Below are 72089 nucleotides of genomic sequence, written 5' to 3' on the forward strand. Positions count from 1 at the left end.
TTTGTCAAACTTGGCTGGTACGTTGGAGTAGTAATCTTGACTACTGCGCTTGGTACTTTATTGTAATGTGAAGCTGGTGGTTTATAATCACTTACTAATTCGAATTACCAGTTCAATTAAATTTGAATTGGCAAAAATTCAAGAACTTAGGGTCAAAATAGTTATCTACTTTAGATGGGGCTATTCTTTTCCCTATCTGCTTAACCTTGATGGTATATAATAACCTTAGGCACATGTGACGCTTTATTAATTAGGAAAGGTGCTGACACTCGTTTAGCCGAGTTTTATCACCTTCCATCCTAAATGCGCATCACATGCAAGCTTCTTCTTCATCACATGCGTACCTTGGCTAATTTGAAGGGCAACTTGTTACAAGCATAGTGCTGAGTAAATCGATGTGTCAAAACTAAGACCGAAAGAGTCAAATGGGTTTTTCTTTTTATCGCGATTTTTTCATGTCTTATAAATATTTTGAATTATTAATTATTGTGACTTATAAAACTTTTTAATGTTATAAGAGAAATCAAATTATGTTGGATGTCTACTCTTCCTCCATGATCTTCTCAAATGCTTAATGACATATTCAATGACATATTTCTATGCTTAATGACATATTCAATGACATATTTTTATTCACTTTTCATGCCTATATAAATGCCTTGTAATAGATAGGAAAAACACACAATTGAAAAAGAAATAAGAATCTCTCTTACTCTCTATATCTCTTAGCTTGTTTTTCCTTGTTCGATATTGTTATTTTGAGTTATATTTATAACACGTTATCAACACGATTGTCATCTTCATTTTCACAATCACATCCTAGTTGTGTTCGATTCTCCTTCAGTTTCGATATGTCAAACTTGTCAAAGCTTGATTCGTGGCACTAGACATTACCGGGAAGAATTATTTATCATGGGTCCTTGATGCTGAAATTCACCTTGACGCTAAAGATCTTGGAAATACTATTATACAAGAAAAAAAAGCATCAAATCAGGATAAAGCGAAGGCCATGATTTTCCTTCGTCATCATCTACATGAAAGGATAAAAACTGAATATTTAACTGTAAAAGATCCACTTGAGTTATGGATTAATTTGAAGGATCGATATGACCACCTAAAACTTACGGTATTACCGAAAGCTCGGTATGAATGGATACATTTAAGGTTGCAAGACTTTAAAACCGTAAGTGAGTATAATTCGGCTATCTTTAAAGTAAGTTCTCTATTAAAATTATATGGAGACACTATCACAGATGAGGACTTATTAGAAAAAATATTTTCTACTTTTCACGCTTCAAATGTGGTGTTACAACAGCAATACCGTGAAAAGGGTTTTAAGAAATATTCTGAGTTAATCACATGCCTACTTGTGGCAGAGCAGAATAATACTCTATTAATAAAAAATCATGAAGCCCGTCCCACTGGGTCAGCACCATTCCCGGAAGTGAATGTTGTAGCAACATATGATAAGTCTGAAAGAAAACAACATAATTACCGTGGTCGTGGACATAGTCGTAGACGTGGACGTGGCAGGGGACGAAACAATTATCGTCATTATGATGGAAATAAACAGGAGAACAATAAGGGTTCTCAAATTAATCCTTCAAAAGGTAAAATTAGTATGTGTCACCGATGTGGTATGAAAGGTCATTAGGCACGCATTTGTCGTACGCCAGATTATTTTGTCAAACTTTATCAAGCCTCCCTTAGAAAGAAAGAAAATAATGTGGAGGCACACTTGACCTTTTAAAATAATGATGATGAAGCAGGTCCCTCAAACAAATATGATTCTGAGGCACATCTTGCATATAAAGATGATGATTTTGGAGGCCTAACAAATATTACTCATTTAGAAGCTGGAGACTTCTTTGAGGATATTGACTGAAGAACTAATCATCTTACTGGGAATGAAGCTATAATAAAAGTTGTCATTTTGTTATGTTTGCAACTAGTTTATTTTTCTTAAGTGTATTTTCCTAATGTATCATGTGTTGCTAGTTTCTACATTCCTAATATATTTTTTAATATATATTTTGTTTGTCTTTCATATTTCTTATAATGTACTTTTTGATTTTTTTTATAATGAAGAATATGAAATTTTTTCGGTCTTCAGTTGGACTCAAGATTAATAAAGATAATATATGTCTTCTGGATAGTGCTACAACACACACTATTTTAAGAGATAAGAGATATTTCTCTTATTTGGTAATGAAAGAAGCCAATGTTAATACAATATCCGGTAGTATAAAATTAATTGAAAGTTCTGGAAGAGCCAATTTATTACTACTAGGAGGAACAAATTTGGCTATTGATGATGCACTATATTGTAGTAAATCTCAAAGAAACTTATTAAGTTTCAAAGATATTCGCCAAAATGACTACCATATTGAGACTACAAATGATGAAAAGATTGAATATCTTTATATTACTACAATAATGTCTGGTAAGAAATATGTGCTTGAAATGTTACCTGCTCTTTCCTCCGGCTTATACTACACAAGTATTAGCAAGATTGAAACGCATGCCATAGTAAATGAAAAGTTTACTAATCAAGATAATTTTATTGCTTGGCATGACCGGTTGGGTCATCCTGGTTCTACTATGATGCGTAAAATAATTGAGAATTCACATGGACATTCAATGAAGAACCATAAGATTCTTCAATTTAAAGAATTCTCTTGTGCTACATGTTCTCAAGGCAAATTAATTATTAGATCATCAACTATTAAAGTTAAGATGGAATCCTCTACATTTCTGGAACGTATACAGGGTGATATATGTGGGCTCATTCACCCTCCATGTGGACCATTCAGATATTATATGGTTTTGGTAGATGCGTCTACAAGATGGTCATATGTGTGCTTACTATCAACTCGCAATATGGCACTTGTGAGATTGTTGGCTCAAATAATAAAGCTAAGAGCACAATTTTCAGATTATGCAATTAAGACAATTCGTCTTGATAATGCTGGTGAGTTTACATCCCAAGCCTTTAATGATTATTGTATATCAACTGGGATAACAATTGAGCATCCGGTTGCTCATGTTCATACACAAAATGGTCTAGCAGAATCATTGATCAAACGCCTCCAATTAATTGCTAGACAAATGCTTATGAGAACAAAACTTCCCATTTCAATATGGGGTTATGCTATTTTACATGCAGCAACACTTGTGCGGATAAGGCCCACAAGTTATCATAAAGTCTCCCCATTGCAATTGGCTTTTGGTCAGGAGCCAAATATTTCTCATCTTAGAATCTTTGGTTGTGCGATATATGTTCCAATTACTCCACCACAACGCACAAAAATGGGTCTCCAAAGAATATTGGGAGTATATGTTGGGTATGAATCTTCTTCTATTATAAAATATCTGGAGCGTATGACTGAAGATTTATTTACAGCAAGATTTTCTGATTATCATTTTGATGAATCAGTATACGCAATATTAGGGGGAGAAAATAAGCAGCTAAGAAAGGAGATAGATTGGAATGTATTATCACTATCTAATTTAGATCCTCGAACAAATCAATGTGAACAAGAGGTTCAAAAGATAATTCATTTACAAAATATTGCAAATCAACTGCCAGATGCATTCACTGACCTACCAAGGGTGACTAAGTCACATATTCCAGCTGCTAATGCTCCAATTCGAGTGGATATCCCGGTAGGACAATTAATTAAAGCAAATGATTTTAAACCACGCTTGAAACGTGGTAGACCTATCGGTTCTAAGGATAAAAATCCTCGAAAAAGAAAAGGAGCAAATGATCAAAGTGATCATAATACAGAGGTAGTGACTCAAGAAGAGCACAAAGACATAACAAATGATAAAACCTCAAGGGAGATTCAGGTACCTGAAAATGATAAGAATAGAGAGATCTCAATAAGTTATGTCTTAACGGGAAAAAGATGGAACCGAAATAATATTGTTATCGATAACGTTTTTGCTTATAATATCGCTATTGAAATAATGCAACAAGATGAGGATCTTGAACCAAAATCTGTTGATGAATGTAGACAGAGAAATGATTGGCCAAAATGGGAAGATGCTATTCAGGCAGAATTAACTTCACTTGCGAAACATGAAGTTTTTGGGTCTGTAGTCCAAACACCAAATGGTGTTAAGCCTGTTGGCTATAAATGGGTTTTTGTACGTAAAATGAAAGAGAAAAATGAGGTACAAAGATATAAGGCACGCCTTGTTGCACAAGGATTTTCACAAAGGCCTGGTATCGATTATGAAGAGACGTATTCTCCTGTTATGCATGCTATAACGTTCCGTTATCTCATTAGTTTTGCTATCCATGAAAAGCTTGACATGAATTTAATAGATGTGGTTACAGCCTACCTTTACGGCTCACTTGATAATGAGATATACATAAAAATTCCCCAGGGATTTAAAATGCCTGACGCACATAATTCAAAGTCCCGGGAAATGTTTTCAATCAAATTGCAAAGGTCTTTGTATGGTATAAAGCAATCAGGTAGAATGTGGTATAACCACCTTAATGAGTATTTATTAAAGGAAGATTATATAAATGATATCATTTGTCCATGTGTTTTTATAAAGAAAACAACATCAGAGTTTGTTGTACTTGCTGTATATGTTGATGACATAAACCTTATTGGAACTCCTATAGAACTCCAAAAGGCAATTGATTATTTAAAGAAGGAATTTGAGATGAAAGATCTCGAAAAAACTAAATTATGTCTTGGTTTGCAAATTGAACATTTGGCAAACGAGACTTTTGTTCATCAATCTGCCTACATAGAAAAGGTATTGAAATGGTTTTACATGGATGGATAACATCCATTAAGTACTCCGATGATTGTTCGATCACTTGATGTGAATAAGGACCCGTTCCGACCTCAAGAAAAGAAAGAAGAACTTCTTGGTCCTGAAGTACAATATCTTAGTGCAATTGGTGCACTTATGTATCTTACTAACACTACAAGGCCTGACATAACTTTTTCAGTTAATGTCTTAGCAAGATATAGCTTTGCTCCTACAATGAGACATTGGAATGGAATCAAACACATATTGCGGTATCTAAAAGGGACTATTGATATAGGGTTATTTTATGGCAATGATTATAGTCCCGATCTTGTTGGTTATTTCGATGCTGGGTATTTATCTGACCCACATAAGGCTCGATCTCAAACAGGCTATGTGTTTATATATGGAGGCACTGCCATATCTTGGCGATCAACTAAGCAATCAATAGTGGCTACTTCATCTAATCATGCTGAGATAATTGCTATTCATGAAGCAAGTCGAGAATGTGTATGGTTGAGGTCTATAATACACCTTATTCGAGACAAGTGTGGTTTGAAGTGTGATAAATTACCCACAATTTTGTATGAAGACAATGCAGCATGCATAGCCCAATTGAAAGGAGGATTCATAAAAGGGGATAAAACAAAGCACATTTCACCAAAGTTATTTTTCACACATGATCTTCAAAAGAATGGTGATATCAATGTGCAACAAATCCGTTCAAGTGATAATATGGCTGATTTGTTCACCAAATCTCTACCGACGTCAACCTTTAAGAAACTAGTGTACAAGATTGGGATGCGAAAGCTCAAGGATGTGAATTGATGCTCTCATCAGGAGGAGTTAATACGCGTTATACTCTTTTTACCTTACAAGGTTTTGTCCCACTGGGTTTTCCTTGTAAGGTTTTAACGAGGCAACCAAAAGGCGTATTTCTAAACATGTGTACTCTTTTTCCTTCACTATGATTTTTTTTTCAATAGAATTTTTTCCTAATAAGGTTTTAGCGAGGCACATTATCTATGGACATCCAAGGGGGAGTGCTATAAGAGAAATCAAATTATGTTGGATGTCTACTCTTCCTCCATGATCTTCTCAAATGCTTAATGACATATTCAATGACATATTTTTATGCTTAATGACATATTCAATGACATATTTTTATTCACTTTTCATGCCTATATTAAGGCCTTGTAATAGATAGAAAAAACACACAATTGAAGAAGAAATAAGAATCTCTCTTTCTCTCTTTCTCTCTCTATACCTCTTAGCTTGTTTTTCCTTGTTCGATATTGTTATTTTGAGTTATATTTATAACATTTACATTGTTTTCGAATATGTAAATTGTATTTTAAGAATCTTTGTAGTCAAAGTTAACTCGTTTAACTCTTGAAATTTGTGAACCGCCAAATAAGTTGAGACAGAGGAAGTACAAGAAACTTGAGGGACCTCATGCAAGCTTCTCTCCTTTTTTTTCCTTTTTCTTTTCTAGGTAAGATAATCAGCAAGACACTTACCTCAATAAGCCCAAATCAATTCTCTAAAATGGCATTTTCTCTAAAAAGTCATGTTTGGCGGCTCAAATCTAGCCAAAATAACTCAATAACATCAAACAACGCTAAAAGAATCAATTTCAAACAATAAAGTCCCAATCTTTACCCAATTCTCGAAAGCCAACGAAAATTTAACCCTGCGCCCACATGGTCAAAATCCTAGTTTATACTAAAAGAGGAAACTATTACAGTGTATGATTCGATGACTAATAACCCCATATATTGGGAATATACTAGGTTTTTTTTGTTGTTGTTGTTGTTGATTCGACGACAAATAAGGATACCGGCTTCGTGTCGAAGACCAATTTGGTGTTTGGAAAATACAAAAAATCAAGTGCTTTTAAGCCAAAATACTAAAAACAAGCCAAAAACAATAAGTTGGTCTATCCCAACTTAGAGGGTGTTTGGCTAAGCTTATAAGCACCTTTTGACTTATCTACGCGTTTGGTAAACAACCAAAGTGCGTATAAGCTAAAAGAAGCCATAAGTCATAAGTTGGTCACTCCCAACTTATGGCTTTTCAGCTTATAAGTACTTTTAGTTTGACCATGACTTTTACGAGTTTATCCTTAATAATATTTTTTAATTCACAAAATATTTTTCCCAAAATAAATTTCCTAACTTTCTCTTCATTCCATATTCGTTGTTCATCCTTTTCATTACAAAGAAACTTTTTAATTCATAATCTTTTGTAAAGTTTTTAAGGATATTTTAGTCATTTTAATAAAAGAACAAATTATCAGCACGTTTCTACCATATACATCAACTGCTTATTATGAGTTTCAACACGTCTATCCAAACGCGTAAATACTTATTTAAAAAATCAGTTTCAACACGTAAAAATACTTTTCAGCACGTCAAGCTTATCAGCTATTTACAATCAGCTAATCCAAACGGGCTCTAATATGATACACATTTATTGATTTGGTTCGATTTTTAAGAAATCTTGTGGAATTTCCTCTTTTTTTCTTTCTTGCAATCAAAATCCCCCCCCCCCCCCCCCTCCCCTCCTTTGCGATTACCCTTTTATTTTGATGGTTACAATTTCTTTGGATTATGGAGTAAATATTTTGAGATCTATAATATTTAATCAGCTGAATAAAGTTTATAAGAAACATAAAAAAGTCTAGGTAAATATCTCATATTTTTTGCTTTACATAAATAGATTTGGATTCATGACTTTCTTTTAAGAAAACTTATGGCTTAAAAGTCTACGCTTATTAGAGATAAAATTAATTGTAAAAATAAAATTTTGATGAAAAAGTATATAAAATACATTGCATATACGTAATTATAAAATTATGTTTATATTTTGTTGGTTTAGTTTGATTTTTCTTCGGTTTGTTTTTGATAAAGGCAAACCAAGCAACATATTGTCTATCCTTTAAAATTTAAAATCAAATCAAATCAAACCCCCCAAAATTGGTTATTTAATCGGTTCGGTATTCTGTATTGAATCGATTTTTTAACGAACCCTAAACATCCCTTCTTCGGTTCATTAATTTCCATGTTATATATTGAACTATTTTTATGGAGTTTTAGAAATGTAAAAGTTTTCATAGATAGAACCATAGGAGCTCCCGTTTCTTCTTTCATAAGGATGATTAAACCACACAACATAATTAATTTGAGGTGATTTCCTCACATAAACCATTACTAGGAAAAAATGAATTTTCATTTTCTGTAGCTCATATGCTATATATGGAAAGAGTTACTACTAATTTACTCTTTTCCATTCATCAACCTCTTTAAATTTCTTTAGTTCACCTTTGAGCAGTCAACATCTGGACTAATCTTGAAAGGAACGTTGGCACCACATTGCCCGGGGATTCTAGCGGCACGGCTAACTTCTTCTCCGGTGGCGGCAGAGGCAAGATTTTTCACGCACGAGCACGCACTCTGGTGGTCAGGGGTGGTCGTTGCGCTAGCAAGAAGAGATTTAAGCCCACTACAACATTCTGTCGACACGCTTCCACCAATCAACACGTAGCTAAGGCATGGTTGCAGGTCGTTGTATACTGTGTCACATGTGATCGCCGCCATAGCCGGTGGCGGTGCCACCACCATGCAAATAAGGAGGAAAGAAAGAAGTAATTTCTTGCTTATAAGAATCGTAGGGTCACTAGTCATTGTAGGGATTAGTAGTTGAGTGAGATCGAAGTAAAAGAGATGTCACTTTTGTCGATTAAACTTGAGAAAAGGAACTCTTTGATATCCTGAAGAAGCTTTGGCAAAGAGGATGTATTTATACAGGTTGAACTTTGATTACTCCTTTGTTGTTTAGTGTTCTTCAAAATCATAAGATTACAATAATAACATTAAGGCAGGAAAGAATTTAAAAGATGCTTTTTCTTCATTGGATTTTCTTAAATTTTCTTTTCATTTATGTTATTTCTTTGACGGTTTGCACAATTAAAATTTATACGATAGTATATTACATAGCTTGTTTGGTTACCGTATAATCAATTACTCTCTTGGATTTTTTTTTTAATTTCTTGTTCTAGCCTTTTAGTTTATGCAATTGTGTTGGTCTAAATTAGACCACTAGCGAGGTATCATATTTAGGAGTATCAACGCGCGTACCCCGTCTCGGTGGATAGAAACTTTAAAAAAATAAATTAAAATGTGTTAGTTATAAAATAAAAGTTTTAAAAAACTGAATTTTTTCAAAAACCATGATTATTGATCCTATTTAGCTAACTTAATAAAGGAAGTCCCATAAAAAACCTCAGTCATCTCTGTCAATCTATTTAATTTAAAATTTATTCCAGTTTTATAATTGCATTACTTTAACATCAGAAATAAATAATCATGTGCAAAAACACGTAATCCTTGAATATTTAAGAGCTTTTCTATTTTTTTTTTTTTTTGGAAAGGCATATTCTTAATGCATATTTCTTTTGGAAAGGCATATTTTTATGGTCAGACTTTGTTCTTAGAAGGCATAAATGCTTAAACAGTGCTAGTTAATAACAGAAGCAGTCCTTTTTTCTGTGAGAAAAATGCACATTATTGGAATTTCTTTAATCAATAAAATATACTTTATGAATTGTTTTCAACAAATTAGTAAAGAAAAGCTTTCTATTGCAAAAGTAGAATCCAAACTATCACTTGAATCATACTTACTGTTCCTGAAGGAAAAAATATCAAAGAAATATGAAAAGCTACAAATAGTTACAAAAATTATGGCTCAATAGATATGCCTCCAACCTCAAGATTATCAAGTATTTTTTTGTCCTTTACAAGTCTATAACCAAAAAGAACTGCAAATAATACTCAGTGAAGAAGCAGCAATTGTTGTTCTTACTTATGGTGACAATCAAATTAATCCAATAATTGGGGAAAAAATCTGGTTGTCACTTGGATCCTGAAAGGCCATATACCAAAGCCAAAAAGTGGTTATATTTCAAAGTTTAGAATATATTAGTTTAGCTAAAGTTTAAGATATTAAATGTAGTCACATAATATGGTTGTAGCTTAATTTACTTTTTAAAGGATATAAAGTTAGTCAAATAAGGAAAGAATTTATATAAGATAATCTTAGTTGATTTAAAAGTCCTAAATATTTGAAGTTTCTGCATAATTCTATAAAAAGAATTAATATGAAAAATCTCAATTAATATTAAAATTCTAAATATTAGAAAAATAATTAAATGATAATTTTATTCAATGTAAAATATTTTTTTAAATTATATAAAGATAAATATTTTGTATTGGGGTTATCTGCTACCGCATATCAATTACTACAAAATGTTAAAAAAAGTAAATATTATTAAATAATATATTTGAGTTATAAAATAAAAATTTAAAAAGTATAAATTATTGAAAATAAAAAATGTCAACTCTCGACTCTCATGAGTGACTATTGAAAAATTTATAATTATCACGCTCTTCACTTATATGTCATTCAAGTGGGATTATATTTATGACGCAAAGAAGGCAATAATTGAGTTTAGTTTTTATAGATGTCAAGCCATCACAATATATATGTTAAAAAGAAGGTCCTTCTAAAATTTTCTCAATTTCTGCTGCGTGCTTTTGGTCTGTTAGCAACAGAAAAAATAAAAATAAAAATAGAATAAACTAAATGTTGCTGCAAGCAAATTCATTTGTCAAATCACTATCACCTCATCTGAGTTTGAACTTACTATATAACAAATCAACAATATTTACCATTTAAAAGTTAGAAGGAACTATGCTATTTAAGGAAAGAGATTTAATTCACCTTCTGCATGGTGATGTATCTGCAGTTAAAATCAAAGAGTACAATAAAAAATATTTAAAAGAAATACACAAGAAGTTGCCCCAGAAAGGGATGAATGTAGACAATTCCTGGGCGATACAGATTGTATCCCATTGTGATATTTACACGTTGAATTTTATAACACTGGAAACAAAGTTCTTATTAGTCGAAGCAACCTCATAATTTAGCACTTGGCTGAAATAAAAATTTTCCATTAATTAGAGATTCTGAAAAAACAGGATAGTAATATTTAGAATTTAGAAAAAATAAACATAAAAATAACTTAGTGGAGAATCATACCTGAATAAACGTCGCCGCAACAAAAGAATATAGAAGTATTGAAAATCAATCTAAAGAAATATTTTTAAGCAAGAGAAATTAACTATAATTGTACATATAAAATCCAGAGCTAAAATTGAAAAATATATAGATCAGAAACCTAAATAGATCCAAAATCATACTTGCATATCACAATTCTGTTTTGGTACTAATAAACGAAACAAAACTGCAAAATAGATAGGAATTCAAGTAAATTTATTTGCAAATATATCCTTATCTTGACCTTAGGTGCATGAATTCTACTGTAGCATTGCAAAGCAACTGAAAAACCTACCGTTTGCAACCACAAGCAAGTAAAAGACATAGATTAATCGAAAATAATTCTCGTAAGTTGGATAACAAAAATCGGCAAGCAACAAATTTAGTACCCAATCTGCTGAACAAATGTAATTTCCAGTTTATGGTTTCTGAATACCACATAGATCATATCACGTGAATAAAGTTTTAGCATTAGGTTCACTCGTTGAGATGTGCAAAAGAGCATATATTGCTATAAACCAATGCAAAATAGTGAGTCTCGCAGAAACATATTTTCTTTATAACACTCGTTTCTACTTCGTTAGAAAATTATTAGAAGCAGAAGATATTGACTTGCGTAAAAATTAATTAACTTCCTTTTATAAAACTTAGAGATATTAATTAATTAATGAATGAGTCCCACAGAAACAGATTTTCTTTATATAACTTGTTTCTACTTCGTTAGACAATTATTATGAGTAGGAGATTGGCTTGCGTAAAAATTAATTAATTTTCTTGTATAAACGTAGAAGTATTAATTAATTAATAAATATATGAAAATAATGATAAAGCTTTTATAAATTAAAGATACATTGTACTTGCAAATTAGGACTCGTATATAGTTAAAATAGGAAAATATTTAGTAGTCAATGTTTTAGTTGTTTTCAAACTCTTAAATATTAAGAAAATAATTAAATTACTATTTTTTCTAATGTGAAATCTATTTTAAAGGGTAAAAAAGACGAACAATATTTCGCTAAAGATATTCATACTTTTAATATAGTATATATAGATGAGTAGTTTGACTTCATTTAGAGTTTTACCAGGATTCTCTAGATTTCATTTTGTTTCATCTGATTTGACTCATCTAGTTTTTAATGCTTAATCAATAATCAGTATAGAGAGTCTTGCTTAAATAGAACTATTGACTTTAAAAGAATTATACTTATATTTTAAATTTGAACTATGTGCAGCATGCTTAATGAATTTTCTTAATGAGAGTCTTGCTTAATGTATAGCCATGCTGTTTAGTCTAATAGAATATGTCTACGTGTCTTAATTGCTTATGTGAACTATGTGCAACATGCTTAATGAATTTTCTACTTCTTCTTTGACTGGTACTTAGCCTAAATTGTAAGATTTCGTAATATAGTTGTATTTCTATTGTTGGCGCTGCATATTTACTTTAGGACTACGGAACGGTATTTCGGGAGATCCCCCTGTCTTGCATATTTAATTTGGGACTACGAAACGGTATTCCGGGAGATCCCCTCTGTCTTGTATATTTACTTTGGGACTACAGAACGGTATTCCGGGAGATCCCCCTGCATATTTACGTTTGAGACTATGAGACGGTATCTCAGGAGATCCCCTGTTGTATTTCTGTGTACTGAGCTGTTACCTTCTATGAATTCTTTCTTTTTAAATTTCAGTCTTTATTTTACTGCGATATTTCATTCTTGCCTTGCTTTATTATCATATTCCAGTAGGGCCCGAACATGACCTCGTCACTACTCTACCGAGGTTAGGCTTGACACTTACTGGGTACCGATTGTGGTGTACTCATGCTACTCTTCTGGATATGTTTTTCGTATGCAGATCCAGGTGCTCCTTATCAACCGCACTATCAGTGAGCCGGGGCAACTTTGGAGACTTCAAGGTATATCTGCCGCGTTCGCAGACCTCAGAGTCCCCTTCTACTCTTCCCCATGTCCATTATCTTCTGTATTTTTCTTTTGTTAGACTCTAATGTATTGAGGTACTAGATTTTCCTTCTGTAGTTTGTGATTCACGATGTTCCGGATTTTGAAAAATGCTGTGTAGTATGTTGAGGAGTTGGCTGTTGTACATGCCAAGCGGCATGATATTCAATTATGTTGTTAAATTTATGTTCTTATTTCATTATTCCGCAAAAGTTAGGCTTACCTAGTCGTAGAGACTGGTGCCGTCACGACGTCATACAAAAGGGAAAATTGGGTCGTGACAATAAATCTCTTTCAAATATAATTTTTCCAAATAAATATCTTTCAAATATAATTCTTTCAATAAATCTCTTTCAAATATAATTTCCTCAAATAAACATCTTTCAAATGCAATTCTTTCATATAATACTTTTTGAATAAAAATCCTTCCAAATAAATATTTTGAATATAATTTTTTCAATTAAAATTCACCATGTGATACCCCATTTCATAATCATAAAAATACGGGTCTCAGCCCTTTTTCATATTTTTCGTAAATACGGTTCTCGACCCACTTTCATATTTCCACGGCACTTCGTGCCCATAATTAAATCATCATATTTTTCCAGCACCTCGTGCCCACTTTTCATATTACAGCTGTACGAACAGTTCACGTGTCAATAATAAAATCATCATATTTTTTCCGGCACCTCGTGCCCACGTTTTATATCCGTTGCGGCGTGCAATCCGATCCCATATAACATTATCTGCCCGGCAATAGCCACATACTCACAATTTTAACATAAATCAAGCTATTATCAAATTTACCGAAACAACAAGACAAGTTGCACAAGATATAAAAATAAACACAAGGAATACCCCAACATCACATGAAAATTACCAACATAATAACTCCACATCATCCCATATCATCCCTGACAATAGCTACCCTTATCACTCCTATAATAGCCTCCATTATCCCTCCGCCCTGACAATATCAATAGCCACCCTTATCGCTCCTATAACTACCCTTATTACTCCTATAATAGCCTCCATTATCCCTCCGCCCTGACAATATCAATAGCCACCCTTATCGCTCCTATAGTCACACTTATCTCTCCTATAACCACCCTTATCGCTCCGCCCAGATAATATCCCACCACACATAACAACAGTGAAATGCCTCCTTTATGCCCACATAATATCAACAGTGGAATGCCACCCTTATATCCTCAAATAATAACTCACACAACACAACAATTTACACAGAATATTATCAGGGCAACATAATAAAATCAATTCATATCACAATTTGCCCAATGGCCATAACCAATTCCAAAGATATAACAAATCAATTAATTTCACAACAAATAGCTGAAGGCTCTACACAATGTGTATAAGACCTAAAAAACAATCAATAGAGATAGAAATTACTCAATATAGGGCAACGCCTTCATTAATCCACATTCTCAATAATTATATAAATATCTCTTCTTAAGCTCATTTAATTAATTATTTACAGAGAAAAAATCCATAATAAAATTAAATTTCAAGAATATCAAACCATCAAACTCACAAAATTCACATAAATATACAAGTAATATTGACATCAAATCGTTATATAAAAACAAATTCAATAAATGTGAATTGAGGCATGTCAAACAGATGATTAAATAAATGCCAACAATTATCCAATTTACTACACAATATGCCTAAGACTTTAACTCAATAAATTTTGCACATATAACCCGATTACGTACTCGTCACCTCGCGTACAAGGCTTTTCACAGTTCACAAATGACACATAAGACTCGATGCCTAAGTGGTAATTCCCCCACTCAAGGTTAGGCAAGACACTTACCTTTTTGAAGTTATGACGATATTCCAAAATTGTCTTCTTGCTTGAATTGACCTCCGGACAGCTCAAATCTATCCAAATTAATTATATAACTTCATTAAATTTCATCGGAAATAATTCCGGATAATAAAACGTCGACTTATAATTTTATTCTAAAAAGTCAACCAAAGTCAACGAGCCTCTCGGAACCCGACATAATTTTTACGAAATCCGAACACCCATTCCGATACGAGTTAAACCATACCAATTTTATCGAATTCCAATAACAAATCGTCCTCTAAATCTTGAATTTTTATTTTTGGAAGATTTTGCAAAAATCTTGATTTCTTCCATTTAAATCTGAAATAAATGATGAATATAACCATAGATTCATAAAATATAATCACTTTAGGATATAGAACACTTATTCCAACCAAGCTTGTGAAAAATCCCTCCAGAATCGCCCAAATTCGAGCTCCAAAAATTCCAAAATGAAATGGAAAAAATGACCAAGTTCAATCCTTATATTTCTGCCTAGTTTCGCACCTGCGGACGATTCGCCGCATTTGTGGAGCCGCTTTTGTGAGCCAAAACTTGCTTCTGCGAAGGCCACTGCCAACAGCCCCATCGCACATGCAGACTTCTCTCCGCTTCTGCGATCTCGCATGTGCGAGATATTTTTGCACATGCGACCACTGCTCAGGCCTGTCCCTTTCGCTTCTGCGACCTCGACCTCGCTTTTGTGATGGCGCATCTACGATCAATTGCATCGCGGATGCGATGACACCAGTGGCAGATTTCCAGCAGTTGCTTCAAGTCCAAAATCAATCTGTTAACCATCCGAAATTCACCCGAGGCTCTCGGGACCTTAACCAAATATACCAACTTGTCCCAAAATACAATACGAACTTAGTCGATGCTTCAAACCACGTCAAACAATGCTAAAATTACGAATCGCGCATCAAATCGAATTATGAGTTTTCAAATATTCCAACTTCTATATTTTATGCCGAAATGTATCAAATCAATCCGGAATGACTTCAAATTTTGCACACAAGTCATAAATAACGTAATGGAGCTATTCCAATTTCTGGAATCAAAATCCGACCTCGTTATAAAAAATTCAACCTTCGGTCGGACTTTCCATAACTCTTCTATTTTCCAACTTTCGCAAACAATGCGTCGAATTGACCTACAGACTTCCAAATCCAAATATGAACATACGCCTAAGTCCTAAATCATCATACGAAGCTATTTCCATCATCAAAATTCTATTCCGGGGTCGTTTTCTCAAAAGTCAACTCTCCGGTCAACTCTTTCCATTTAAGCTTCTAACTAAGAATTGCTCTTTCAATTTATTTCTGAATATTCTGAATATCAAACTCGACCATACCCGCGAGTCATAATATACATTATGAAGCTGCTCGAGACCTTAAGTCACTGAACGGGACGTAAATTCCTAAAATGACAAGTCGGATCATTACAACCTGTCAGACCCTGCACATTCAGTGCAGAAGTGTAACATGAGTAAGTAAATCAACACGTACCCAGTAAGTATCTAGCCTAACTCTGGAGAAGTAGTGACGAGGGGCCGACATCGACACTTACTAGAGGTCCAAATAAATAACATGATAATTCATAACATATGTGAAGTGCACATCAATAGTAGAGTAAGTGTGTACTTTCATAATTTTTTCAATTATTTTCTTTAAAGTATAAATTTCTAGATCTTGTATTCTACCTTAATAGGTCAGAAAATGCCAAGTGTCAATACCAAATAAGTAAGGATTATCATAAAATACCGGGCATCAGTGGAAGGTTTATCTCGTGAACATTTGGACTACTAGCGATATAACGCACGATTCCGCCGAGGTCGTTCGGCCCGATCCTGAATAACGTGTACACTGCCGAGAGACGTGCAACACGATCCATATATGCATCTATATATTGCTGAGGCGTTCGGCCCGCTCCACAAGAAAAGGAAGGAAGTTATCGAATTACGAGGCACGTGTTTACAATACAACACATGAGCACAAAATGAATTTAATCTTTACCATTTCTCAAATAACTCGCCCACGACTCAAAGTATTAAGGCTTAGCCTAGTGTACATATATTTACTTCTAAATCAATTTCAGTTATAACTTTAATTAATTAAGCCAGCAGAATGGGTTCAAATAATTTAAATATTACATGATAAGATCCTAAGTCTACCCGGACATAACATGCTGTAGCTACGTACAGACTCTCGTCACCTCGTATGTATGTAGCACCCACAACTAGTTGCACATAACAATAAATATCACCTAGGGGGTAGTTTCCCCCTTACAAGGTTAGACATGGGACTTACCTCGCTCCGAAGTTCCATAACCGGCTCCAAAGCCTCTCTAACATCTCAAACCGATGCCCGTCGATCCAAAGCTAGTCGAACAAGGTGCAAACTAATCAAAATATACTCTAATACCTATAATTAATCAATTCGAACAATTCACAACTCCGCTCGAAAAGTCGATAAAGTCAACCCTCAGGCCCACGTGCCCGGATCCGATATTCTTTGAAGATAAACCTTACCCATAACATTACTAACTCAAATATATAATTTATTCCTAATTTCACGTCCAATTTCGTGGTCAAAATCCAAAAATACCAATTTCTAGATTTTCCACCAAAATCCCAAATTTCTTCAAATTTCCATGCTTAAATCCATATACAACCCATGCATTTAACTGTAATAGGTGGGAATCATTTACCTTGAGTTGCTTGATGAAAATTTCCCTGTGAAACTCTCCAAAATCTCTCCAACCAATTGAAAATAGAAGAAAATGGGCCAAATCCCGTTCTTACAAGAATACACTACCCAACGACCTCTCACATCTGCGAAAATATTAGCCGCTTCTGCGGCTCAGAGTCCAATTTCGTGGTCAAAATTCAAAAATACCGATTTCTAGGTTTTCTACCAAAATCCCAAATTTCTTCAAATTTCCATGCTTAAATCCATATACAACCCATGTATTTAACTTGTAATAGGTGAGAATTACTTACCTTGTGTTGCTTGATGAAAATCTCCCATTGAAATTCTCCAAAATCGTCCCAACCAAGTGAAAATGGAAGAAAATGGGCCAAATCTTGTTCTTAAAAGAATACACTGCCCAGCAACCTCTTGCATCTGCGAAAACATTAGTCGCTTCTACGGCTCCCTTCATGCCCTTCAACCTTCGCATCTGTGCCCCCTCCAGTGTTTCTGCGCTTTTGCTTCTGCGATGCTTCATCCGCAGGTGCGGTTTCGCTTATGAGGAATTCGACTGCATCTGCGATCCCAGCCTCCCCCAGCAAGGTCCGCACCTACACTCCAATGGTCGCATCTGCGATCACGCAAGTACGAGAATTTCTTCGCACCTGTGAGCTCAGCCAGTTCAACTCCCAACCGCTTCTGTGGCCGCGACCCTCGCTTCTGCGACCCAGCTTCCAAGCATTCCCTTAGTCTAAAAATTGATCCGTTAACCATCTGGTATCCACCCGAGGCCCTCGGGACCTTACTCAATTTTACCAACGCATCCCAAAACATATTACGAACTTAGTCGAGGTCTCAAATCACGCCAAACAACATCAAAACTACGGATCGACGATCAAAACCCTTCTTAAACCTTCTAAACCTTTAAACTTCGACGAACGCATCCGATTTATATCTAAACATTTCGAAATGACGCCAAACTTTGAGCACATGTCACAAATCACGATACAAACCTATTCCAAGACTCGAAATCCCAAACGGACATCGATAACACCAAAACCCACTCCAAACTAAATTTAGAAAATTCTTAAACTTTAAAAATGTTAACTTTTCATAATAAACGCCGAAATGCTTCCGGGTGATCCGATACTCAACCCGAACTCATGTCCAAGTCCGAAATCATCATACGCATCTATTGGAACCTTCAAATACCGATTCCGAGGTCGTTTAATCAAACGTCAACTCTTAGCCAATTCTTCCAACTTAAAGCTTCCGAAATTGAAATTTTCTTTCCAAATAAACTCCGAACTTCCCGAAGTTCAATTCCTACCACACGTACAGGTCATAATACCCGAAGTGAAACTACTCAAGACCTCAAACCGCCGAACGACATGCTAGAGCTCAAAACGACCGGTCGAATAGTTACCGTTAATGTATTAAAAGATGAAGTTGATGAACCAAATCTACCAAAATACTCACTAATTACTCACCTCAATGTGACACCCATGGTAGAAACTCCCTCCTTTCTAAACCTTTAAGAATTGGTCCAAAATAAAAATGATACTTTCTCCTCGAAATTGCCTTTAAAAAGGCCTCAACAGTGGCACGTCGGGTTGGACGCTTCGCGTGCAAAGCATTGTCCACACCTGGTAATCTCTTTCTTCGTTCGCTGCTGGGGATGCGTTGGCCAAACTTCACTGGTTTAACATTTTGCTGCTGGGAAACACGGAGGTGATAGGTTTGCGACGCATCACATGCAGCGTCCATCCCTGTAGCTTATACGTTAGTCATTTGCTTCTCATTCTAACTCCCACTATTATTTCTTAATCCTTGGACCAGCTACACCTCTTCTTCATTTATCATGTCACTCAATTTCGTGGTTTTTATACTTGAGTCCAACTATACAAATGTAAAACACGTGCTGCTATACAATTTTAGCATTTATATCATTGTTTATCCAATTCAATCTCTTTTGTCTCCCCATATCACAACAACATCTATCTCATTGTCACCCAACACCTAGGCCTTTGTAATTTAGCATTTTCCCGTTACTTCTTGATTCTTTGATCCATTTTTCTTGTTATTCAACTTCCAAACTTCATCATCAATTTCCTTATTTAGTCAACAACTCACGTGGTCTGCTATGACCAAATTCCTTTTTCATCCTACTTCACTTAGTCAATTTAATGTTATTTGTTTCCTTGACTCCTCAATTTAATTCATGCACATGAATCCAGTAGGTGCCACTTTGTAGATAATTATTTTCTAGTTGCTCTTGATGACTTTATTTCCTTCAAGTACATCTCGTAAAGCCCGGGTTCAATTAAATTGCATTTTTAAACTTGAATTTAACTTGAATTAATTATAAAAATTCATGAGGCTTTACACCTAATCACCAACACCCTCGAAGGTCCGAAGATACTTCTCATCATCCGAAGGTACATAATTTACATCCTTATCTGGTGGCAGCCCACCCCCTTCGGCCAGACCCAATCACTACTGTGTGATAGCAGAAAGGAGATGATCATGCTGCAGCTCAACCAAGTCAACCTCCCCACTCTCGGGGCGATAGACTCCACAACTCGAACCATCCGTTGGTCCATAGTTAGCAACAACATCAGGAGATTCATTCACAAAAGTAATATCAAATGCCTTAATAGGCCGCAAGACTAGAATCACATGATTATAATGAAACTCCTCCACAACATGATGCATCCAAGCAGCCAAGTGATCATACTCGGATAAAATAGTCAGCGAGCCCCAATGGGGTGCACCCTAGCCATGTGCTCCAGCATAATCTTTCCCAAATTAAACTCCATCCGGGTCAAGAAGGCATAAATCAAACACATTTTCGCTCTCGACACATCGGCCAATCTTGCAGTAGGCATGGTCTTTGCGTTGATCAGGTGAAAATGAACCTTGGAAGGATGCTGGAAAGTACCCTCTTCATGTTTCACTGACGTCCCTAAACCAAGTAGCCAAAGAATCAGCCCCACACAGATGACGACGAATATCCGGATAATCAGGCCCTCGAAGAAACCTCTGAAATAGCTTGTGGTAGTGAGTGAATCCCATAACCGTATTATTCACCTGTGAGGAAAAAGGAATCATCTTACCCTGAACCTCCACCTTATACACAACATCCAAATTCTCCTCTGGTTGTGAGTTGGCCCAAAACTTTTTAACCATGTTCATGTTTACCGTATCACCAGAACGGAATACGCTCTCAAAGCTCAGAGCCCGAATGTTCTGATAGGTCAAGGAATACTTGTGGGCCAACTTTCTATCATCAAGGCCAACCTGCGGCTCTGGAGCTATAATTGGCACAAATGTCTGAAACAATGGCGAGCATGTGTTGGCATAACCCAGATGCCAGACCTACAGTCCGGGATCACATCCACCTCCGGATCAATCTGCTATATCTCTTCATCTACCTAAACAGTAGGTTCGCCCGCTTGCCGACTCTGCGACTGCTAAAGGCAACTCCTGAAGAGAATGTGTTATGTTACACGGAGCCTTCCTTAAGTTTCTTGGAAGGGGCGACGTAAGGCTAAGCAACCGATGTTAGTGCGGTTGCTGTCCGCCAACTGAGGTCCGCCAACTGAGGTCCCCTCCGTATGCTAGACTAAATTGTCAGGGCCGTACAAAAAAATTAATATCGTGAACACTTGAGCAACGGAAATGAGCAATTGATGATGAAAGCTGATTGTATTGATGATGATGAAAGCTATTACAAAATGCTATGCGGTGTCGCGGGGGAGGGGGGGGGGAGAGGGGAGACACCAGTACATATAAATGATTGATTACTTGAATGTTTGAATGCTTTGGTCCCCTTTAATAATGCATAAAAAAATAAACCAAAGTTACATGACTAGACCTATGAAAGCTGTAGAAGTACACTGAAAATGAATAAAGTAAAACTACTCTATAATTATAATGAAAAGGACTTAGTCTTCTACGAGGTAGAAGCAAGTCCGTTGGCAGCAACTTTGTCTTGAGCATCAGGGTCTGCGCGCGTTGTGCTGCTGGTGCGCGTGACACTATTTGGATCTGCCTGTGGCTGGGCGCAGGTGCTTGGCATTGGATCTGTGCGCGTAGCACTGTTGGCAACATGATGGTCTGTGCGCGTGACACTATTGACATTCACCAGCCGTTGGGCGCTGTCAATGATTATAGGTGGGGAGACAGAGGCACATGCGCGCTTGTCACTTGGCGCTTCCAAGACCACGGGGCCGACCATGGCGCTAGGCATTGGGAGGATTGCCAGGACGCCACGGGGCGCGTCCAAGGGGTCATGGGTCAATGATGGAAAGCAGCCCATGACATTCTCCCCCACCTGAGTTGGCGACGTCCTCGGAGCCTTACCTGCATGATGATGATTGGTCAGGCTCTTGTTGGCTGGGAGGTCTGTTCCCCTCGGTCTTGTGATATGGCTTTCTGAATGATCTTCCATGTATTTATGAAATGCTCTGAGGCGGCTAACATGGAAGACTGGATAAATTTTCCACCAGGCTTGTGTGTTCAGCTGGTATGTGGATTTCTCGATGCGCCTTTCAATGGAAAAAGGGTCCGATGTATCTTTGCAATGGGCGAGGTTCATGGGTCCTCTTTGCAAACAAGTTCCGCCTCGGGGTTCTTATCATCACTTTGTCCCCTGCTTGATGCTGGGCAAAGCGAAGGTTTTGTTTGGCATACCTCGTTGGCCTGTCTTGGGCTTTGACAAGATAGCTTCGTACTATCTCTAAAGTTTTCTCCCATTATTTTGAGAAACTAGAAGCACGAGGCGATGATGGCATGTTTGGTGCATTAGCTGTTTGTGGGAGTATCAGTTGTTGTCCGGTAACAATTTCAAAAGCACTTTTGTTTGTGCTGGAGCACATTTGTGAATTGAAACACAGTTGAGTAACATCCAGAAGCTTCACCCAATTTGTTTTTGACCCGGTTGCAAATTGGCAGAGATATTCCTCCAGCATGTCATTGAACCGATCTATCTGACCATCTTCTTGTTGATGGAAGTTTGAGTTATGACTCAATTTGGATCCGAGGCAACTGAAGAGATAGGTCCAAAATTTGCTAGTGAAGCGTGAGTCGCAGTCACTAATGATGTCTTTGGGCATTCCCCAATATTTGACAATATGAGAGAAGAAGAGTCCAGCTGTATCTTCTGCCGATATGTTCTGTAGGTCTACGATGAAGGTAGCATACTTGAAAAATCGGTCTACTACCACCAAGATGGTTGCAAGATTTCCCACCTTGGGTAATCCTGTGATGAAATTCAGGGAAATGCTTTCCCAAGGTCTCTGTGGGACAGGTAGCGGCTCCAAGAGTCCCGCTTGTGCTGAGCGATCCGACTTGTCCTTTTGGCATGCTTGACAAGTCTTCACACACTGAGGGGCGACATGAGTTGTTGGATGCCGATGATATGATGTTTGATTGATGATGTTGGGGGCAGCCAGAATTGTAGGTTCAGATATTTTGATTCCCTTCTCTGACTGCATGGCCGAGATGTTTTCATTGGCCATCTTTATGGGTGTGCATGTTATGGTGCGGGGTTTGGCCCCGTTGTCTCCTATCATTAGGAGCATGTTGGCATATGGTACCGGGATGGTGTTGGTCTGCCTGAGAAATTCCAATCCCACTATCAATTCGAAGTCATCGATGATAGCTATGCGTAGGTTGAATATTCCCTTGTATGTGCCAAGCATCATTGGCACTTCTTTGGCTATTCCACTCACTGGCTGAGATGGAGAATTGATAGCCTTGACACAACCCCTACTCTTTTTCACTGCTAGACCGAGGTGCTGTACCTGAGTTAAGTCCAGGTAGTTGTGGGTAGCACCCGTGTCTATCAATGCCCGAATAGGTTTGCCGTTTATTTTCATGTCGACGAACATTAAGGTCCTCTTTTGTGTGGTGGGAGGCCTTTCATCCGTATTTTCTTTCCCTTTCTTGGTGATTGGGCATGCGTTCTTCTTAAGGTTACCAACACTGGTTCTCGCTAAGGTATTATGAATGGAGCCAACAAATGCGTTGAAGGCACCTACTTGCTCTGCGCAGGTCTAAGTCGTCAGGATCTGACTCATCTTCAACAGTCTGTTGAGAATTGATATGTGTATTTGGGCATTGATTGTTCCAATGTTCCCCACCGCAATGACGGTATTCTGAAGGGGGCTTTCTCCCCTGATTGTTGTTGACTGATGCATCATTGTTGCTGCTTGAGGAAGGAGTCTTGGATTTGGATGCACCTCGATCTCCTCCGTTTCTGTTAGGGCCACCGTTGCAAGGATGGCTCCCTTTATATCCCCCTCGGACAGGCGGCTGGGGCCTATCCTTCTGAGTTTCCAAATGATAATCCGCAAGGCACTCCGCAGCTTGAATGACCTTGGGCAGGGTATCTACCATTTGTCTTTGCAGCTCCATACGAGTATGAGGTTTCAAACTTTCTATGAATGCGAATAGTTTGTCTTTGTTCCCCATATCCCGTATGTTTAGCATGAGTGCGGATAATTCTCGCATGTAATCCTTCACTGACCTGGTGTGGCGGAGTTCACACAACTTTCTCCGTGCATTGTATTCCATATTTTCGGGGAGGAACTGTAGGCGTATGGCTGCCTTCAGTTCTGCCCATGTCTGGAGAGTATCTTCACCGACCCTGATGGCTTCATATTTCACTCGCCACCGGAGTTTTGCACCACCTTGAAGATATATGGCAGCAGTTGCTACCTTTTTGGCTTCTTCTAACTGTCCTACGGCATCGAAGTATTGTTCGATGTCGAAGATAAAGTTTTCCACTTATTTAGCGTCCCGAGCTCTGTTGTATGGCTTTGGCTCCGAAATTTTCAGATTTTGTGGCATTGGGGCAATGTTCATGGCACCCCTGATTTAGTTTTCGCCTCCTTTGAGTAGGCTTTGAAGGGCAGCATTGGCAACATTGAGCTAGCCTGTCAAGTTGTCTATGGTTTGCTGCATGGCAGTCAGTCTGTCTGCCTCTATTTCCCGATGGGCTAAATCCTCGGCACGATCCTATTGGAGGTCTTCAAATTTGCCATGAATTTTGGCTGCCTCGACGATTGCCGTTTGCCGGTCTTTCTCAGAGTCGCGACTGATGTTTGCTATGTCAACTTTGGCCTGCCACATTCTGCGGTCCAGGTCGTCCAACCTTTGCACTAGGCTGGTTTTTAGATCAGGCACCGTATCCACGATGGGCCGTAATACGTCAACCGTCTCTTGAAGGGTCGCGATGTGATCCCCATAATTCACCATGGTCATAAATGGTGGTGATGTCAATGAGTTCCCTTGTTCGATGTTGATCCTAGGCTCTGATACCAATTGTTACGCGGCGCCTTCCTGAAATTTCTTGGAAGGGGCGACGTAAGGCTAAGAAACCGATATCAGTGTGGTTGCTGTCTGCCAACTGAGGTCCCCTCCGTATGCTAGACTAGATTGTCAGTGCTGTACGAAAAAACCAATGTCGTGAACACTTGAGCAACGAAAATGAGCAATTGATCATGAAAGTTGATTGTATTGATGATGATGAAAGCTATTACAAAATGCTATGCGGTGTCGGGGGGAGAGACACCAATACAGAGAAATGATTAATTGCTTGAATATTTGAATGCTTTGGTCCCCCTTAATAATGCTTAAAAAAAATAAACTAAAGTTACATGACTAGACCTATGAAAGCTGTAGAAGTACACTGAAAATGAATGAAGTAAAACTACTCTATAATTACAATGAAAAGGATTTAGTCTTTTACGAGGTAGAAGCAAGTCCGTTGGCAGCAACTTTATCTTGAGCATCAGGGTCTGCGCGCGTTGTGCTGCTGGCGCGCGCGACACTATTTGGATCTGCCTGCGGCTGGGCGCAGGCGCTTGGCATTGGATCTGTACGTGTGGCATTGTCCGTGCGCACGGCGCTGTTGGCAACATAATGGTCTATGCGCGCGACATTGTCTGTGTGCGTAACACTGTTGAAATTCGCCAGCCGCTGGGCACTGGCAATGATTATAGGTGGGGCGACAGAGGCACATGCACTCTTATCACTTGGCGCTGCCGAGACCACGGGACCGACCGTGACGCTAGGCGTTGGGAGGCTTTCCAGGACGCCACAGGGCGCGTCCAAGGGTCATGGGTCGATGATGGAAAGCAGCCCACGACAGTTAGCACGCTTGCTTGCATAATGAGAAATTGTACCTGCACAAGACGAATACAGTTAGCCACAACACTTGGAACAAAATACCAGATCAAAAGGAGGTAACCATTCCACACTTATGTTGTTGGCATATTCACAAACAACAATGTATATTGAGGACTCAGACTACCTCTTAAAATCAACTAAACACGTCTTTACCAACTCACCCAAATCACCTAAATTCTACTATAACAATAACACAATGACTACGCTACACCTTGCTAAACACAAAACCAAGAAGTTATACTACCAATTACGAAAAATAAAAATCAAAAAGTTGAACTAATTGACTACTAACAAAAACAAGAAGTTACACTATAAAAACTATACAAGTATATGGCATGAATCAGACACTTAATTAGCATTAAACTCACAATAATATGGGATAGGAAATCAATTAGCACTCGAGGAAGAATATGATAGCCCACCCCACACTTCACATTTATCATCAACTACATTGTTCAAGACATATCACTAAATTGTTTGCTCAAAATTTTCACTTTGTGTAATTGGGGCATTTTATCAAACATGTAATATTGATAGTCAAAATTTCAAACTCAAATTAGGGAAGAACCACCCAAGTACATACCAACCACACAAATCAACAACAACCATAATACCCCACAAAATAGCAATAGTAGAAAATGCACGAATCTTTCAAAAAGAACCACAAATTTTCGTCCATAATGCACTCCACAACAAACTTCATCAAAATATAGTCAAACACCACTCACACTAACCAAATTTCACCCATAACAAGAAGAGAGAAGCAAATCCAACCATATGCAAGCATAATTTCGGCCATAATAATATAAACTTACTAAAAATCTACAAATTAATAACTACGTAGGGTTTAGAAGAATAGACTAAAACTAACTAAGAAGAGGAGAGAAGAAGACTTAACTTGAATATTGAAGGAGATGGGAGGATGGAGATTGCAAGAATATTAGGAGGGTGAGAGAAATTAGTGTGAGTTACAGAGAAAGGAAAGAAGAGAGAATGAGAGAGTAAGGGAATAGAAAGAAAAGGGGTCAATGAGTTAAAGGCAGAAAAGGGTGTGTGTGGGGGGGGGGGGGGGGGCATTCCAAACTAGGGAAAAATTGATTTTTTTCTTTTTTTATTAAATTATAAATATGACCGAAAATATTCACTATTGTGCCGCGGGGGTTGTGGCTCCCCACATGCCGCAGTTGTGATGTTTATCAAAAGGGCCAAAATTGTCAGGGTCACCTGTATGTCCTAGCGCGGCGTCCCACGCGGTGCAACATGCCAATTTTCTTGGAGTTTTGTCTCGTTTTACTATATTGCTCGCTAGGTTACTCCCAGGCTCTATTTTTCTCTTTTTCTGTTCAATTCATGCCAATACATGCCCCTACAATCACCACAACTTCTAAAATACAAATAATACTAGTATATTATAAATTAACTATTCTACAAAAGCAAGATTAGAAGTAGTTCTGAGTTATAGTCATCAGCTTGACCGTCACTTAGGCTCATTTGATCACAATGCTAGAGGATTGCTTATCAAGTCCTCCAACAAAAAATTATTTCAACCAGTGCCCATTCACCTTAAAACTTTCTGTTTCTTCTTCACTTTGAATTTCAATCGCACCATATGGTGATGTCCACCTTTACTTGTATTTTTTGGAGAATAATCTAAGTCTACTATTGTATAGCATAATTTTATCCCCTTCATGAAACTCTTTTGGCTTAATAAAATGATCATGCCACCTCTTCGTCTTCTTTTTTAAAAAATTATATATTTTCATACGTGTCCAATCTTAATTCCTCCAACTCATTCATCTTCGATAACCTATATTCACCTGTAGGATGAAGATCAAGATTAATAAACTTAATTGCCAATAAGCTTTGTGTTATATCTCAATAGATAAATGACATGATTTTTCATACACTAACTTGAATGGTTAAGTCCCTATGGTTGTTTTGAATGCAGTTATGTATACTCATAAAGTTTCATCCAACTTTATAGACCTATCCTTATGAGAAGCACTAACTGTTTTTCAAGAATTCGTTTAAGCTCCTAGTTAGCCACTTTAACTTGCCCACTAGTTTGGGCATGGCACAAGTTTCCTATTTTAGGAGTTACCCCCATACTTAGCCAACAATGCAGCAAACTGCTTGTTATTGTCACTAATAATGACTCGAGGTATCCCAAAGTGGGTAAATATATTCTTCTATAAGAATTTGTACACCATACGGGCATAATTGGTCCTAGTAGGGATTACGTCGAACCATTTAGAGATGTAGTCAATGGCTACTAAGAAGTACTCATAGGAATGGGACGATGGTAATGGTCCCATAGATTCAATGCCCCAAACATCAAAGATTTCATATACCATAATTGTGTACAAAGGCATCTCATCTCTCTTGCTAATGTTACATGCCTTTTGACACTCATCACATAAAACCACATATGCCCATGTGTCATTGTACAAATATGGCCAATCAAAATCGGCTTCCTTGACATTTGCTGCAATGCAATTTTTATAATAGTTCCCTCCAACTTCTCTATCATGACAATGAAATAAAATACTTGCCATATTTTCTGCTGGAACACATCTTCAAATCTCACAATCTACACACAATTTAAACAAAAATGAGTCATTCCAAAAATAACTCTTTACCTTACCTTTCAGGTTCCTACTTTGACAAAAGAGGTCACAAGGCAACTATCCACTAGCCAAAAAGTTTGCTACATCATTATATCATAATGGTCTCATCGAAGATCGTATCAATGGAGAAAATCTGCTTATCAGGGAACTCTTCTCTTATTTTCACTGTGTCTATAGGAGGTTTCTAAAGTCGAGATAAATGGTCTGCGACTTGATTCTTAGTGCCTTTTCAATCCATCGAGGTCAAACTCTTGAAGCAACAAAACCCACTACATCAGACGTGGCTTGGACTTCTTCTTACTCATAAAATATTTTAAAGTTGAGTGATCAATATGCACAATCACCTTACTTCCCACTAAATATGATCTAAACTTGTCGAAAGCAAAGACAACAACAAGGAACACCTTCTCTGTAGTAGCATAATTCACTCGTGTATCATTTAAAGTTTGACCTACATAACAGATAGTCCTAATGGTTTTATCCTTCCTTTGTCCCAAAACTGCTCCACAACAATATCACTAGCATCACACACTATTTTACATGGCCGACTCCAATAAGGTGTAACCATAATATAAGCACTAACAAGTTTTTCCTTAATTAGTTCGAAGGCCCTTAGACACTCCACAGTAAACACAAACTCGACATCATTTGCTAGAAATGCAGTCAATGGCTTGGTAATGCTTGAAAAATTCTTGATAAACCTCATATAAACCCACCATGTTCCAAGAAAATCCTTGTTCTTTTCACGAAAGTCGGTGGTGGAAGTCTAGCAATCACATCAATCTTTGCACTGTCAACTTCCATATCATTCGCAGTCACTTTGTGGCCTAGAATAATTTTTGCTCTTACCATGAAGTGACACTTCTTCCAGTTAAGTACCATGTTGGTGGCTTCACAATGTTTGATAAAAAGTTCCAAGTTCTTCAATAAGTTATCAAAATCATAAGCAAATAGAGAGAATCCATCCATGAACACATCCAACCGCTACTCGTTCAAATATGAGTAGATAGATATCATGCACCTCTGAAAAGTGGTCGGTGTATTACATAACCCAAAAGACATCCTCCGATAAGCAAAAATTCATATAGGACAGGTGAAAGTGGTCTTCTCAACATCTTAAGGGGCAATGGGTATTTGATTGTAGCTTGAGTACCCATCAAAAAGCAGTAACATCCATGTCCAACCACCTTCTCGAGCATCTGATCAATAAAGGAAGGTGGGAAGTGATCTTTCCTTGTTGCATCATTCAACTTCCTATAATCAATGCACATTCTCTATCCAGTGGCTGTTCTTTTGGGGGTCAACTCATTATCTTCATTTTTCACTACTGTCATACCCTATTTCTTAGGTAAAACTTGAATAGGGCTAATCCATTGGCTATTAGAGAAGGGAAAAATCACTCACGTATCTAGCAATTTGATGATCTCTTTTTGCACTACCTCTTCTAAATTTTTGTTCATCTTGCATTGAGGTTGCACTAATGGCTTGTTATTTTCTTCCAATAAAATCTTGTGCATGCAAATGGCTGGATTGATTCCCTGAATGTTAGCTATGGTCCAACTAATGGCTTTGTTGTACTTCCTTAGCATCTCCACCAGCTTTTGTTCTTGTTTACCTGTCAAGTAAGCAGAAATAATTATAAGAAAATTATTAGTCTCAAGAAAAGCATATTTCAAGTGAGTGGGGGAAGACTTTCAATTCCGCACAGTGCTTAGACGCCTTATTCTTGAGTTCCTCCCCATCTACTACTTGATTCTCAGTCTCAAGAGCTTTAGCCTCTTTCTTGATTTTTGGATCTTCATCCTCCACTGTGCTAGATTGAGTGATACAACTTTATCGAGAATCACCTACAAGCATGTCAAGCTTGTATTGTTTTTAGCATACTCCCCAAAAACATCAAACTTGAAGCACGAGAAAGTAGATGCCTCATTACTAGGATACTTCATCATTCTTTTTATCTGGAACACCACCTTCTCATTTCTGACTTTGAGCATGAGCTGCCTCTCATAAATATCAAGAATTGCTCTGCCCGTGCATAGAAATGACCTCCATAGAATTAGAGGCACATCCTCATTCACTTTCAAGTTCATCATAATAAAATCAACAGGGGTACAAACTTGTCCACCCGTACTAGAATATCTTCAACTATTCTCTCATGTATGATGGTCATCTGGACAGCCAGTTACAAGGACACTGGTATAGACTTGATCACTCCAAGCTCACCTTCAACTTTTCTAAAAACAAAAAAAGGCATTCGATTTATACACGCATTAGAAGAACATAAGGCCTTGTCAAATTTCTCAGTCTCCAAAGAGCATGGTATGGTAAAGCTTCCTGGATCCCCTCACTTTTGAGGAGTTTTATTTTGCAATATGGCACTACAAAGGGCATTTAGTTTGATCACTGTTATTTCCTCTAATTTTTTTCTAGATAAGATCTCTTTTAAGAACTTAGCATATGCGGTCTTATGAGTGAGCACCTCTGTGAAAGGATGTTCACGTATAATTGTTTGAGCATCTCCAATAATCTCCCAAAGCACTTGTCTAGTTTTTTCGGCTTCATCTTTTGAGGGAATGGTAGAACTAGTATGTGTCTACTCTTTTAAACCTCATTTTCCCATCACTACTCTTGCTCTTTTGCTCCTCAATTGCTTATGTGTGCTTGCCCACCTCCTTGGATCTAGTTTTTCAACCGGATCTATCAATATTTTTTTTCTTCTCAGAGATACAACTTTGATTGTTTCTTTCGGGTTCTTCTCTATGTCAGATGTTAGAGTTCTAGGAATCCTCTCATAGAACAAGTTAGAAATTTGCCCCACCCGTCTCTCCAAATTTTGAATAGCGATACTGTTAGCATCAAACCTCTCATCAGACTTTTTGATGAACGCTTTCATGCGGTCTTCCATACTAAGCTAATTAGACTGTGGTGGCTGGTATTGTTTCCTTTGCTGATTCTAAAAACCTAGAGGTTGTTACCCTAGGGTTTAGGATTGTTCTGCTGCCATGAGTTTAATCTCCCATTTGGTGAGCTCCATAAAAAATCTGGGTGTCTCTGACCTATAACATTGAAGTTATTACAACCTTGGTAATTTTCTCTATTATAGTTCCCCATAGTATTAACCTCCTCAACTGAAGCCTGATTGTAGACTGGTTTAGCATAGTTTTCCAATGATCATCTAGTCCTGGGTCCCACAATTTCAAATGCATCTTCAACCAAAGGTCGGTTCATGTTTACTCTTTGTCCTCCTTTCATGTAATCCGTTTCATCAACTCTAAGAGTTTTTATGCAATTTCCTATGCGACTACTTCCTGTTATTGGCCTGCTTCTCTTGCAGCCAAATCAACTACATCATTGCCATTTGTGGCCGTATTCTCTTGGGTCGAAGACTGCCCCAAGAAATTTTTGGTGAATTCTCTCTCTTTTCTTAGTTGTCGTAGGTGTTTCTCCTATTCCATGTCATCTGGAATTATTTCCTTTGCAGAGGATTGAGTCATACACCAGAGAAATTAAAATTGTTACCTGCAGAAGATTGAGAAAATGTGAATACAAGAAAATAAAATTAGTTCTTGAATTAGAACTAAAAATTATTTGGAACACTATTGATTGCCAATCCCCGACAACTACGCCAAAATTTGACGAGTGCAAAACCAACATGTAAAACTGAAGCTCGCTAGTCAAATATAGTATAGCAAAATTATCATCTGCATAGGGATTGGATTTAAATAATATTCAAATAAGTCATGGTTTACTGTTATTCAGGAACATTAACACTTGATTTGAAGTGATTATTAACTACAATTAACTACTAAATTAAGATTACAACTAATTAGACTTGATCACAGAGAGTGAGAGTTGAACTTAAATAGAATGTAAGCAATATGAGAAATAAGGGTCACGACAGGATAGGTGTAAGATAGCCATTCAGGATCTAACTCTAGTTGAATTCACTTCTAATATTCTAATGATTCTTATGAATTCACTCAATGATTATCTTAAATGTAAGGTCAAGATTCCTCTCTTGATTAAATTTGAAATCTACAAAATAAACTAATATGAAGTACTGTAAAGATATGGAAGAAAACGTTAATGGACTAGTCTTTTGGAAAACGTTTCTCGAATATTCTCCTAACTTGGTTTAATTAATAATTCAATAAGCTCTCTCAATTACTTAAAAAAATAACAAAATTAAATCAAACCAAATAATGCAAAGATAATTACCAAAATATTTCTCTTTCAATTAAATAAATCGGTGAATAAAGTTATAACCAATTCAAATGTCCATAAACGTATATACACAATTGAACCAGAATTAAATTCACAAATATAAATTAAAATACCATATCTATCAAACCATAGAGTAAAATACTCCATAACAATGAATAAAGTCATCTAAAAAAGGTTCAAAGACATAGAAACATCAACGTTAATGATTCGATATAAACTCCCATATTGCACATATTGTTAGTTGATAACTTGATGAAATCCTATGTCTCCTTGCCTAAGTTGCTCCTCCAATCCTTCGTAAGTGAAAGGTCCTCTAAAAATTATATTTTGATATATTTATACCATGTAGGAATGGGTTCGGATGAAACTACCCTCTTTAAGCCGAAGTGGAACATTGGGCTATAGAAAATCACATGTGCGGTGCCCCATGCACCGCGCTTGTGGAACTTATCAGAGAATGCATTTTATTTTTAGCAGGATCCATTTGCTCTACCGTATCGTGCCTTGCGCCACCCTATACGGCATGGTAGTGGAAATTGTTTTTGCTCTGGAATAATTTTCAATTTTCAACATCCAGACTTGGTGTGATGACACGATATATCATTTTGAGTCCTAGCCCTTATTTTCTTATTTTGATACCTCTAAAAGCTCCATTCAGTATTTTTCGATTTGCGTACACAATCCGTATCTTTTTCGAAAAGGTTTTATGTAAAAATTTGGAGAAAATATGATTTGTTGGCTTTACAAATAACTTGAGTTGACTATGGTCAACATTTTGTGTAAATGATCCTGAATAGTTGTTTTGACGACTCCCGTGGGTATGTATCATGATTTTTGACTTGGGAGTATGCCCGAAATTGAATTCAAAAGTCCCTAACTTAATTTGTCAAAAACTAGCAACTTGAAGGTTTAAAGATTTTCTAGGTATGACCGTAGGCTGACTTTATGGCTACCGAATTTGGATTTTTGTTCTGGGACTTCGTATAGGTTCATTTTGCTATTTGAAACTGGTCTGTATAATTTGATGCAAATAGGAGTTGGTTTGATGGGATTTGGATGCTCGGTTGGGATTTTAGAAGTTCTTGAGTTTTCTTTGAAATTTCACGCATTTTGACGTTCAACTCGTAGTTCTAGGTATTAGTATGGTATTTTGATCATGCTAGTGAGTTCGTATGATATTATTACAATTGTGTGCATGTTTGGTTTGGAACTCGAGGGGCTCAGGTGAGTTTTGGCTAGGCTACAGATCATTTTCTGACTTAAGAGATAACTGGTTTCAACTGTTTTTGGTGTCTGAAGCCTTGTGCTTCGTGATCGTGAAGGTACTCTCGCAATCACGAAGGGGAAAATGAGACTCGGCCAGAATCATTCTTCTCTCGAACGTGAGGAAACGATCGCAAACGCAAAGTAGTGGGGGGGCTTACCCTTCGCAAACGCTACCGTCTACTCACGAACGCGACCATCTACTCATGAACGCTTAGGGTTATGAGGATCTAGGAGGAGTTTGTCTGATACTCTTCGCGAACGCGATTATTGATTCACAAACGCGAAGGCTGGGGCATTAAGCCTTCATAAATGCGAAGAGTATCTCTCGATCGTGGAGGCCTTTGGCCGTTGATGCTTCGCGATCGCGTCAGGTACTTCGCGAACGCGAAGAGCACCTGACGCCCAGTGCTTTAAACATTTCAAAATCAGGATTCTCTTCATTTTTTACATTTTTCAAGTTTGAGCTCGGCCTAGAGGCCATTTGGAAGAGATTTTTCATCTCAACTTTATAGGTGTAGATTTTAAATTATTTCATTACATTTCCATAAATACCCATTAATTTTAACCTTTAATCTATGTTTTTTCATGGTAGAAGTTAGGGATTTATATAAAAATTAGAAATTTTGAGAAATTAAGATTTAGACCTCAAATTAAGGCGGTATTTCAAAACTAATGACATAATTGGGCTCGGGGGTGAATGGATAATTAGGTTTTGGTCTGAATCTCGGGTTTTGACAAAGCGAAATCGGGGTTGACTTTTATTGACTTTTTCCCAAAATCATTAAAGATTGAATCTTTCTCACTCGTAGGGTAGTTTATAAAATATATTTTGAATTATTTGAACTATATTTGGTTAGATTTGATTGGTTTGGAGGATAATTCTAGAGAAAAAGTCACGGTTGAGCATTGATTTGGTCGCAGAGTGAGGTAAGTATCATGGTTAACCTTGACTCGAGGGACTAGGACTTGTTGATTTATTTGCTATGTGTATTATGTGTGAAAATGATGTATATGTAAAGTGACGAGTACATATGTGTTGCTATTGGGTTAAAGTATGCGGGTGGAAATAGTTTCTTTATTCCAATTTGTTTATTTGACTATGTTCTCCATGCTTAGGTTAGATTATTGCTTTTAATTATTTGCTTCATATTTCTTTTTTATTTGAAGATGTTGGAATTTTGAAAGTCGAGTTTGTTATCATGGCATTATTATTGAAGTGAAATTGTTTCCCCCCTTGTATTTATATTCAGATTTGTATTATTTCTTGGTGAGGAAGAGTGAGAAGCATGAAGGGTGTTTCCGCACCTTATTTGCATTCATTATCATATATTAAGAGATTATAAGAGTAAAAGCGTGAAGGGTGATGCCGTGTCGATGAGTAAAAGCACGAAGGGTGATGTCGTGCTATTTTATTTATGATATCACATGGTGAGGACGAGAGTTAAAGCACGAAGGCTGATGTCGTGCCATCTTTATTTCATTGCCTTATTTTATTTCCGAAATTTGTGATTTACTTGGTTATATTGTTGCTTATTTCAGAAGATGTTATTTGGTGATTTTGTATTTTCCCTTTTTATGATACTTCCCCTTTTGCATGTCCCCGCCTAATTAATAGTTTTATCATTATTCTTGTTATTGTGCTGCTTTATATATATATATATATATATATATATATATATATATATATATATATATATATATATATAAAATAGAATTTTATATAGGTGTCTTGTCATAGACTCGCCACTACCTCGTTGAGGTTAAACTCGACACTTACAGAGTACGTTAAGTCGGTTATACTCATGCTACACATATGCACTTCTTATGCAGATATTGGTATTGGTCATAGCGGTGTGTAGAGGTGCGTCTACTCGGATCATAATTGGATTGGAGACTTGAGATAGAGTTGTTGGCATTCGCAGACCTTGAAGTCCCCTTCAATTTTCTACATTTATTGTTTATCTCATTCAAATAGTTGTATTTATTTCAGAATATACTTGTAGACTTATAGTTGCTCATATACTTGTGACTCTAGATTTCTGGGAGTAATTAGTATCGCGTTACTTTTATTCACACTATGCTAAATTTTGAATTTATTTCTCGTTAAATGTCATTACTTTATATTAATTATTAAAAACATAGTTAAACACTTTATTAATGTCTGCTTGCCTAGCAAGTGGATATTAGGTGCCATCACGGTCTCGAGGTTGGGGATTTCAGGTCGTGACAAGTTGGTATCAGAGCACTAGGTTGCTTAGGTCTCACAAGTCATGAGCAAGCTTAGTAGAGTTTGGTGGATTGGTACAGAGACGTCTGTACTTATCTTTTTAGAGGCTATGGGGCTTTAGGAAAATTTCACTTTTTTCTTTCTCTATCGTGGGATTTTATTCTATCATTGATGTTTGAATCATTCCATTCTTGTTATTTTGCTAGTGGTGAGAACACATGCAACATCTACAGCCAAGTAGGAGCCAGAGCCCCTTATTGCAGCCATTACCAGGGGTAGGGGCCGAGGCAGAGCTCAGCCTAGAGCCCGTGTAGAAGCACCCACTATGGAGCAGATGGCTCCCATATATCAGACTCCAACAGATTTGCCAGTTGTGATAGTTCAGCCTATTGTTGCTACATAGACCGGGAAGAGGGCCGCTATGTCTTCTAAGGGATTGATGAAGTTGGATAAGTTCACAAGGCTATTCCCTATTCACTTTAGTGGTGCACCTTCCGAGGACCCACATGATTACTTAGACCATTGCTACGATGTGTTGAGCAATATGGGTATGTTTGAGTTCAATGGAGTAGACTTTGTAGTGTTTCAGATGACCAGTTCGACCAAGAGATGGTGGAAAGATCATATGTGGAGCAGACCAGCTGGTTTACTGCCACACACTTGGGATCAATTTTCACAGTTGTTTATGGAGAAGTTTATTCCTTTCACTTTGAAAGAGGAGTACCACATGCAGTTTGAGCACCTTCAGCAGGGTAGCATAAATGTTACCCAGTATGAGACGCAATTTATGGACCTAGCTCGCCATATAGTTATCTTACTCCCTACTGAGAGTAAGAGAGTGAGGAGATTGATTGATGTACTTACTTTCAGTATTAGGGTACAAATGGACAAGGAGACTGGAGACGATATTTCTTTCTAGAGGGCCGTAGAGATTGCTAGACGGATCGAGATGGTTCATGGTCAGGATAGGGGGGTCGGTATCTAAGAGGAGGCCTCGTCATTTCTGTTGCTTCAGTGGTGCCTCATCTGGAGGCAGAGGTACTTTCGATAGAGGCCATCCTTCTAAGCCGATTCAGTCAGATCTCCAGGCATCCCACAGTGCTTCAGGAAGTCGTGGTTCATGTGGGTATCGACTGGAGCAGCCAGCCTACAGTGCACCTTTATCTCCCATCAGTACATCACCAATTTAGAGATATCATAATGAGTATTTGGGCCATCAAGGTCAGTTTCAGCTTCAGCAGCCGAGGGCTTGATATACATGTGAAGATACGAAGCATGTTGCAAGATTTTGCCCTAGGTCACAGGGCGACATGCCATAATAGGGTTCTCGTGCCATGGTTTCGATGCCGGTTGCTTCACCACCCTCTCAACCAGCTAGAGGCGAGGGCCATGGTTCTAGAGGTGGAGGTCATTCCATTGAGGTGGAGGTCATGCCATTAAGGTGGAGGTCAGGCCATTAGAGGTGGAGGCCAGCCAGCTAGAGGCCATCTGAGAGGCGGAGGTTAGAGAGGTGGGGCCCATCTCCATTTTTATGCATTTCCAGCTAGACCTGAGGTAGAGTCATCTGACGCCATCATCACATGTATTATTCAAGTTTTCCATAGAGATGCTTCAGTTCTATTTGATTCGGGCTCTACTTATTCCTACGCGCCATCCTATTTTACTTTGTATCGGGTTATGCCTCGTGATTCTTTGAGTGCTCCTGTATATCTGTCCATACCCATGGGAGATTTATTGTTGTAGATCGTATTTATCGCTCGTGTGTGGTTTATATCGGGAGCCTTGAGACTAGTGTAGATCTTCTACTTCTTGATATGGTGGACTTTGATGTTATTTTGGGTATGGATTGGTTGTCACTTTATCATGCTATATTGGCTTGTCATGCCAAGACGGTGACCTTAGCCATACCGGGGTTGCCTCAATTAGAGTGGAGAGGGACTCCTGGCCATTCTACTAGCAGAGTTATTTTTTATGCGAAGGCTCGGCATATGGTCGAGAAGGTATGTCTAGTATATTTGGCCTATATCCGTGATCCTAGTATGAAGGTTCTTTCCATAGATTCAGTACGAGTTGTGCGTGAGTTTCTAGAGGTGTTTCCTGTGGATTTTACAGGGATGCCACCCCACAGAGATATCAACTTCTATATTGACTTGGCTCCGGGCACTCAACCTATTTCTATCCCACAATATCGTATGGCCCCAGTTGAGTTGAAGGAATTGAAGGAGTAGTTGCAGGATTTGCTTAATAAGGGATTTATTAGACCTAATATCTCGCCCTAGGGTACACAGTGTTGTTTGTGAAGAAGAAGGATGGTTCGATGAGGATGTGTATAGATTATCGAGAATTAAACAAATTCACTATCAAGAACAAGTATCTATTGCCAAGGATTGATGACTTATTTGATCAGCTTCAGGGTGCCAAATTATTTTCAATGATTGATTTAAGAACTGGCTACCATCATTTGAAGATTAGGACATCAGATGTACCTAAGATAGCTTTTCAGACTCGGTATGGGCATTATGAGTTTCTAGTAATGTCATATGGCTTAAAAAATGCCCAAACAACATTTATGGATTTGATGAACCAGGTATTCAACCCCTATTTGGATTCTTTTCTGATCGTCTTTATTGATGATATTTTGGTATACTCCTGTAGTCGAGAGGAGCATGAGCATCACTATCAGATTGTACTTCAGACCTTGATGGATAGTTAGTTATATGCCAAGTTTTCAAAGTGTGAGTTGGTTAGATTCAGTTGCCTTTTTGGGGCATGTTGTATCTTCTAAGGGCATTAAAGTGGATTCTAAGAAGATTGAGGCAGTTCAGAACTGGCCTAGACATACTTCAGCTACAGAGATTCGGAGTTTCCTAGGTTTGGCAGGTTATTATCGCCGGTTCGTGGAAGGGTTTTCATCTATCGCAGCCTCATTGACTAGATTGACCCAGAAGGGTTCCCCATTCAGGTGGTCTGATGAGTGTGAGTTAAGCTTTCAGAAACTCAAGATTTCTTTGACTACAGCTTTAGTGTTGGTATTGCCTATGGGTTGGGTCTTACACTGTGTATTGTGATGCATCATGTATTGGGCTTGGCATGGTGTTGATGCAAGATAGTAGGGTGATTGCCTATGCGTCTCGGCAACTGAATTATAATGACCCAACCGTTCGTTCTGAGCATTTGCATTTCGTTCAGCTGTTTGAAGTCTTGAATAGCTTCATATGTATTATGACTTGTGTGAATCATCGATTTTGATTTTCGGGTGATTCAGGATTGATTTGAAAGAATGATTCTCAACTAGGAAGCTTTAAGTTAGAAGGGTTGACCATGTTTGACTTTTGTGTATTTGACTACGGATAGGAGTTTTGATGATTCCTTTAGGCCCGGATGGTGATTTTGGAATTGTGCATGTGCCCGGATTTGCATTTGGATGTTTCTAGAAGGTTTCAACACTGTTTGGCGAAAGTTAGAAATTTGAAGGTTTGGAATGTTCATAAGTATGACCGATAGTTGACTTCAGTGTTATCAGGTTCAAATTATTGTTTCGATAGTAGGAATAGGTTTGATATGTCATTTGGAACTTGTTATGTGGGATTTAAGGCCTCAAGTAGGTCTGTATTATGCCTTGGGACTTATTAGTATGTTCGTATGGGGTACCGAGGGGTTCGGGTAAGTTTCAGATAGGTTTAGGTTGTGCTACACTCATTTTTTATGTTTAGTGTCATCTCTTCTAACATAAATGGTACTACATTAAGAAAATGAGCTGCAAATTCTATTTTTATTGAAGAATTAGATCCGTATCATAATTATAGAGCCATAGCAAAAAGAATTATCGAATTTGGACATCGTATGGGGGGAGTTATGCTCATTTTAGTGTTAGAGAAGAAAGTTGGTGCTTTGCATATGCGAAGTTGGGTCCACATCTGCGACCCTGCAAGTGCGAGAAATGGTCCTCAAAAGAGGAAATGACAGCTGGAAAACCGCAGGTGCGGATATTTGGTCGCAAAAGCTAAAATCCCGGTGTATAAAAAAATCAGACTGCGTTCTTTTGATATTTTGAGCATATCTTGAGTTCTAGAGCTTCGATTGAGGTGTTTTTGCAGCGTTCTTATCGTCTTTTCATGGGTGTCAGTTTCTAAATATAATTTTTGTATTTTAATATGATTACAGAATTTTATTTTTGAATTAATCCATATTTTGATTAGAGAATTGGGGTTTTTTATCAAATATTTATCTAAAGTGAATAATCGAGTTTTGAACATCAATTCAGAGTCGAAATTGGATGAAATTAGTATGGTTGCACTTATATTCGAATGGGTTATGAAAAATTTTGTGTTTTTTCAGGCTCCGATGTGCGGGCTCGAGTTTACCTTTTGGTTGATTTTGAGTATTTGATTATAGATTCGAACTTTTTCGTTTGGGTTTGTTTCTTATGACGCTATTTGATGTTTTTGAGTTGCTTTTGGTTAGTATTGAGCCATTCGGAGGTTGATTCATCTGGGATGGAATTTTTAGAATATTATTTAGCTTGCTCGGTATTTGATTTGGCTTGTTCGAGATAAGTAATATATTTAAACTTGGATTTGAGGGTATTTAACCCTGAGAACTATGTTATATGAGATGTACTGAGGGTATTTGTTTTACTTTAATATCTTGTTACATCCGTGTTCTCCCTACTTGTTTGTTTATCTGAGATGTGAATCATGTTAGAAAACATGTATAGGCTATGTGGATATTTGGTTGAGACCTAATGAGACTATTTCTATCATTTTGAGTTATCTGATTTAATTGTAATTATACACTCAGTCATGATTCATTATTTGCATATCATATCTCAGTCTCTATTCATCTTCATTGTTACATTGCATGTTATCATCGTTTTTCCATATCTGGAGTTGTTGGGCTAAGAGGTATGAGATTGTGAGCCCTTGAGACGAGAGAGGATGATGACTGGGGTGGGTCACAGAGCCGAGTTGAGAGTGTTGTTGTGGATCAGGCTGCACGCCGCAGCAAGCCATACCGACTTTATTATTTATTATTATTATGGATCGGGTTACACGTTGCAGTAGGCCTTATTGGATTTATTATTATTATGTATCGAGTTGCATGCCGTAGCAAGCCTTATTGGCTTTATTATTATTATGAATCGGGATGCACAACGCAGCAGGCCTTATAGGCTTTATATTAGCGCTTGGGCATGATCCGTCCCTTTGAAATCTGACATACCAGCAGCGAGCCCAACATATAATACATATATATATATATATATATATATATATATATATATATATATATACATGTGCTTTGGTGAGGGACTTATGAGCCAGGCACCCGTATAGTGCTGGGTGATTGTGGAAGAATTATGAAAGTACTTCTCTTGGAATGATTATGTATGAAGGAAGTGTTAGTCACTTGAGTGGTTGAGTTGAGATCGGCTATGGTGATTCACGTGTTCTGTGGATTTAGAAACTGGGAGTTCCTCAGAAGCAGATTATTTCATGGTTGTGGATTGTGAAGATGTGGCCGAAGTTAGCCAGATGGTAGTATGTGTTATAGTTAGGTCATTTTGGACTTTTGGAGGGTTATTTATCCATTTAGGGATGATCGGAGTTGATTTGGGGGTCCATTGGTAGGCCCAATGAGAATGTGTATTCTACAGCGGGTCAAATTTGTTGACTCAACACTGTTAGTATTGAGATGTGTGTCATTTGGTTAGAGTTGAGCTTGTTCGTATTCTGATATATTCTATGTGTTACTCTTTTATGCTATGATGGGTTGTGATATGTTGGTTATATACACACAAGATGGCTCTTAGGGTGTCGAATGATTGATTATACCTTAGTTATGGTCTTTTCGGGTTGTGGTATATTGTGTTATTCACTTCTCCATGGTTGTGGTCATGCACTTCGTGTATTTGATGTCGAATTGTGTGTGGTTGTTGATTATGAGCATTGTGGCTTGAGATATTTCATATAGACCGATGTTTGGATGAGGTCACGCATTGCAGTGGGGTTATGTTGGGCTATGATCCTTTATGATAGATTCGTCTATCTTGGTTCTACTATGTGTGATGGGTTCATAGCATTGTGTTTGTGGTGGTACTTGTGGAGCTTGCAGGATGGTTCTCTCATTTGAGTCATTTTTCATGTTTGAGTACATTCGAGTTGTTGCTTGTTTGGTGTACGGATTGCACAGTTTATGGCTTTAGGTTGTATTGGTGTAGCATGTTAGTAGAATAGGTGTGTTGGATGAGATGAGGTTATTGTACCTAGAATGGGTGCTATCAAATTTGATTACTGTATGTTTGGAAGAATAATATCAGAAGTCAGCTTAGAATTTGGCTTGGGTTCTTGTCAGACGAGAGTGAGCTCCATGACTTGTTGATCTGATGAGTGGTTATGAGTCTCTGCGTGTTCCTTTCATCATCGACAGTGTTCGAAGGTTTTGAGCGAGGTTTTATTTGATATGAGGTTTATTACCGGTACTGGATTTGTTTTTTGGCAGCTACTGTGATAAAAAAATTATTGCTATGAGTATGCGAGTTATGTGGTATATCGTGTGATTACATCTTGGGTTATGGGTATGGCTTGATACAGCTTGTTCATACTTATACAGTGTATATATGCGAGAATCGGGTTTTGTATTGGGTTCAAGATGTGGAGATTTGATTCCAAGGTTTATGGGCTAAGTTTGAAGGAAGAATCTTCGGTTATGTTGAGTTGAAAGACTTATATGGATTGGGGTGACATGGGACCACCCCCAGGTATGTGCAAGGTGAGTTTACATAGTGATTTGATGGCTTCGGAATGACCCTTGGCATGTTCAAGTACGAACGCATGTTTAAGTGGGGGAGAATGTAACAACCCAACCGGTCGTTTTGAGAATTTGCATTTTGTTCAGCCGTTGAAGTCTTGAATAGCTTCATATGATGTATTATGACTTGTGTGAATTGTCGGCTTTGGTTTTTAGGTGATTCAGGATTGATTTGGAAGAATGATTCTCAACTAGGAAGCTTTAAGTTAGAAGAGTTGACTAAGTTTAACTTTTGTGTATTTGACCTTGGATTGGAGTTTTGGTGATTCCTTTAGGTCCGTATGATGATTTTAGACTTGGGCGTGTGCCCGGATTTGCATTTGGATGTTTCTAGAAGGCTTCGACACTATTTGGCGAAAGTTGAAAATTTGAAGGTTTGGAATGTTAATAAGTTTGACCGAGAGTTGACTACGATGTTATTGGATTTAGATTATTGTTTCGAGAGTTGGAATAGGTTTTATATGTTATTTGGAACTTGTATGCAAAATTTGGGTTCATTCTGGATTGGTTAGACTTGAATTGGATGCTTGGTTCGAAGTTTGAAATTTATGAACTTAAGAGATTGAACTTGACCGATGATTCGTGGTTTTGATGTTGTTATGTGGGATATAAGGCCTCGATCAGGTCCGTATTATGTTTTGGGATTTGTTTGATTAAAGATTCGACCCTTTTTATTTGGGTTTGTTTCTTATGGCGTTATCTGATATTTTTGAGTTGCTTTTGGTTAGTTTTGAGCCGTTCGAAGATTGATTCATGTGAGATGGAGTTTCTAGAGTATTGTTTGGCTTGCTCGGTATTTGATTTGGCTTTCTTTTGAAGTAAGTAACATATCTAAACTTGAATTTGAGGGTAATTAACCTTGGGAACTATGTTATATGAGATGTATTGGGGTGACACACATGCTAGGTGACGGGCGTGTGGCCGTGCACCTGGGTAATAATGATTCAAGTTGACTATTAGACTATGACTAGACTTGTTTTGCTGTTATATCTTGTTACATCCATGTTCTCTCTACTTGTTTGATTATCTGAGCTGTGAATTATGTTAGAAGACATGTTTAGGCTATGTGGCGATTTGGTTGAGACCTAATGAGACTATTTCTGTTGTTTTGAGTTATTTTATTTAACTTTAATTATACACTCAGTCATGATTCATCATTTGCATTTCATATCTCAGTCTCTGTTCATCATTCATTATTACATCGCATGCTATCATCGCTTTTCCATATGTGGAGTTGTTGGGCTGAGAGGTATGAGATTGTGAGCTCTTGAGACTGAAGAGGTTGATGACTGAAGTGGGCCATGGATCCGAGTTGAGAGTGTTGTTGTGGATCGGGTTGCATGCCGCAGTAAGCCATACTGGATTTATTATTATATATTATTATTATGGATCGGACTGCACATCGCATCTGGCCTTATTGGCTTTATTATTATTATGGATCGAGTTGCATGCCACAGCAGGCCTTATTGGTTTTATTATTATTGTGGATCGGACTTCACGTTGCAGTAGGCCTTATAGGCTTTATATTAGCTCTTGGGAAACCCTCCAGAGTCTAACATACTAGCAGTGAGTGCAGATATATATATATATATATATATATATATATATATATATATATATATATATATATATATATATATATATACGTACTTTGCTGAGGGGCTTATGAGCCAGGCACCCGTATAGTGTTGAGTGATTGTGTGATGAAGTGGGGAAATGAGACAAATAACTTGAGTATGTTGAGGGTGAGAGTAACTAATAATATTACCATGAAATCATTCATTTGACATGCATACTTGGCATATAGGCATAAAGATGTATTTTTTCTCATGCTACACAGTATTGTGACATTCATGATTTCACATGTACATTGATATGTAGGCATTGAGATGTATATTCCTCATGCTAGACAGTATATGATAAGTGATGACTTGACATGCATATTGACATGTAGGCATAGAGATGTACTTTTCTCATGCGATCTGATAATAAAATATCTTATTTGTTGTTGAAAGTTTGGTAATTCCGGTGAAAGATTTGGGTTTTATGTTATACCTAAAAAACATGTCTATTTTTTTTGTAACTGTGAACGAGTAGAGCATAAGATCTTTTGAGTTATTACTTGTACTGCTTTCATTATATTGTTACGAGTTATTTTTAGATATTGGTGTTGGACTCTGACCGTTTTTCGAGCTCGTCACTGCTTTCAACCCAAGATTAGGTTTGTTACTTATTGAGTACATAGAGTCCGTTGTACTCATAATACACTTCTGCACCTTGCGTGCAGATTTTGGAGATGATGTTGTTGTGTACGGCAGAAACTGGCATTGAAGATACACGCGCATTCTGGTTATTGATGCCTTTTGTTCATGGTAGCTTTAGATTTGTAAATCTGTTTATGTAATATTTCGAACAGAAGATATATTTATTTCATACCATCTTTGTAAACTCTAAGTTTTTGAAGCTTATGACTTGTACTACCAATACTTGAAATTTTGTATAGAAAGCTTAGTTATTTTATTTATTGATTCTTGTTTGTCCTATTTGAGTTGTGTTGTCTATTATTTGTCTTACTTAGCGGGTTGGGTTAGGTGCCACCATAACTAGCTGGATTTTTGGGTTGTGACATGAATGTTCATGAGTAGAATTACCTTGTTCATGACTTGGAGTTGGCAGCTATTGTTCATGCATTGAAGATTTGGAGGTATTATTTGTACAGCATGTCATGTGAGCTATTCACAAATCATTGGAGACTGCAACACTTGTTTAAGCAAATGAATCTAAATTTGAGGCAGCGGAGGTGGTTAGAGTTGTTAAAAGACTATGATATTATTATTTTGTATCATCACGGGAAGGCCAATGTGATGGTTGATGCCTTGAGTAGAAAGGCTGTGAGTATGGATAGCCTTGCATATATTCCAGTTGGTGAGAGACCACTAGCATTAGATGTTCAGGCTTTGGCCAATCAATTCCTGAGCTTAGATATTTCGGAGCCAAGCCGTGTTCTTGCTTGCACGATTTCTTGGTCTTCTTTGTACGAGCACATCAGAGAGCATCAGTATGATGACCCTCATTTTCTTGTCCTTAAGGACACGGTACAACACGCTGATGCCAAAGAGGTTTCTATTAGAGATGAGGGTGTTGTAGATGCAGGGTCGAATTTGTGTGCCCAATGTGGATGGGCTACGTGAGTTAATTCTTGAGGAGGCCCATAGTTTGCGGTATATCATTCATTCGAGTGCCTCCAAGATGTATCAGGATTTGAGGCAATATTATTGGTTGAGAAGAATGAAGAAAGATATAGTAGAGTATGTGACTCGGCGTTTGAACTTCCAGCAGGTGAAGTACGAGCATCATAGAGCTTGTGGTTTGCTTCAGAAACTTGAGATTCCCGAGTGGAAAAGGGAGCGTATTACCAAAGATTTCATTGTCGGGCTCCCATGGACTTTGAAGAAATTTGACGTAGTATGGGTCATTGTGGATAGTTTACCAAGTCGGCACATCTCATTCCGGTGGTAGCTACCTATTCTTCAGAGCAGCTAGCTCAGATCTATATTCGGAAGATTGTTCATCTTCACGGCATGCCAGTGTCTATTATCTCTGATCGAGGCACACCGTTTACATCTCTTTTTTGGAGGGTTGTACCACGGGAGTTAGGTACACGGGTTGAGTTGAGTAAAACATTTCACCCCAGACGGACGGGCAGTCCGAGTGCACCATTCAGATCTTGGAGGACATACTACAAAACTATGTTATGGATTTGGGGGTTCGTGGGATCATTTCTTGCCGCATGCGGAGTTTGCCTACAACAACAGCTACCAATCGAGTATTCAGATAGATCCTTATAAGGCCTTATATGGGAGGAAGTGTCGTTCTCTAGTTGGTTGGTTTGAGACAAGAGAGGCTCAGTTGTTGAAACTGATTTGGTTTGGGATGCCTAGGAGAAAGTCAAATTGATTCAAGATTGGCTTCGTACAACCCAGTCTAGGCAGACGAGTTACGCTGATCGGAGGGATCGTGATGTAGAATTCATGGCGGGAGAGACGATATTTCTACGGGTTTCACCCATGAAGGGCGTGATGAGATTGGGAAAGAAGGGCAAGTTAAGCCCTAGGTATATCGATCCCTTTGATATCCTTGAGATAGTTTGTGAGGTGGCCTACAAACTTGCATTGCCACCCAGCTTATCGGCAATTCACCCGGTGTTTCATGTTTCCATGCTCCGGAAGTACCACGGTAATCCGTCGCACGTATTAGATTTCAACTCAGTCTAATTGGACAAGGATTTGACTTATGAGGAGGAGTCGGTGGTTATTCTAGCACGACAGGTCCGAAAGTTGAGGTCTAAGAGTTATCCTTTTATTAGAGTGTGGTGGAGATGTCATCCGATCAAGGCAGCTACGTTGGAGTCTGAGTCCAATATGCAGAGTAGATACCCACACCTTTTCACCAGTCTAGGTACATTTCTATGTTCGTTTGAGAACGAATGTTTCTATTAGAGGTGGAGAATGTGATGACCCGATAGATTATTTTGAGTTCTATCCCTTATTTCTATATTTTGAGACCTCTACTAGCTCCATTTAGTATTTCTGGATTTACGTGTGCAGTCCGTGTCTTTTTTCGAAAAGATTTTACGTGAAAATTTGGAGAAAACATGATTTTTTGGCTTTAAAAATCACTTAAGTTGACTATGATCAACATTTTATGTAAACAATCCCGGATTAGTATTTTGACGATTCTAGTGGGTCCGTTTTGTGATTTTGGACTTGGGCATATGCCTGGAATTGAATTCGAAAGTTCCTAACTTGATTTGATTTGATTTGTCGAAAACTAGCAACTTGAAGGTTTAAATATTTCCTAGGTTTGACCGTAGGTTGAATTTATGGCTACCAAGTTTAGAGTTTAGTTTCGAGACTTGGTATAAGTTCATTTTGCTATTTGAAACTGGTCTGCAAAATTTGGTGCAAATCGGAGTTGGTTTGATAGGATTCGGATGCTCGGTTGTGATTTTAGAAGTTCTTAAGTTTTCTTTAAAATTTCGTGCATTTTAATGTCTGATTCGTATTTCTAGGTATTATTTTGGTATTTTGATCAGGCGAGCGAATTCATATAATGTTATTACACTTGTGTGCATGTTTGGTTTGGAGCCCGAGGGGCTCGGGTGAGTTTCGGATAGGCTACAGATTAAGAAATAGTTGGTTTCAGTTGTTTCCGGTGTTTGAAGCCTTGTGCTTCGCATTCGCGAAGCACAAAATTGGACTGGGGCAGAATCGTTCTTCACAAACGTGAGGAAACGGTCACGAACGCGAAGTAGTGGGGGGCTTACCCTTCGCGAACGCGGCTGTCCACTCGCGAACGAGTAGGGTTATGGGGATCTGGGAGGAATGTGTCCGATACTCTTCACAAACGCGATCTTTGGCTCGCGAACTCGAATGATGGGGGTTGTAAGCCTCCGCGAATGCATTCACGATCACGATCACGTCAGTTGCTCCAAGAACATGAAGAGCACCTGACGCCCAGTGATTTAAACATTTCAAAATCGAGATTCTCTTTATTTATCACTATTTTCAAGTTTGAACTCGGCCTAGCGGCGATTTGGAAGATGTTTTTCATCCAACTTCATAGGTTAGTAGATTTTAACTTGTTCATTACATTTTCATAAACACCCATTGATTTTAACCTTTAATCTATATTTTTATGGCAGATTAGGGATTTAGGTAGAAGTTGAGAATTTTGAAAAATTAAGATTTAGACCTCAAATTGAGGTCGGATTTTGAAACTAATTACATAACCGGGCTTGGGGGTGAAAGGGTAATTGGGTTTTGGTCGGAATCTCGAGTAGACTTTTGTTGACTTTTTTACAAAAGCATTAAATATTGAATTTTTTTCACTCGTGGGTAGTTTCTAAAGCCTATTTTGAATTATTTGAACTATATTTGGTTAGATTTGATTGGTTTGGAGGCTAATGCTAGAGGAAAAGCCGCAGTTGAGTATTGATTTGGTTGCGGAGTGAGGTAAGTGTCGTGGTACTTGATGAATTTAGGGATTATGACTTATTATTTTATTTGCTACATGTATTATTTGTGGGAATGACGTATATGTAATATGACGAGTACATATGCATTGTTATTGGGTTAAAGCATGCAGGTGGAAATTGTTTCTTTGTTCTAAGTTATTTATTTGACTATGTTCTCCATGATTAGGTTAGATTATTACTTTTAATTGTTCGCTTCATATTTATTGTTCATTTGAAGATGATGGGAATTTTGATAGTTGAGTTTGTTATCATGGCATTATACAACAACAACAACAACAACAACAACAAACCAGTATGTTCCCAACATATGGGGTCTGGGGAGGGTAGGCAGTACGCAGACCTTACCCCTACCTACTGCAGGTAGAGAGGCTGTTTCCAATAGACCCTCGGCTCAGGAAGGGTAAGAAGAAGAAGAGGAAATCAAGGAAGGAAGGAAGAAATAAGGAAGAGAAAAGAAAAAGGGAGAGATAAAGGATAAGTAGTACCAAATAATAGCAACAGGGAATACAATACCTGAGGCGAACAAAACCACATAACGTAATAAAAATCTAAGAATATGAAGGGACATGCGTGCTACTAAGACTATCGGTGAAAAACTAAAAACTACCCACTAACCTTCTACCTTAATCTTCGACCTCCACACCCTTCTATCAAGGGTCATGTCCTCAGTGAGCTGAAGCAGCGCCATGTCCTGTCTAATCACCTCTCCCCAGTACTTATTAGGCCTACCTCGACCCCTTCTCAAACTCTCCATGGCCAACCTCTCACACCTCCTAACAAGAGCATCAATGCTTCTTCTCTTAACATGTACGAACCATCTCATCCTTGACTCCCGCATCTTGTCCTCCACGAAGGCTACTCCCACTCTGTCCTGGATAGCTTTATTCTTAATCTTATCTCTCCTGGTACACCCACACATCTATCTCAACATCCTCATCTCTGCTACTTTCATCTTTTGCACGTGAGAGTTCTTGACTGGCCAACACTCAGCCCCATACAGCATAGCCGGTCGAACCACCACTCTATAAAACTTACCCTTAATTCTTGGCAGTACATTCTTATTACATAAAACCCCGGAATCGAGCCTCCACTTCATCCATCTCGCTCCGATGCAATGTGCGACATCTTTGTCAATCTCCCCGTTACCTTGGATAATAGACCTGAGATACTTAAAACTCGCTCTCTTGGGGATAACTTGAGCATTAAGCTTTACCTCTACGTCTGCTTCATGGGTCCCTTCACTGAATTTGCACTCCAAGTATTCTGTCTTGGTTTTACTCAGTTTGAAACCTTTAGACTCCAAGGTCTGTCTCCAAACCCCCAACCTCGCGTTAACTCCGCTTCGCGTCTCGTCAATCAACACTATATCATCGGAAAATAGCATGCACCAAGGCACCTCCCATTGGATATGTCGCGACAGTACATCCATCGCCAAGGAAAATAAAAACGGGCTAAGAGTCGATCCCTGGTGCAACCCCATCATCACAGGGAAATGCTCTGAGTCACCACCCAAATCTTGGCATCATCATACATATCCTTAATCACCCTAATGTACGCAACCGGAATGCCGCTAACCTCCAAACACCTCCACAAGACCTCCATCAGGACTTTATCGTACGCTTTCTTAAGGTCAATAAATACCATATGCAAAATCTTCTTCCTCTCCCTGTACTGATCCACTAATCTCCATACCAGATGAATCGCTTCCGTAGTCGAATGCCCTGGCATGACTCCAAACTGATTCTCGGAAATAGACACGCACCTCCTCACCCTGGCCTCCACCACCCTCTCCCAAACCTTCATAGTGTGACTCAACAGCTTGATACCTCTATAATTATTGCAATTTTGGATATCACCCTTGTTCTTGTAAATCGGAACCATCGTACTCCACCTCCATTTATAGTTGAAGTAAAATTGTTTCCCCCCCTGTATTTGTTATTCGGATTTGTATTGTTGCTTGGTGAGGAAGAGTGAGAAGCACGAAGGGTATTGCCGTGCCTTATATACATTCATTATCATATATTGAGAGATTGTGAGAGTAAGTGTCTTGTCGTAGCCTCGTCACTACCTCGTCGAGGTTAGACTCGACACTTACAGAGTACATTGGGTCGGTTGTACTCATGCTATACTTCTGCACTTCTTGTGCAGATACTAATATTAGTCCCAGCGGTGTCACGACCCCGAATTCCTTCCATAGGATATCGTGATGGCACCTAGTCTCTAAGACTAGGTAAGCCTAACAATATACGGAAACATTAAATAAGAGATTAAAACTTGAACATCCAATTTCATAAATAGACTCTACCAAAACTCAATACGTAAAATCCCAAAACCTGGTGAGCTATAAGCCACAAGCTCTAAATACAGTACCGAACAATTCTATACATCACTATCTATCAAAATGTAAAGAAATAAGAAAAAAAAATGGGATAAGGGGACTTCGAAGCCTGCGGGCGCGAGAAGGTGTACCTTGAAGTCTCCAATAAGTAAGCCACACAACGCTTTAATACCGAGGCTGATAAGATGTACCTGGATCTGTACAAAATATGTGTAGAAGCGTAGTATGAGTACACCACAACGGTACCTAGTAAGTGCCAAGCCTAACCTCGGTAGAGTAGTGACGAGGTCAGGTCAAGGCCCTACTGGAGATAATAAGAAATAAGACAGAAGATATAATGATATACTGAAAATGACAGGGAAGTGAACAATAAAGAATTTAAGGGAAATAACAACACAGATTCAAGGAAAGTTAATACAACACGAAAGGAAAACAAGAATTTTATATGTTAAGGAAACAAGAACCAAATAATGTAGCAAGTAAAGAAGATCAACAGGGGCACTCCCTAAGTACTGCCTCGTAGTCCCAAATCGTAAAAACAAATCACGGTCTTTCCTTATATCACCGCGGGAGCCTTTATATTTGGTTTTAAAAATTATTTTTTCGAAATAGCATTCCGCGTTTTAGCCTACCTTATCACACCGCATGGCTTCTACTACTTCTCCTACTAGCCACGCGTATCAAGCCCATCTTATCTCACCGCATGCGTTTCAACACCCAGACCATATACCACCGCATGCGTATCAATAATCACAACGGCATGGCAGAAATCTCATGCAAGCAATAATAACCGCACGGCATAAACCTCGTGCAACTATAACAACAACATGATAGAAACCTCGTGCAACAACCGAGCAATCACCTCAACAACAACACAAAATCCAAAACACAACAACTAAATAAATGATATTTTACAACTTACACCTTTCCTCAAAAGAACCTTGACCTTGAAATTCAATATCAAACTCAACAATAAGATATTTCAAGGATAGCAATTTCAAGTAAAGAAATCCACAATTAAGTAATGAATACGGAAATCAAAAAAAGCAAGTAATTCAACTAAACATGTAATACATGTTGCAAATAGGAGATAAGACAGGTAGACATGTGAAATTAAGCTAAACATGATGACTACAACATGCTAAAGTAACTCAATTAAGGCATGAAAACAAACTACGTAGCTAAAATCGGAATTTCCAATATTTAGCCCGTATACGCACTAGTCACCTTGCGTACACGACCTTCACATATCACAAATTATCGTCACAGTACCAAATCCTAAGGAAAATTTTCCCACACAAGGTTAGACAAGTCACTTTCCTCAAACCACGCTCAATCAATCGATTAGAAGGCCTTTCCCTCGATTTTCCAACTCTGAACGGCTCGATTATAGCCAAAATAATTTTATACTATAAATATAATTATAGGAAACTAATTTAAATAATAAAATAATAATCTTAGCTAAGAATTGAAAATTGCTCCAAAAAGTCGACTCGGGCCCGCGTCTCAGAACCCGACCAAAATTATAAAAACCGAATACCCATTCGATATCGAGTCCAGCCATACAAGAATTACAAAAATCTGATACCAAAATATCGCTCAAATCCCCAAAATTCGGTCTAAGAAATTTCCTCTATTTTCCCTTAATTTGTCAACCCAAATCCCTAATTAAATGATGAAATTAAAGATACATTAGTGAAATTTAACCAAAAACTAGTTAAGAACTCTTACCCCAACAATCCCTCTGAAAATCCCTCGAAAATTTGCCTTAAATCGAGCTCTCAAAGTCCAAATTGTGAAATAAGAAAATAAACCCTCGTTTTGAAATTTAAGTTTGCTACCCAGTGATTTACACATGGCGATCGCGAAAATCCCTTCGCGATCGCGTAACATAATTGCTGCCCAGCTCAAATTTACTCTCCGTGATCGCGTGAAAACAATCGTGAACACGATTAAGAAGCTTCCTCAACTCTGCGATCGCATCCTAGGCCACGCGATCGCGTAGCACGAACTGCCTCAGCCCCAACCTTGCCATTCCTTCTTCGCGAACGCGACCTCTTACACGCATTCGCGATTCACTGTAAAGAATCCTTCCACGATCTCATACACCACCTCATGATCGCATAGAGAAAACTCCCTCTAGTGCCACACAACTCATCGTGACCTCGTTATTCCACTCGCAATCGTGTATAAGGAAACTAGAAGCACCAGATTCAACAATCTTCAATGTTCTAAAATGCGTCGAACATGGTCCGAATTACACCCGAAACCCCCGAGAACTCAACCAAACATACAAGTCCTAAAACATCATACGAACATGATCGAAGCGTCAAACAACATCAAACAATGCTAAAATCATAAATTACACCCCAATTCAAGTCTAATGAACTTATAAATTTTTAACTTCTACATTCGATGCCGAACCTTATCAAATTAAGTTCGATTGACCTCAAATTTTTCACACAAGTCATAAATAATATTACGGATCTACTCTAACTTCTAGAATCGAAATCCGACACCGATAAAAAAAGTTCACTCCCGGTCAAACTTTCAAAATTTTTTTAACTTTCGCCAATTAACGTCGAAATGACCTACGGACCTCCAAATCAACATCCGCACACACACCTAAGACCAAAATCACCCCACAGAGTTATTGGAACCGCCAAAATACAATTTCGGAGCCGTCTTCACACAAGTCAAATTACGGTCAACTCCTACGACTTAAACTTCTAATTTAGGGACTATGTGTCCCATTTCACACCGAAACTCTCCCGAACCAGACACCAAGTGCCCTGGCAAGTCACATAACTCAAAAATAAAATAGAGGAAGGAATAATTAGGGGATCGGTACTAATACTCTCAAAATGACCAATCGGGTCGTTATGAGCGGTGTGTAGAGGTGCGTCTGCTCGGATCATAATTGCTTCAGAGACTTGAGGTAGAGCTGCTAGCGTTCGCAGACCTTGAAGTTCCCTTCCTTTTCCTACCTTTACTGTTTATCTCATTCGAATAATTGTATTTTTTTTTTTCAGATTATACTTGTAGACTTCTAGTTGTTCATTTACTTGTGACTCCAGATTTCTAGGTGTAGTTAGTATCGCGTTACTTTTATTCACACTGTGTTAAATTTTGAGTTTATTTCTCGTTAAATGTCATTACTTTATATTAATTGTTAAAAATTAGTTAAACGCTTTATTAACGTTGGCTTGCCTAGCAAGTGGATGTTAGGCGCCTTTACGATCCCGGAGTTGGGGATTCCAGGTCGTGACACTTGGTCCTAGAACCCTAACGATATTCCGATTTAATTCTTTGGGTTTCAACTCAGACTTCAAAACTCCAAATCATCCATTATAGTGCCAAAATTACTTCCTAACGCGGACTCACCTCCTACAAAGTTTAACACACGTAATAAGTATAAATCATCGTCAATCAATCTCAAGCACAAATAAAGTGTAGTTATTAGAGCGCAAAATATAAATAAAACAGGGATTCCTAGCCTGCCATCAACATCAACAACTGTATTTATAACAGTACGCTCTTTGTAAAATAACCTCTTTATAACAGCTATTTTACAGAAATAGAATCTCTAAAATCACCAATAATTGGTCTAGACTCTAGAGATTTTGATCAAATATTTTGAAACTTTAATACATCACTTATGACAAAAAAAATTACGTGAGTATATACTTCCATAATCAAAGATTATAATTTTTTATATATTTAGTTATAAGTTTGTTAATGATGCATTAGCTTTCTTTAATTTTAAATTAGTGAAATATTTATATCTTTTGAGATTTAAATTTAAAAACTTTTTAAATCTCTTATAGCATTAAAAATAAAAAATAATTTTTGAATAATCTTTTTTTATAATATTAAATAATATTTAATCATCAAAATGCTATTATAGAGAGATTTGACTGTACTAATGATCCTGCTTTTTGAGACTGACGGATTCATGAGACAGTCGTTTTCCTTTAGCAATTATCTTAATCTTCTTGTTTATGTTTAGTTTTCATGTTATGGATGTTTTATTTTATTTGATTTTGTTTTCGGTGCAAGTTAGGAGTACCATAACAAAAGATATTGCCTAAATTAGGTCATTTAACTTAGCTAGGTGTCTTACCCAATTTAGGATTTAGATTTGATTTTACTTCATTATTTTTATTCTTCTTGAATTTATTTGCTTTAAATTTGGAGTCTTGTCTAAATTAAACTCTACTATTAAACCTCTGGGTTAATTTCAGAAATCTCTCTTCAGGTTTAGTTCGTAACATTAATATCCTTTGTGGTTTATTATATTATATTTACCTTTCTTATTTTGATTTTTTTGTAATAATTCTTTCTTATCTGTATTTCTTTAATATAAAAAAATTATAACTTGACTAATTTACCCTTTTAATATGCTTTTTCGTTTAATTTATTTTGTAAACATCTTTTTTAAAAGATGGAACTTCAAAACCCAAATTTTGTATATAAGGTCATCTACGACTTATCTCTAAGCATTCTATCATTTGATTTGTGCTTTTGATATAAAAAGAAAAAAAGACACAATATGGATTGTTTTCTTTACCTCTGTAATTAATAGACCTAGTTTTAGTTTATGGTATTTGCCTGTGAGCAACGAGTCACGTGAGTTATCTAATTTGTTTTCGTTATTTCAATGATTCATCTATTTTCAACTTTCTTCATCCTCTATTCAATTTTCATGTTCTTACATGTGTCTTTCCAAGTTTGTCTGATCGAATTGAAATGCTAATGTTCTTTTGAATTGAATTCTCAGATGAAGATTTCGTGAAATCTTTACCTTCGAAAAATATTTACTGAATAATTTAAACAAAAAATATAATAGAAAGGACAAATTTGTCAGATTATAATTTTTTATATTAATAATAAATAGGTCAAAAGTATTGTTACGGAAAATCAAAATAAGGGATCTAAGCGTAATATTGTGAACGGCATGGAGGGAGGTCTTTGAAATTATCCCTAAACCTTTTTCTTTTAATTTTATAAAAATATTATGTAAAGTTATATAAAGAATTTGTTATATTTCTTTTAAACTGTGACAGTTAAATAAAGTTCCAAATATTTTGAACCATTTCTTGATTGTGTGTATCGTCTTCTACAGTGGCACATGCTAATCTTCTGTGTATTATTCCAATTTTATCAGATGTCTCCACAACGATTTGTTGTTTTATAGTCCTTGTAATTCATATCTTTGGTCCACGCAGTTCATAACATAATATGGACAAAAACAAGAACATTAATATTGGTTGTATATGTGGAGTTATGATTTAAATCTTATGGGTTAAGAATTATAATCCTTTTAAATTATCGGGTTCCAAATTAATAATTTATACATATTTATTAGATTTTTTAATACAAATACAAAGTTTGAATAAAAGCTATTGGGTTCGGCCGAACCCGCAACCAACACTGAGGCTTCGCCCCTGATTGGTTGGGCTCATCAGGGGAATGAGCAACATATATATCTGTGATAATCCGATAGGTCATCTTATGTTTTAAAAACCTAATTCTATGATCCGAAGCCTTAAAAATTATATTTTAGCCTTTCTCAATTTGCGTGTACAGTCCGGGCGTCTTTCCGGAAAGCTTTTATGTTAAAAACTGAGAAAAAAAGAGTTTTTGCCTAAAAACTTCATTTGAGTTGACTTCGGTCATCATTTTGAGCAAACGGATCCGGATTCGTGTTTTGACGGTCCTAGTGGGTCCGTATCGTAATTTGGGACTTGGGCGTATGCTCGAAATCGAATTCGGAAGTCCCAAACCCGAGATATCGGACTTTGTTGAAATATGAAAGCTAAAGGCTTAATGAACTTGAAATGATTGACCCATAGTTAACTTTTTGGATATCGGGTCCGTATTTTAATTCCGAAACCCGGTATAGGTTCAATCCTATATTTATGACTTGTCTGTCCAATTTGATGAGAAACGGAGTTGGTTTGACATGATTGGGACGTTCGGTTGTGAAAATAGAAGTTTTAAAGTTTTTTTAAAAATTTTATTTGATTTGGTGTTCAATTCGTAGTTCTAGGTGTTATTTTGGCGGTTTGATCGCGCGAGCAAGTTCGTATGATGTTTTTAGACTTGTGTACATGTTTGGTTTGGAGCCCCGATGGCTCGGGTGAGTTTCGGATAGGCTACAGAGTGAATTTGGACTTAGAGCATTGCTGGTGTGTTTCAGTTTTTGTTGCAGGCCTCGGATCTTGCAATTGCGAGATCAAGCATCGCATTTGCGACCACTGTGGAGTTCATATTTGCGATCTACTCATCGCATTTGCGAAGAGTAACTGGGGAGGCCAGGGTTCGCATTTGCGAACAATGTCTCGCATTTGCGATGGGAGCTGGGAGGGGAATTCTTCGCATTTGCGATCACTAGGTCGCATTTGCCATCAAGCCTGAGTTCGCATTTGCGAAGAATGCAGAGGTGTGATGTTTCTCGCATTTGCAATGAAATCTTCGCATTTGCGGGTTTCGCATTTGCGAAGCCCAGGTCACAAATGCGACATCTACAACTGAACAAATATGACTTAGACGGAATGTTTGGTTCATTTCTCAAATTTTCAAAACCTAAAACATTAGAGGCGATTTTTCCAAGACTTCTTCTTCCCCAAATAGTTGATATTGTTGGTTCGGAGGTTGGTTTGAAAGGCAAAGCTGTGGTTGTACTTTGAATGGTCTTTGAAGCGAGGTAAGTGTTGTGTTTAACCTTGACTTGAGGGAATTAGGAACCCTTGAATTATTCGCTATGTGAATTTCATGTGAGCGGCGTATATGTGAGGTGACGAGTGCTTATGCGCCGCCGAATTATCTATTTTTTTCCTGTTTCCCCGTTCTTCTTATATTATCTCTTTCCCTGTCTTATTTGTTATATGCTCTAAATGTGTTTACATGCCAAATTGCTATTTGTAGTCATTATTTTCTCCTGCTCATAATATTAGTTCTTTTCATGGTTTCATAATCTCCTACTATTTGCTCAAGTTGGTTTATTTATACCTTGTAATTGTAATTCAGGATTGGTCTCGCTGTGTAGTATTACTTATTCGGATTATCATATTGTACAAGGTTCCCTATTTGTTTAGTTTGGTGTCTTAGAATTGTAAAAGGGTTTTCTATAATTTGAATTGTGAGTTTTATTGTGCTTATTGAGTACCCGTTATTGATATGGTAGGATCAGGTTGCATGCCACAACAAGTGAAATAAGGGTGATATATTGAGGTGGAATAAGGGCAAATTTGTGCTATACGGTGGGATCGGGTTGCACGCCGCAACAGGTGGAATAAGGGTGGAATGACATGATGAAATAAGGGTAAATTATGATACTGATATTGACATATGGTGGGATCGGGTTGCGCGCTGCAACACATATATATTGTTTACTGTTGCTATCATAACGGTAAAATAAGGGAGGAATTTGTGTTTTCTGGTGGGATCGGGTTGCGTACCGCAACAACCTATATGTTTCCATTTCTTGAGCTGTGTTGGTTTTCTTTTGGTATTTGTATCTAAATTATTAAAGATTGGTGATTCTGGACGACACTGGTTTATTCTTGAGGCTGTGGTTATTATTTTCAGTTGGTTGTTTAATTCTGTTCAGTATTCCCATTTTCTGTCATTATTATATACTGCGTTCAGGTTGTAGAGTAGGTGACTCGCCTTAGCCTCGTCACTACTTCGTCGAGGTTAGGCTCGGCACTTGTCAGTATATGGGGTCAGTTGTAATGATACTACACTCTACACACTGTGCAGATTTTGGAGATGGTTCCAGCGGTGGCTACTAGAGAGCTCGGATTGGACAACCTGTGGAGACTTGAGGTACAGCTGCTCAGCGCCCGCAGCTCCTGAAGTCCCCATCTTTATTTTTATTTAGCTGTGTATTTTCTTTCAGACAACTTTGTATTTTTTTCAGACCCGTGTATGTATTACTCTAGAAGCTCGTTCACTTGTGACACAGGGTTCAGGGATTTGTAGCAGATATTTTTACGGTTTTAGCTTCCGCATTTATATTTGGATTATTGCAGTTACCTCAGTTCTTCTTCATTAATTAAATTTAAATTATTAAAAAGGATAAATTATTCTAACGTTGGCTTGCTTAGCAAGTGAAATGTTAGGCGCCATCACGGTCCCGACGGTGGGAATTTTGGGTCGTGACAGTTGCTATCGGAGCACTAGGTTACATATGTCTCACGAGTCACGAGCAAACTTAGTATAGTCTGGAGGATCGGTATGGAGATGTCTGTACTTATCTTCCGGAGGCTATGGAGTTAGGAACAATTTCACTTCTATTCTTCTCTGTCGTGCAATTTTATTCTATCATTGCTGATTGGACCCTTTTCTATTCTGTTCTCTCGCAGATGGTGAGAACGCGTACCGCATCTTCAGCTGAGCAGCAGCCAGAGCCCCCAGTGGCAGCTCTTATGAGGGGCAGAGGTCGAGGCTGAGGTCATGCTAGAGGCCGAGGCAGGGGCAGAGCTCAGCCCAGAGCTCGAGCAGCAGTACCAGCGGTGGAGCCTCAGGTAGAGTTTGATGAAGAGGTCCCAGCCCAGGCTGTTCCTATCGGACTAGCTCAGGTCCCGGAGGGGTTCATTGCCACACTAGTGTTTCAGGATGCTTTGGTCGTTTGATAGGCCTTATGGAGAGTATTTCCCAGACTGGCGCATTCCCCATGGCACCAGCCGTCTCTCAGGCTGGAGGAGGAGCACAAACTCCTACTACTCACACTCCGGAGCAGATGGCTCCCCAGTATCAGACTCCAGCAGCTCAGCCAGTCGGAGTAGTTCAGCCGGTTATTGCGGCACAGGCCGGTGATGGTTCAGCTATGTCTTCTCAAGCTTTATGGAGATTGGACAGGTTTACCATGCTCTTCTCGGTTCATTTCAGTGGTGCTCCTTCAGAGGATCCCCATGAGTATCTTGATAGTTGTCACGAGGTTCTACGGAACATAGGTATAGTGGAGATGATTGGGGTCGATTTTGCTGCATTTCAGATGATTGGTTCCGCCAAGAAATGGAGGAGGGATTATTTGTTGACCAGACTAGCTGGGTCGCCTACTCTTACTTGGGACCAGTTCTCTCAGATCTTCCTAGAGAAGTTTCTTCCTATCACATTGAGAGATGAGCATCATCGTCAGTTCAAGCGTCTCCATCAGGGCAGTATGACTGTTACTCAACACGAGATCCGTTTTGTGGATTTGGCCCGTCATGCTCTTCTTCTACTTCCTACCGAGAGAGAGAGAGAGAGGGTGAGGAGGTTTATTGACAGACTTGCTCAGCCTGTCAGATTGTAGATGGCTAAGGAGACTAGGAGTGAGATTTCTTTTTAGGCGGCTGCCAATGTCGCCGGGCGAGTCGAGATGGTTCTTGCTCATGAGGTTAGGGGTCTGACGAGAGACCTTGTCATTCCGGTGGGTTCAGCGGTGACTCATCTGGAGGCAGGGGTACTTTTGGTAGAGTCCATCCTCCCAGGCCATTTCATTCAGCGCTTCAGGCATCCCACGGTGCTTCATGGAGTCGTGGTCCTTATGTGCCTCATTCAGGACAACCAGCCTACAGTGCACCGCCAGCTCTTATCAGTGCACCCCCTATTCAGAGTTACTACCATGGTCACCCGGCCCGTTCAGGTCAGTCTCAGTTTCCACAGCCACAACACCAGGATGGATGTTTTGAGTGTGGTGGTTATGGGCATATTAGGAGGACCTGTCCGAGATTATTGGGCATCACGCCACAGCATCAGGGTTCTCGTTCCATAGTTTCGGTACCAGTGGCTGCACCACCTGCTCAGCCAGTCAGAGGCAAGGGTCAGGCAGCCAGAGGTAGAGGCCAGATTGTTAGAGGTGGAGGTCAGACCGTTAGAGTTGGAGTCCAGCCAACTAGAGGTTGTCCTAGGGACGTGGTTAAGAGTGGTGGCCCCCAGCCCCGATGTTATGCTTTTCCAGCCAGGCCTAAGGCTAAGTCATCTATTTGATCCGGGTTCTACTTACTCCTATGTGTCATCCTATTTTTCTTCATATTTGGTTGTGCCCTGTGATCCTTTGAGTACTCCTGTGTATGTGTCTACACCTGTGGGGGATGCCATTGTTGTAAATCGTGTTTATCGTTCATGTGTGATCACCATTAGGAGTCTTGAGACTAGTGTAGATCTTCTACTTCTCGATATGGTTGATTTTGATGTTATCTTGGGTATGGATTGGTTTTCACCTTATCATGCTATATTGGATTATCATGCCAAGACGGTGACCTTAGCCTTGTCGGGGTTGCCTCAATTAGAGTGGAGGGGGACTCCTGGTTATCCTACCGACAGGGTTATCTCTTATGTGAAGGCTCAGTATATGGTCGAGAAGGGGTGTCTAGCTTATTTGGCTTATGTCCGCGATTCTAGTGCGGAGGTTCCTTCCATGGATTCAGTGCCGGTTGTTCATGAGTTTTCAGAGGTGTTTCTATATTAATTTTAAAAGACAAGTTTTCATTTTATTTTACATGAGTTTTACTCCTAAATCCTCTTTCTTTATTAGTATATATAATTTTTATTGTATTTATTTGTATTTCTGAACCCATGTTGTTGTGGCTATATATTAAGCTTCCCAAATCAAAATTGTTGTGTGTCTTTGAAGACCCACCATTGTTGAGCTTGAAGCTCCTAAATTTGAATTTTTATTTTGAAAATTTGATGTTTAATTCAAAGTGGGTGCTGTAAAATATTGCTTATAGTACCTTCAGGAAGTTTATAATGACATTTGGTCGTATTTGGAGCTGATTTGAGGTGATTGAGATAGAAGTTTTCAGCTGAAAATCGAAGAAGAACATAGTTACTCGACTGTATACCTCTATGGTATACAATATGCTGTAGGAGTATATAGCTATACTGCTACAGTATATTATTATAGTATACAATATACTGCAATGATATACTGTAATAATCGACGAAGAACAAAGTTACCTAGCAGTATACGAATATGGTATACAATATACTGTAGGAGTATATAACTATACTGGTAAACTATTGTAGTATACACTATACTATTATAATATATTGTAATAATATGCAATATACTACAATGGTATGTTGTAATAGTATAATAATATACCATAATAGTATACTTCGACTGCTATTTATTGAATCATATAGGTGCTATTGTGCAAAGCTAAACTCATGGTTATAGTAATATTATATTGTTATAGTATACAATTTAATATAACATTATATCGTATAAATAAGTTATTTTTTTAATTTTTTAAAATTTTTTCAACTATGTCCTAGCAAATATTTTTTTAAATGAATTTTTATGGAGTTCCATAAAAATAATATTCATTGTATAAGAAGTAAGTTCAAGATGACATAAAATAGTAATATACCTATTTGATATATTTATATGCAATTTTGGTATACTATTGTGACAAGTATTTTACAATAATATTAAATAATAATATGTCATTTTATTATACTAATAAATTGACAAGCGCAAATTACAACAAAAAATTATTGCTCGCTAATCAAAGATAGTATAGATTAATTATCGTCTTCATAAGGATTAGATTTAAACAGTGTTCGAATAATCTCAAGTTGATTACTATCCGGAAAAATTAACACTTGATTTGATGACTATTACTACGATTAACCACTAAAAATTAAACAAATAACAATGGATCACAAAAGAGAGCAGATGAGCAACGAAGAAATATCAATGAGAGACATAATGGTAATTGACTAGATAAGTGCAAGATAACTGACTCGGGATCCAATTCTTAAGTTAACTTACTCTATAATACGGTTGATTCTCACGAATTCAACCGATGATCATATTACACTTGAAGTTAATGTTTCTCTTTTGATTAAATGTTAATTTCAGTAATTAATCTAATTGAAGCACGGTAAACAATTACAACAATAAAATGATAGTTATGATCTAAGGGGTAACTTCTCACGAATGTTTCCTATTTTCAAGTTCGATTAACAATTCAAGCGGATCTTTCGATTACCTACATGAATCATGAATTTAAACTAGAGTATAAGATGTAAAGCAATTCAATATAAAGCCTCCTCTTTCGATTAAGCAAACTAAGAAATAACTCCACAATACGAATTAAAACTCCATCAATTAATTCTAATAATTATCAGTAATTGAATCTCTAATCAAGTTATCAAAACACTGTATCTGTCAATACCCTAATAGATATTACTCTATAGTAATGAAATAAGACATCTCAATAAGGTTCAAAAAAAGAAAATATCAAATCTAGTGATTCGATACAAACTCTCGTATTGCACCGATTGCAGGTTGAAATATTGATTAATTCTTGAGTCTTCTTGCCTTAGTTGGTTATTCAATCTTTCATAGGTAAAAAGTCCCTCAAAAACATGTTTTCGGTGTATTTATACCAAGTAGGAATAAATCCGGACGAAACTACCCTCTTTAAGCCGAAGTGGAAAAACCTGCAAACTTATTACTCTTCATGCGTCGCACAACGCGTCGCAGCCTGCGTCGCATCAGTACTTTTTTTCTCAGTTGCAAAGACTCTGAACTCCCCATGTCTGACAGAATTTTCCCATAGTGTGTTGCACCATGCGTCGCAGGCCGCGTCGCAGTAGTGCCTTCTCTTGTCAGACCAAAGAAACCCAGTTTCTGAACTTAGCAAGTTTCTGACGCATTTTTACACTAATGTGTCGCACTCTGCTACGCTTAGTGCGTCGCATTAGTGCATTTATTCCGGCCCTTCCACTTTCTTCCCACTGTCGTATGCAACGCCTGTCCATGAGCCCCAGATGCGATCCCGGTTTAATTCTTTGGCTTTCACTCAGACTTCAAAGCTCCAATTATTTAATTTAGCTCCAATTTATCCTATTAACCCAGAATCATTTCCTGCAAGGCATAAAACACGTAATAAGTGCAAATCGCCATTGTTTAAGCTCAAACACAAATAAAATGCAGTAATTTGGAGTGTAAACTACGGCTAGAACACAGGTTTCTAGCCTACCATCAACACCCCACACTTAGAGTATTGCTCGTCCTCGAGCAATCAAACTACACTTCACATAGGGACGACCTTTTCATCAAACAACATCCCTAACACATCATAACAAGAATATTTAAAATAAACTAAGCACCTTATCATAACATCCTAACCTCAAGACTCGACTCAAAAGCACCACGCATTTTTCACAACCTGTTCACTTACTCTAACACAGAGGTCAAAGACTTTACCTTACCTTTGCAAATCATGTGCCCTCACACCAACACTAGAGAGTAGTTCCACACACAATAAAATTCAAGAACAAATAGAAACTCAAGATAGAAAGAATTCACTCACTCTCAGGAATAAAATTCATGTGCCACAGAAAATGTAGCATAAGCCTACCGTAGTGTAATACTCTACTAAATGAGCTCATTCAGTCAATCAAGTATGAATTTATTTTGGTTGTAATGTAGGTTGTGGGATGGGTAGGATACATATGGATATAGTGGCTACACCTCCTTGAGCACTTTAATACTTACAATTTCTCAATTTAAACCCCACACTTGTATTGGACCAAACCCCAACCTTCACTTCATATTAACACCAAGCTCCCAATTTCTTTAAGTACAGACAAAGCAAGATTTACCACTAATAAGGAATAATTTTCTTTATAATATATACATACCAAAATATTTCTTTTTCTATATTTTGATTTCCTCTTCTTCTTTTTTTCGTTCCCCACAAGTGGCTCTCGCAACAATATTTTTTTCAACCAGTGCACCTTTCTCCTTTTCTATAGTTTCATTCAAAAATCCAACCATACCTCCACTTAGATTTTAACAATCTCATAAATATATCAAGTGCTCAAGAGAGGTAAATGTTTCAAACATGATAGTCAATTCAAACACAAGGGTCATGCTTATAGTGTGGTTGCCAAATAAAATAGGATTACAGGCTCAAAAGGCCTAACTTGGATACAGAATAATTAGGCAGGTCACAGACATATAATTGTCTCAATGAAGAAATGTCTATATCACTTCCTAGACTGAACAAGACTACTAATTCATTTTGCAAACACACGAGGCAAGTTCTAGACATCACCGAAATGCACAGAATATCAACAAAAACCTCACTCATACTTTGGCACATAACTCACTTAGGATCGGATCTTTCCCGACTCTCCAGTCAAAGTAGTTATGCAAAGTTACGATCAACCAATTTAAGGCACATATATAAAAGTCAAGAACTGAGCCTAGGCGTCACAACTAAGACACTCACTACTCTCAAGGCCTATGCAGTCAAGGAAAATTGCTTCAAATTAGCACTATGACTCAAGATTTTTTATTGCTATAAAATAAAAAACTAACTACACCCGGTTCAATTAAAACCCTTGAAAAAGAACCGCGGCATAAAGAAAGGCCAAGGGAGAATTACTACACTACCTAAGAAAGTAAAAATAAAATAAAAGATATATTTTTGGATTTTTAATTTTTTTTAATTTTTTTTTGTATTTTTCTCGTTCGACTTCAAATCCCTCAAGAAGTCAGTCGATAAAATCCATCATTGGGCAAAGTCGAACTACTACTACATGAGTTACTAGCTATTATAGGCCAAATAAAATTCAGCGTTACGATTACATGCCGCATTGTCTAATAAGCAAGAAACAAAACAAAACAAATACAAGCAGATAGGAAGACCCTACCCCACACTTAGGAGATAACATTGTCCCCAATGCAAAGCAATAAACAATGGTGGTAAAGGACTCCCTGAGGCCTAGGCCTAGTCATCAGCACCATCAGTAGTGACTCGAATAACAGTATCATCATCGTCCTTCAAAATAGAGTTGACATTTTCATCAGGACGAAGTGTAGGACTACCATACCATCCTAGAAAATGCTTGGCAGGGACACCCAAATGTGACTGATGTGCTAAAGCCTCAATGTCAACCTCTCCACGAGCAGCTCAAAGTTGCATATCAGCAAGCATAATCTACATAATATTCTCCATCCTGTCATGTCTCTGGTCTGAGGTCATAGCGACTCTAGAAGGACCCGAATCCTACACAGTAGTGATATCATAAAGCTTGGTGACTGGGGGAAGCTGTCGATCAAATTGATCATCAACATGCACACCGTGGCGTAGTAGCAACCTAGTCAACATGCTCAGATAGAGCAACTTCCACAATCCAACCATCCTCACCCTAGCCATGTTAGCAATAATAATCTTGCCCATATTCAACGGCATCTGACTCATCATAGCATATATCAAACATACCCGGAGGCGCGAAATAGTGGAATCATTGCTGCTTGGTAAACCTTTCTTATTGATAAACTATAATAACACTTTGGCTAGTAGTTGCAAATTAGCTCGAGTCATGGTGGAATGTCGGTCATCCTTATCCCTATTCCAAGTAGCCAAAGAATTAGGTCCGCAGAGAAGTTCGCAGATGGCTTGGTAAGCAGGCCTCTTCATAAATGCCACGAACTGAGCATGAGACTCATTCCTAAACCCCAACTCATCATTAATTATCTCAAGAGAAAACTTGACTCTCTTCTCATATATTTTGACACAGTACTCCCCATCATACTGGAATTCGGGTACCCAGTTGGCATAGAACTCCTTCACCATACAAAAATTAGCTCCGCTGATGGAATCATACAGGCCATGCAATTTCATTGCGGTGATGTTGGCATATAGCTCTGGATACTTCTTATGAAACTTTCGCCAATCAATCCCAACATCAGTAGTAGGCTCCTCATATGGGACAAAATTCTGAAACCACTCGCATGATTGGGGCAGCACTGATAACACCCCATATGTGGGCTCTGGCATATCAGCATCCAAGTATGGCACATCAGTGTCTAAGCCATCTGAGGAGTCCACAGTTGTGGGTGCCCTCCTAGAAGGCTGACAGCTACTAGAAACACCTGTAGGAGCACTAGTATTAATACATTTGCTAGCTCGACGAGGCATTGTTCCTGATGCATCGCATGGTGCGACGCTTAGTGTGACGCGCTAATGCATTTTGTTGTCTACCCATTCTCTGATGTTTGGAATTGTTTATGCAAATATGTGCTAATACAGTGCGTCGCGCCCTGCGACGCATTAGTACATTCCGGGATTTGCCAACTCTGTGATTAATTATGAATTCTGAAAATGAATTTCACTAATGCCACCTCATGTGTAGCACTAGGCGACACAAAAAATGATGTTTTTTGCATAGTCCTCATTTTCCTGCTTCTTGACTACTCCCTCGTGCTCGAGCTTCATTCTGCGTCAAATTCATTCTGATAACTCCTAAAACACAATTAGTCCTAATCTATAGTCAATTAAACTATTCTAAAAATAAGAGAAAAAAGGATTAGAAGTAGTTCTAAGTTATAATCGTCAGCTTGACTCTGTCACTTAGGCTCATTTGATCACGATGCTAGAGGATTGCTTGTCAAATCCTCCAACAAGGTACGGTTTCAACTTATGCCCTTTCACTTTAAATCTCCCATTCCCCTCCTCGTCTTGTATCTCAATGGCGTCATACGGTGAGACATGTTTCATCACATACATACCTGTCCATCTTGACTTGAATTTTCTGGGGAACAACCTAAGTCTACTATTGTATAGTAAGGATTTGTCCCCTTCATGAAACTCATTTGGCTTAATCAGCTGATCATGACACCTCGTTGTCTTTTCCTTAAAGATTCTCGCATTTTCGTACGCGTTCTGTGTAAACTCATCCAATTCATTCATATGCAATAACCTGTGCTCATCTGCAAGACTAAGATCAAGATTAAGCATCTTAATTGCCCAATAAGTATTATGTTCTATATCAATAGGTAGATGACACAATTTTCCATACACTAATTTGAATGGTAAAGTCCTTATGGTTGTTTTGAACTCAACTCTGTACGCCCATAGAGCTTCATCCAACTTTACTGACAAATCCTTACGAGAAGCATTAACCATCTTTTCAAGAATTCGTTTAAGTTCACGGTTAGCCACTTCAACTTGCCCACTAGTTTGGGCATGGTACGAGGTTCTTGTTTTGCGTGTGACCCCATACTTAGACAGCAGTGCAGCAAACTGCTTGTTCACAAAGTGTGACCCATTATCACTGATAATCACTCGAGGTATCCCAAAGCGGGTAAAGATATTCTTCCGTAAGAACTCACACACCACTCGAGCATCATTGGTCCTAGTAGGGATTGCTTCGACCCATTTAGAGACGTAGTCAATGGCTACTAGGATATACTCATAAGAATGCGACGATGGGAACAAGCCCATGAAGTCAATGCCCCAAACGTCAAAAATTTCACATACCAGAATAGAGTTGAGAGGCATTTTGTCCCTCTTGCTAATATTACCAGCCCTTTGACACTTGTCACATGCAGCTACATTCACTCGTACGTGTTTGTATAAAGTAGGCCACTAGAAACCGGCTTCCATGACCTTTGCTGCAGTGCAATTTTTACCATAGTGTCCTCCAGCTGCTCCATCATGGTAATGAGACATAATGCTTTCCATCTCTCCCTCATGCACACATCTTTGAATCACACTATCTACACATAGTTTAAACAAAAAAGGGTCATTCCAAAAATAACTTTTTATGTCACCTTGAAGCTTTCTTCTTTGATCATGAGAGAGGTCACGAGGCAACCATCCACTAACCAAAAGGTTGGCTACATTAGCATACAAAGGTGTCCTTTTGGAGATTGCAGTAATGGAGAAAATCTGCTCATCAGGTAACTCTTCCCTTATTTCAACTGTTTCAGAGGTTTCTCAAGTCGAGATAGATGATCTGCGACTTGATTTTCTATGCCCTTCCTATATTTGATCTCCAAGTTAAACTCTTGGAGCAATAACACCCACCGCATCAAACGCGGCTTGGACTCCTTCTTACTCAACAAGTATTTCAAAGAAGAATGATCAGTGTGCACAATCACTTTACTCCCCACCAGGTATGATCTAAACTTGTCAAAGGCAAAGACCAAAGCAAAGAACTCTTTCTCAGTAGTGGAATAGTTGACTTGAACATCATTCAACGTCCTACTTGCATAGTAGATTGGCCTAAACATCTTATCTTTTCTTTGCCCCAGAACTGCTCCCACGACTACATCACTAGCATCACACATTATCTCAAATGACTGGCTCCAATCAGGCGTAACCATAATAGTAGCACTCACAAGCTTTTCTTTTATCAATTAGAATGCTCTTAGGCACTCCACATTGAAAACCGACTTGACATCTTTCGCTAGCAATGCAGTCAACAATTTGGTAATGTTGGAAAAGTTTCTGATGAACCTCCTATAGAACCCAGCATGTCCCAAGAAACTCCTTATTCTCTTCACAGAAGTCGGTGGAGGGATCCTAGCAATTAAATCAACCTTTGCTCTATCAACTTAAATTCCATGTGCAGTCACTTTGTGTCCCAAGACAATTCCCTCTTTCACCATGACGTGACACTTCTCCCAGCTAAGAAACAAGTGCATGGCTTCACAAAGTTCAAGCACGAGCTCCAAATTCTTCAAGCAGTCCTCAAAGATATCACCAAAGAGGATGAAATCATCCATGAATACTTCTAGACACTTCCCATTTAAATTAGAGAATATAGACATCATGCACCTTTGAAAAGTGGCAGGTGTATTACACAACCCAAACGACATCCTCCTGTAAGCAAAAATACATGACGGGAAAGTGAATGTGGTCTTCTCAACATCTTCTGGGGCAATGGGTATCTGATTGTAGCATGAGTACCCATCCAAGAAGCATTAACATCCATGTCCAGCCACTTTCTAGAGCATTTGATTAATAAAGGGGAGTGGGAAGTGGTCATTCCTTGTTGCATCATTCAACCTTCTATAATCAATGCATATTCTCCACCAGTGACTGTTCTTGTGGGGATCAATTCATTGTCTTTATTTTTCACCACTACCATGCCCCCTTCTTAGGTACAACTTGCACCGGACTAATCCACTGGCTATCATAGATGGAAAAATCACTCCTGCATCTAGAAGTTTGATGATCTCCTTGTGCACTAGCTCCTCCAAAACAAAATTCAACTTGCGTTGGGGCTGCACCACTGGCTTGCTATTTTCTTCCAACAGAAATTTGTGCATGCAAATGGCTGGACTGATTCCTTGAATATCAGCTATACTCCAGCCAATGTCCTTCTTGTGCCTTTTCAGTAGCTCCGCCAGCTTTTGCTCCTTTGTACCTGTCAAGTCAGCAGAAATAATCACAGAAAAATTGTTAGTTTCAAGAAAAACATATTTTAAGAGTAGGGAGGACTTTCAATTCCACATTAAGCTTATAAGCCTCCTCTTTTAGTTTCAAGAGCTTCAGCCTTTTTCTTTTTTTCGGGATCTTCACCTTTCAATGTGCTAGACTGAGTAATACATCTCTCTAGAGTATCCCCCACAAGCTTGTCAAACTTGTATTTTTCAGCCAATTCCCCCAACAACATCTAGCTTGAAACACGAGTAGGCAGACGTCTCTTCACTGGGGTATTTCATCATCATCTTCAACTGGAACACCACTTTTTCATTGACCACTTTGAGCATAAGTTGCCCCTCATAAATATAAAGGATAGCTCTGCCTGTACATAAAAATATCCTCCCTATAATTAGAGGCACCTCCTTGTTCACCTCTATATCTACCACAATAAAGTCTAAGGGGAACACAAATTTGTCCACCCGCACTAGAATATCCTCAATGATTCTCTCAGGTAAAATGGTGGTCTGGTCAGCCAGTTGTAGGGACACTGGTATTGATTTGATCACTCCAAACTCATCTTCCAATTTGCTGAATATAGACAGAGGCATTACATTTATAGATGCACCAGAATCGTAGAGGGCCTTGTCGAATTTCTCACTCCCCAACGAGTATGGTATGGTGAAGCTTCCCGGATCCCCACATTTTTGGAAAATTTTGTTTTACAATATGGCACTGCAGTGGACATTCAGCTTGACCAGTGTTGTCTCCTCTAATTTTCTCTTGCTAGACAGGATTTCCTTCAAGAACTTTGCATAAGCAGGCATCTGAGTGAGTACCTCTTTGAAGGAAATATTTACATAAAGTTGCTTGAGCATCTCCAAGAATAGCCCAAAACATTTGTCAAGTTTCCCCCGCTTCATATTTTAAGGGAATGGTAGAGATGGCATATGTCTACTTTCTTTATTCTCCTTTTTTACCCCACTACACTCGCCTTTTTGCTCTTCACTCTTTTTCTCTACTGGTGTCTCAATCTGCATGTTAACTACCTTAGGTCTAGCTTTCACCACTGGTTCAGTCAATATTTTGCCACTTCTCAGAGATACGACTTTGATTGTTTCCTTTAGCTTCTTTTCAGTGTAATAGGGAAGAGTCCCAAGAGCACTCTCAGATAACAAAATTACAATCTATCCTATTTGTCTTTCTGAATTCCGGATAGCAGTGCCCTAAGTCTTGAATTTTTCATTTGTTTTATTGGTGAATGCCTTCATGAGATCTTCCATACATGACTGATTTGGCTATTGTGGTTGGTATTGCTGCCTCTGCTAGTTCCAAAAATCTGGTGGTCCTTGACCCTAGGGTCTAGGATTATTTTGCTGCCACGAGTTCAGACTCCTACTAGGTGAACTCCATGAAGAAACTGGAAGTCTTTGACCCATAGCATTATAGTTGTTCCCACCTTGGTAGTTTCCTCTATTAAAGTTCCCCAAAGGGATGACTTCCTCATCTGATGCTTGACACTCATGTGTAGGGTGTCCCATTCCACAAAAGTCACATGATGCTTGCGGCTCACTCTGTACCTTGGCCAATGTTAGCTTTCTTATCTTTTTGGACATGTTGTATAGATGTCCTTGTATGGATGTGTTAGAGTCTACTTGGTGAACCCCAATAGATTTTCTTTTGTCATTACTCTCAGCCGACCACTGATTAGCATCCTCAGATAATTCATCAAGGATTAAGATAACCTCCTCTGGAGTTTTCTTCATTAGTGGACTTCCACATGCAGTATTCAGAGT

At 38.1% G+C, this 72089-nt stretch overlaps 2 protein-coding genes and 1 non-coding gene across 3 annotated transcripts; 1 reads left to right on the top strand and 2 right to left on the bottom strand.

The window, feature by feature from the left end:
* The first annotated feature begins 36360 nt into the window (after positions 1-36360).
* On the top strand, positions 36361-36858 carry LOC138906197 (uncharacterized). Its single transcript, XM_070194725.1, has one exon. The coding sequence runs from the start codon at positions 36361-36363 to the stop codon at positions 36856-36858; it is 498 nt and encodes a 165-aa protein (XP_070050826.1).
* Positions 36859-49393: 12535 nt separating this feature from the next.
* Positions 49394-50212, bottom strand: LOC138906198 (uncharacterized). Its single transcript, XM_070194726.1, has 2 exons — positions 49944-50212; positions 49394-49685 (listed from the first exon to the last, which is right to left on the bottom strand). The coding sequence occupies exons 1-2, from the start codon at positions 50210-50212 to the stop codon at positions 49394-49396; spliced, it is 561 nt and encodes a 186-aa protein (XP_070050827.1).
* Positions 50213-56202: 5990 nt separating this feature from the next.
* On the bottom strand, positions 56203-56301 carry LOC117276634 (U6 spliceosomal RNA). The gene has a single exon (XR_004506909.1). It is a non-coding gene; the product is annotated as a U6 spliceosomal RNA (small nuclear RNA).
* Positions 56302-72089: the final 15788 nt, after the last annotated feature.

The sequence above is a fragment of the Nicotiana tomentosiformis genome, chromosome 2 (genome assembly GCF_000390325.3).
Source record: "Nicotiana tomentosiformis chromosome 2, ASM39032v3, whole genome shotgun sequence".
Lineage (NCBI taxonomy): Eukaryota > Viridiplantae > Streptophyta > Magnoliopsida > Solanales > Solanaceae > Nicotiana > Nicotiana tomentosiformis.

What these genes read in the sequence shown, in the direction of transcription:
- LOC138906198 (XM_070194726.1), bottom strand. Translation starts at nt 50,212, where the DNA reads ATGGATGTACTGTCGCGACATATCCAATGGGAGGTGCCTTGGTGCATG. An exon ending in GCGAGTTTTAAGTATCTCAG is followed by an intron (nt 49,686 to 49,943) that starts GTCTATTATCCA and finishes TGGGTGTACCAG; the next exon opens with GAGAGATAAGATTAAGAATA.
- LOC138906197 (XM_070194725.1), top strand. Translation starts at nt 36,361, where the DNA reads ATGTCTTCTAAGGGATTGATGAAGTTGGATAAGTTCACAAGGCTATTC.